Raw genomic sequence first — 68,825 nt, 5'->3', positions numbered from 1 at the left:
ATAATAAATTAAAAATCTTGTCAAATGTCTAGTATATGAATTACAAACAACCAAAAAGTCAATATAGTCTTATATCACAAAAAAGAGTAGATAATCACTCAAAAATAATATAATTTTAAAAATTAAAATAGCTATTGCTTAAGATAAGAAAATTAGAAACACTTGAAACAAAACTAAGGCTAAAAAAGATATTAATAAGAGTAAAGAAGGCCTCTATCTTGACTCCATTTATACAGTATAACTGTGAATTACATAGCAACATTCTTTAAGACCTCCAATACATGTTCAAATTTCAAATCAAATTTCTTATATATGCTCCACATAACCAATTTGAAATGTAAATCACAAACATATACAATACTTGGCCAAGTTTTACCTACAAATATATATAAATTTAATTCCATGTTTGTGAAGCTTCTAAGAAGCAAGTCCATAAGATATTATCAAATTTATTTAATTCTATTTACTTCTATCTAACTCCTTTCGTCTATGTAAATGTGTATGCTCATGATACAAATTCACATATAGAACTAATTCGAAAATACATTATATAACTATCACTTCATGGATTATTATGCTGATCTATAGAAGAATTGAGTATTATCTAATAATCATGTTTTTTTTCAACTTCTAGTATTTTTTTTGTGGACCAATTCACATGGTTTTGTCTAACTAAAATATGTTGAAAATTTCTTGTAATTAAATCCAATGTAACAAAGAGTTATTCATAATTTCTAAATTTTTTGTATTTGTAGTTAAAAATATTTATTTAGAACTTTGTTTCTTTCAACAATAGTCATAACTTCATTAAGTTTTATTAATACTTCCTAAATAAAGATGGTATTATGTCCTATTATTAATTAAAATTAAGTATCAACTTTGCATTCTTTACTAAAGAAGATTTGAAATTCTTTTAATTGAAAGAATATACTTAGAATTTTTTTTCTAAAATCATCATCTATTTATGTATCTTGTAATTTCGAAATATTGTGAAATATATATATTAAATTGGCTTATTTTCTACCTTATTTTGTTTATACTACTATAAGATAGTCTTATTCTATTTATTTATTTATTTATTTATTTATTTATACTATTATAAAAAATTTATGGTTTGGTTATATTTTTTGTATGTATGTAATTTTAGTAGAAATTATATCTCTTATGCATCATAAATATCTATCATTTTTCTTATTTTAATTGATAAAACTTGTATATCAATTTTTTTAATGGTTATAACTTTTTTATTTTAAATTTAAAAAGAATTTGTAGTCTTTGATATTTTGATTTGTTTTTTTATAAAAAATAATACTTAATTAGAAGATAATTGTAGCCAATAGATATTGTTTATTTTTATTAGTAATTAGATTATTAATTTATAATTCTTATTCTTAATTATTTTAAAATTCTAATAAAAGACTATCAAAAACTTTATATTTATTACTATTTTAACTAGTTTCTAAAATATATTCTAAATTAATTGATATTAACAAAGTAATTTTGAGGAATTTGTCTAATACATCCTTTAAAATGATCCAATTAATTATTTTGATAATTCTAATACCATTGTCATTTTTTAAATCCTATATAACATTGGAATTAAAATTTAGATTTTAAGTTTAATAGAAATAAAGATCAAAAGAAATATAATTTAGAAATTAGAACAAAAAAAATTATATAGATTTATCAATTTTTTTGCCAAAAATGATATAATCTTCAATGAATTTTTTAATTCAACTAAACAAATGTGTGAACTATTTTATATTGGATTTTTTGTCTACCCTACAAAACAAGTAATTATAATGTATTTTAATAGAAATTCAACTTCTCTAGGCATTACCTATTGATTCATCTCAACTTCTTCAAGTGTTATTTTCAATAAATTTTTGGAAGAACTTCATATGGATTCAAGAAAAAAATCATTAGAGATTAGTTTTGTTAAGTATAACCAATCAGTCTCCATGTGTGCTCTTTTTGTGTGAATCATTGTTTGTTTGTTATACCCATTCATTCACATCTACAATAATTCCATTGTTTATCATTTAACCGATCAGGGAGGTGTGATCCTCTCACAAAGTACTACCACCTCTAATACATTTCATCTAAATCAACATTCCAAACCCTAAGAGATACCCTAAGAACTTGAGACCTAACTTAGCTGGATTTTGATTGCGACAGAATCACCTACTTGCTCCAATCACCATTACAATGTACAACAATCACAGCCTTGTTTCCCACACCTTCATGCCAAACCCAAGCGTTCAAACGAATTGTGGCTGTGATACCAAAACTTCTTGTCCACCACGATCTTCACCCACAATATCCAAGACTGCAAGTTTCAGTCCTATAACATCAGCACCAATGAGATGGATTTCTCCGACACAAATGCCTTATTTTTAGGGACTGAATCGTTGCATGACTGCTTGTCTTGTCCACGTTGGAAACAAGGGCCAACTATGATAGTTTTCGTGCGAGAAAATGTTTAGGTGCGTTATTCCCAATTCTTTGGAGCAGGACAATTGAATCCAGTGGTGATAGTACCGACAATGGCACCTGTTGGGACTCGCCTTGATGTGGTCAAGGCTCACGCAGCATCTTCACAATATCATTTAAGCTTGGCCTTCAAGTTTGCCATGCGTCAAAATTCCTTGTCCTGATTTGTATATGCAGTCTAATTCTCTGGCTACTAATTGGGAGGTAGCGCTCATGTTACCGAAAACCACTCCGAACTTCCAACTGCAGTTCTTTTTTGAAATTCTCGCAAATCTGAATATATCCGTCCCGTGTTGCTCTGAACGTCACGCCCACCTCTTCGTTACCTGATGATGTGGGGTCTCGCAGTTGCTACTAGAACTAGTAGTTTCATAGGTGTTTGCCAACGAAGTATGAAGTGTATCCACACAAGTAAAAATGACTACAAAACTTGCTTCAGAGTGGCAGCATCGTGTGTAAACCATCCTCAGTTTTGCGGAACTGACGTGTCCAATTCGCTGGTTAACTCGGCGTGGTTTCGTTTCCTCCATCCTTCTCAAAGGGAGGCTTTCAACATGCAGTTGCCAAAAAGCTGTAATGAGGATGATAATACTGGCATCAATTATTGCTTCAGCTGACTGGGTTAGTTTTCGTGTAGAACAACTTCCAGTCTCTGACACAGGATGTATTGTTTAGTACGCGTTCCATTAGAAACCTCCGAATAGGTTCTACTTCATTCAGTTACGTTTTTATTTATTTATTTATTATTATTATTATTATTATTATTCCAATTGTTAATGATAGGTAAGGTCCATTGTCTTTCATGAACAATGTAAAATTTGAGCACGTCTCGCAGTTAGAATAACTGCCCTAACTTCCCGCAGAAAGGGTTCGACAATACTCTTGCAGGTGGGCGTCTATCACTCTTACCTCGCTTTTGGTGAAATAAACCAAATTCACTGGGCACCGTCAAAAAACTACAGAAAAATCACCTGGGGTGATGGCTGAGAATCGTGGAGCTTAAGGGGCTGATGAGCATGCTAGCAGAATGCCGGGGTACTGCTTCAGTAGACACCACCTTGACAGAAAAAGGTGCTCGGAGTAGTAGCAACCAATCTGGGCAGTTATCGTCCAGTTCAATTTCATGCTTGCGTCCCGATTCTTCTATCGATCGTTGGTAAAGTGCTCTCAAAACGGACTTAGCTCTATCGATACTGGTCGTTGATGACCACCTGAGGATAAAATATTTTTCAGCGAAACTTAACATCCAGGGATAATGAATCATGAGGGAAGTGTAAGTAGCGTCAGATTACAGTGTGACTTCTTATTGAACTGGTTACGAAAGTGCAGTAAAAATTTCAGGATTTTTAGCAAAGTTCCACGTGGTAATGGCAGCGCTTCTGTTGCTCATGTGGATGATGAAGACAGCTATTGGCTCATCTAATCCCTGGCACATCGATAAAATCGGCTTCCATAATGTGTCGATAGAGGCATTATCCCTATTCTTGTCAAATTCTAGACCATTCTATTTCCAGCAGCTTGACAGCGATACAAGCTCCATACTGCACACGTAATTCCAACCTTGTAATGTTGCTGCTCAAAACCCCTTCCAGTCCAGTCCTTAGTTTCCACTAATTGTCATTGGCATTCTCCTAGGATGAATACTTATAGAGCAATAATGTGACATGATTTGAGGGGCAAGGAATTCTATTGCGGATTACCCTCTCCTTCTTAGTTTTATGTGTTCATTTTTAAGGCTGAACAACATGGTGCTCAACAGAATCTGCTCTCCATTTGGTGATTTTTATTTTATTTTATTTCATTTTTCTGACACTCTTTCTAGATAACAGAGTTCCAGTTACTCAACAGAAACGTGGTCCGTCTGCATGGTGGTGAGTACAGAATAGTCGAAATGAGCTAGGAGTTGTCAAAGATTGTAGATTGTCACTCGGATTAAACAGATATCTACTTTAAATGAATTAGATGGGTGAGGAGAGAGTAATAGAATCGCTGACTATTTGAATGCACTAGGTTGAAAATCAGAGCACCTTTACTCCCAATGAGAGCTCAAGGTGGGTTGCAGTTATTGCAGGAACGTGAAGTTCATGATCTCATTTCGAACCAAAAACACTATTTTTTCCTCATCCATATTCAGAAATTGAAACTAGAGTGGACTACGATGCATCAATGAATGGCTGAGAATTCCGCCTTTGTAGTAAAGATGTTGGCCAAATTCATCAGTTGCCTTCTTGTGTGCATGACCAGCTTCATACTGATTTCTGAACTGGCTAATTATTCACTCGTATTATCGCAAGAGTACTGCAATCAAGTCAAGTATCTCAAACTCATATTATTAAAGTGATTTTTGAATTTGTACAATGACTACTGCTCAATTTCAGTTTTGATGCCTTCAGCTCTTATCAATACCTCTTGTCAAAAATGGTCTGAAATGGAAATGAGCTGAAGCAATCAAAACGGGGCAGATGGGTTATGAGTCACCGGCAAGCTACATGCAGGATTTATCCTGGTTAATAATGTTGGCTGGAAGAGACCAATTTATGTCTGCATTTTCCCTGCTTCAAATTTAATCTTCTCTGTCTGCAATAGGCATCTTCGACTCCAACAGGTCGATCGTCTGTCCTACGCACTGGACTGCAGTCTCTGTGTTTGAGGAGGGGAATTTGTAAGGTCGATGCCCTTGTATGTATTCGGAGTGGCGTACATCCAATATTCATCCGACTTCAACAGCTGAAAGATCAATTCAGAAGTCAAAGTTAGTCTTCAGATTCTCAAATATTAAACTCTCTACATTCTCCACAAGAAGCAGTATCATGATTTGCTAATGCAATGTAATGCCAATGGAAATACCGTCACTTGGAGCTGCAGAAATTGGACGTAGTGAATGGCTTCGTCAAGCATGGTCACGATGTCTACCTGTTTGAAACGGAAAATTTAAGCAAGTGATTAGAGTTCGAAAACACTGACCAGTTCACCAGCATTGATTCTTCAGAATCTAACCCTCTAATCTTGCATTCAGTTTCAATGAAGGCCTGGCTATGAAGTTCCAAGTGAGCCTCGGCGATTTTTAATGTGTATTACCTTAGCTCCATTTGGTACCAAGTGCTGTAATGTCTTCAAGCGCTCGTTGATCTTCTCCCTTCTATGCTGCACTTACACCAAGCTCATTGAGCAATACAGAAACATCAGTTAACCGACCAATTGAGACAGTGTGTGGCTAGAACGAGTCAGAAACTACAAGGATCCAGACAAAGGCGGCTACCACCTTTCACTCAATCAGACATTAATCGAACACACATTTGTAAACACTAAGTTTAAAAAGATTGACGAATGAGTGATATCTTGTGGCTTACCCTGGCATATACACTCTGCGGATCAGTCGCTGAACCACGTCGTGCTCGCGGTTTGCCATTGGTGTTCAGAGCGGGACCAATTGCGTAAATCTCCATTGCCTGGGATGTCAGAATTGAAGGGAAGCTGGACCTCCTTAGATTAGGGCTACTCCACATTGCAGCTGCTTGATCGGCATGAGAATCGCTGTGGGCAGCATAACTGGGTCGCTTAGGAGCTGGACCACTGGATCCTTCACAAGCAAGGAGGCGGTTCTTTGCTGTTGGAGTTTCTTGGGAGACAACTCTTGAGATTCCAGACTTGGATCTGTTACTGCAACCTACGTAGCTACCAAGAATGGGGGACGGCCCGGAGATCGGCACCGAATTTTGCTCTTGAGCTATTCGGACGAAGTTCATAAACTGTTCGGACCTGGTGCTTGGTCCGGACATTGAATACTCGGGTGTCGACCAAGCAGTGGGGATTGACAGAAAACTGCTGTTCGTGGAACTCATTAAAACATCGGTGTGACTGGAGGCGCTTGGCTTGGGTCCGAATTTGGACGAGTAAATCACTTCTGGATGGTTGGTTGTGCTAGAGTGATTTAAATTGAGTTGTCGCCCATGATCGCCATATTGTTGGAGAGTCGCCAGTGATTTGGATATCTCCGAGTCATTACTCTTGAGGACCTGGATCACCTCATTCTCTGCTGCGCGTCCTCCTAGCAGTTGAATAGTTGACGACGTGTTACTGACTGTTGGCCATGGTGAGTGCGACTGGCTCCCAGTCTCCCATTTTTCTCCGTGAGAGTGTCGATACCCAATGTTATGATAAGCGAGAGGAGAGGAAGGCGACTCGGGTCCAAGAGATTGCCACAACTGAAGGGGTGCTGAAGATTTCGCACCCAGTTGGTTAGATAGGTCCTCTCGTCTAATATTCTTTCCGGAATCGGAGTGGTTGCTTGGCAAGGGGCACGCAATGCTGCCTAGAAAGGAATTTCTGGAGGTCTGTCGATTTATGTACAAGTCTCCGAAAGATGAGGTTTCAGTGTCGGCCTCGGAGCTGCCTTCCTGCAAGAACTCCGGGGAATGCTCGCTGCCGCCTCGGTTATGAGAAAGTTCGAAACCGGCCGAGCTATGCTGAGAAAGAGGGTGGAAGCTCGACAGCATGTTAGAGAGCAAATCAGACTGCTGAAAGGAGAGGCGAGAGTTGGAGGACGACACGAGCTCTGGGAGCAGATCTAATTTGCTGGTGGAAGCTTCATCTCCAGTGGATGGTTGTGTACTCCACGCCTCCCACATCATAGCCTCGCAAGACGTAGCCACGGAATTCGCAGCAGCTGGGGTCTCTTCCACTGACGACCCTGGCGACTCCAAGCTCGAATTTAGATCGGTCATTGCGCCGTGTCTCCTTTCACGGATGACTGCAGTAATTGTTCACTTTTTTCAGGTCTTCTCAAACCTGTGTCACATAACATATTCGTTAGACAGAGTCAGCACCTCAAAGTGGATGTAGAGAAGAAATCTAAGAAATCCATGTACGAGTTCGTCTCTGAACGGACTTTAAACTAGCCACTAATTGTGGGTCCAGATGGTTGTTTGATTCTTTTGCAGCGCTTCACATACTTTAAATGTTCCGCTTCCCATGATCCACACGTATTTTGAGTTCTAAAACTAAGTAGGTTGCCTCGTTGTTAATGGTATGATAAGCTGGATTCCAGGTTTAAGTAAAAATTGACACAACAATAGTACAGTCGATAGGCATGAGCGATCCTTTCAGTACGACTATTTAGAAGAAAACCTACAAGATTACTTTGGCATACCCAAGTAACAATACCAGCAACAATTCTCCCGCCTGTCTGGCCTAAAGGCTTGCATACATGAAGCACGTCTTAAGCTAAAGTTACGCAGCATGTGTGTGCATCAAAAGCTAAAAGTTTTTGATCTCTAGCAACATAATTGAGCAATCCCAGATCAACGAAGACAAGTTAATTTTTAGTTCCCTGCACATCGTTTATGCCCCGAATTTGACTTTTTCTGCATTCTGGATACATCTTGCCACTCTACCGTCTGTTTCTAGCAACCCCTGCTTAATATTTATTTGGACGTAGTGATGATGTGATGCTTCATTCTGTGCAAAGTGACTCTCACCTTGTTTTAGCTCTAAACAGACTAGAAGAAAGTTGACATGGGACATCCGTTGCAAATCTTGACGCACAATAAAAGTTTGAGGCTGGAAACAGCCTTTTGAACGCACCTATAACATGTTACGATCGTAGCTCTTGAATCTAGAATCATTATGAGAAAATGCAGCGCGCCAATAGCGATAAATCGAGTTCCGTTAATCTGCCACTGGCTGGTTACTTCACATCCCTACCTGAAAGAAATCCAATAGATCTCACGCAGTATGTGACGCTGCTGCTGCTCCGCATTACAGAAGACTCTAAACCTACACTCTTGCACGCAGTGTCTCAATGACTGATCTGATCAGGGTAATAGAATGCTTACATGAGTCCTGTTAACAAGCTAGCTAGGACTACCAATTTCAAAGATCTCAATGACTACAAATTGTGAACACTACCAACTCAAAATTTTCTCCCCAGAAAATGGTAGACACCAACAAAGGAACTGTATTTTGCTTTAAAATGTTGGTTAATCCCACGTGATGATCACTATATGCAGATTCTCCAGAGAAAAGCCTGATTTTCAGAAACATACTCACTCATCTTCTCTTCCCTGTGCACTGCAGCGCGGAGAAAAGCTATACATTAATTAACACAATCCCAACGCTAAGAACTACTTTGGTGGTCCTGTTGTTCGAGAACTACGAACCCACAGAAACATTCACTGGGCCACACAGACAACAACTGCGGTGACGCTCCACAGTTGCCCAAACGATATCAGCCCGAAAGACAACTGATCTACGCCACCCCAGACCGAAACTCACAAGTCACAGACCGACAAGAAGGATCGACACAGCTGGAATCTTCTACCTCACGGTTCTCCAGTAAAGCAGTGCACACTATTTAACCGCGTCTAATTGAAGTCCACCACCTTCATCACAACAGCCGATTGTAGGTGGGCGGTGGACGATCGATCACCTTTGTGGTAGGCTCCACCAGAACAGCGTCACCCCTGTGGAAACCACTACGTCGCTGCAAACCATGACGATCGACAGAGATGCCTTCCTGTGCTGGTACAGCACCGGCAAGGTGCTGGGAAGGGCTCAGTTCACGAGTGCAGCATCGCAAAGAAGCTGCGAGGGGATCGGTCACGACCCCCGAAGTTGGAGGGGGGGGAAGGGGAGGCTCAAGAATCAAGACGCAGGCTGTGGTCGGGCCCGGAGGAGAATGGCGGATTACGCTGCGAAGGTTGTGGGAGTCGGACTATTAAAAGGTGTTGGGCCATCTAGAAAGTCGTTGCAGCAGCAGACGTGCGCGAGGAGCATCGCATTCAATTCCAGGCGATCCAGGCCGTGTTGTTGCCTTGCCCAGCCGAGGTCACGTACTCCTGCCCCCTCGTCTCTGCGCTTCGCCGCCCAATCCCTTGCCTCCACAAGTTCCATCCAATCGCTTCAACGCGAATCAAGCCTCGCTCGCCCGCTTCTCCACTAATCGCACCTCATCGATCCTGCACTTTCCGTTTCTGCAGCACTATCTACGTCTATTTTCTCACCGCTAAATTAAAATAGTTTTACAGTTAACTTTCTATTTTGGGTTAGTGTAATCTGCTGGACTGCAAAACTGGCCTTCTAACCGTGTTTAGCTATGTGCAATACCTGACTTGAGGTTATAGTATTTGCAGCATGAGCCTGTTTTTTCATTGTAACCCACTAGTTTGTAAAACAGTTCATGTATTTTTCAGTCCAGTTGAATGAATTGCTCATAACTTCAACTTCCATAATTTATTGTGTATATAGACACTCTTACACATTCAAACGATCGAACCAATACAAACTAGAAGCATTGAATTTAATGTTTTTAATTTTGCCTCATGAAAATATAGAAGACTCTGGAAAGTTTGATCGAATGATACTGACAATATGAAAATAGACTGTTCAACTATACGCCATTAGAAACAAATCTTTGGTGGACTCCACTATTTCTTTAATGTTGTGTTAACGCTATATTTTGAGAAACATTGGTGGCATTGATGAAACTTATGGTGATAAGAGTAAAGCAATGTTGTTGATCATTTTAATTATGTATCGTTGAAACGTTTTGTCAATATGTTTTTATGTTCCGAACTGCCTCTTGATGGGATTCATTGCAGCTAAATTATAATTGTTGGTTCGATAAATATTAATCATAGGAGAACAACCAACATTTCTCTTGGAAAAACTCAAACGGAAAAATATGACTTTTATAGAAGTTATGTATATTTATAGGGGTTAACATTTGTTGAAGGTTGACTATTATAGGACATGAAAGTAGTTATGTCGTTTTTTAAAAACTCTAGTTATCCTAACAAGATGAGTATTTATACAAATTATAAATGACATAGCAACAATTTAATATTATTAAATTTCGTTAATCAATAGTCTTTACTACATGGATCCCTTGGTCATATAAATATAAGTTATGTATATTTATAGTACTTTCAATATATATATTGAAAGTACATTTTCTAGAAAAATAAAGGTATCTCGAGTATGATTTTTATCTACTTTTGAAATATGACTTTTGGTATATTTCATGAATTTATTTATTTAAAATTCACTTGGATGAATAGGCAGATGGACTTATCCAAATGAATTAATAAAGAAACAAATTTGCCAAACCATTTTACACTTTCGACTCACCTGAACATTTTTTAATGTCTTTTTTTATCTACCGTCACCAGATCTCATAGTAATTTGCTGTCTCCCTCTTTCCAAATCAAGTCATGCTTTACTATTAGAAAAAAGGAACCAAATTCTACAACATTCAATCACTTCAATCCAATTCAAAAAGTAATAATAAAATCATAAAAAAATAAAAGGTAATAAATTACCCATAGTTAGAATGATACAAAAACAACAGAAGTCCAGTGATATCAACAGACCCTGCAAACAAATATTCATGTATGGAGCTCCTGGTCACATAGGTAGCAAATATAAATATAACCACCTTGCTAACAATGAGCCCCTAGATGTAAGATGACAAGGGGCCTCCTCGCCACATGGCACAACACAAAGATCAACAACTCAAAACCAACATCATCCATAATGGGGGGGGGGGGGTTAACCCTTCAACCCCCTCAAGGAACACTCTCACAACACCCCCCCCCCACCCAAAACACTGCGATAAAAATATATTACACGTGGCAGTAACCCATTGGCAGTAATCCATTGAGGGGACGTGCAAATTGCTGAGTTGGCACTCAGCCTTGCAAACTCCCGGAAATAGATGGAAGATGACGTGGCACTTGGTGAAACAAAAGCGAGTCTGAAAAATTAAAATAAAGTGGTGGTGACGTGGCATTTTTGAACCCGACACCTATTTGTTAAAATCCATGGAATGTCTTTGGTCGACTTGTAAGGTTTTCTATTTATTAGAGGTGAAATCATAGCCTTATTTATTTGTTTAATTTAATTTAAATTTTTGACTTATTGGATAGGATGAGTGTGTGGATATATGATAAATTGTTTCGATGAGTTTGATGATCAGACGAGGTATTGAATATACTACGGTTTGATTGTTTACCAACTCTATTCCTTTAGAAATAAACTAGCATAACAGTGTCCTGGACCGTGTATAAGTTTTCTTTTTAAGTGGGCTTTCTGCTATTCTTTACTAAGATATTGTACTTTCAAGGTTACAGTTACTTATCAATACAAAAAGCTAACAAATAAGTAAGTCTTTAACAGAGTTTGCAATTGATAGTTTTGAGGTGAATTTTTGCTTGAACCCCAATAGTGATAATTTATGTTATTTACTTTAATGCTATCCATGCATTTCCCCATTGAGATTGTTCAAAAACTTAAAAATAGTGCGAGAATTCTCTTTCTGAAAATACAAACTGAATGTGAATTTGATTTCAAAAAATTATTTTCTGATGTGGTATGCTTTCAATTTCTTAATTTTCATTTTAGACTGAAGTACTTTTCTAGTGGTAGAACAACAGTTTAGAATATGGAAGCCATTATTATAATTCTTTTCTGAAATTATAAGAAAAGGAGACTATTTAGTAAACTATGTGATTGTTGAGCCCTAAATGTTTATCATTTGTATATTTAAAATGATTGAATTTCTGATATTGTAGTGATATAATTTCAATATGTATGTATGTATGTATGTATGTATGTATGTATGTATACACATGTATATTAGAAGACATAGATTTAAAAAATAATTTATTTTCATTAATTATAATTTTTGGTTTGTGATTCTAAGTAAATTTTGAGAAATCACAAACCTTTCATGCACATTCAACATTAAATTTGCATTCTAGGATAAATTCTTTCATAAATTACCACAAGGACATGATAATGAACTAAATATCAGTACTAGGTACAGCTTGAGAATGTTTTTAGCGAGTAATGTATCCATAAGCATATTTTTATTGAATTATAATTAATAATAATAATAATAATATAAAATACAACACACATACATAGTATACATTTGTGAATATTAATGAATAACTTACTTCATATTTTATAACCTCTTCATTCAATAATTTTCCTCTAACATAATATATTAAAATCAAATAAAAAAGAAATCTTATAGTTAAAGCATGCAAACAGAATTGTACAAACTCACTTCCACGTTGCTATGTGTGCAAATGCGCAATCTCAACAAGGCCAAAATAATACTTTAAAAAAATACACAAAAGATATCAAATTACTTTTACCATGTGCAAAAAGCTAGTACGTGTAAATTTGATTCAAAAAAGTCAAAAGTTCCAAACATTGCTTTCAATTGCCCCATTCTTTATGTGTGTTTTCTTTCTTATCTTATTGTCTACAACGTGTGTCCCACATAATTGCACAAGATTTTGATGGAAGAAGCTTTTGCACTTCCATCACCATAGCCATGAGGAATGCAAGAGGATGGAGGACCTCAATACTAGGAAATGTTACCCAATTAGAAGAAGAAGCAAGTCTCACATCCATCCCTTCATTCATTTATTCTTAAAATTTATATATATATATATATATATATATCTTCATTCATCTTGGTCTTGCAACTTGTTGTTAGTGGTTATCCTCCAGTGGTAAAATATATATATATATATATATATATGTGTGTGTATTACATTTTATCATTACTATTTACTTAACTTCTATTTTTAGAAGAGGCAAGGGCTCCGTGTCATGCCATGACTGAAAACTTTGTCTCATATATATATATATATATATATATATATTAGTTAATTGATGTGTTTTCCTCAATTGTTTTTTGAAACATTGCTGTTATTTAGTTGGATACAATGGTCTCATATTTGCACATGATATGCAGGTGCAGTACCTCTGAAATTAAAAAAAATAAAAAATGATAAATAAGTTTAATTATATTATCAATAACATTATTATTATGTATACAATTGTACAAAAAAGAAAAAGTAATATATCTTTGAATAATAAATAATAAAATGACAAAAATCATTGACCATCCATGTTTTGAAGGGATTATAAACAGGAATAGTGATTAAGAATGAGTGGTAAAATGTTACAGTCACTTTAAGAAATTTTATTCTAGTTCAAAACCTGGTTTCAACTTATAGACTGTGCTTGATTATAGAACAAGCTCTTACAACAATTGTACATTTTTTAAGCTTCCAAAAGTTTTGATTAAATTTTGGCACATAATTTTTTTTCTCACCAAAGAACAATTACCATGTATATACACACAAACATATACACATTTTTTATGTTAACTAGATTGAAATTTTTTGGTTATAAACTTAAAAAGAATGAGTATTTAAAGAAATCTCTAAAACCAAATATGTGGTTTTTTTGTTTGTTTGTTTATTTGTGTTGGCAAATTTCTTCTTCAAAATTATTTTTTCTTTGACATATTTTAAAATTGCAAAACTACTGAATTAATCAATTATTCCTAATTTTCAAAACCCAAAATATTAGTATTTTGAAAGAGGACATCAAAGGAAAAATACAACTTGGTGAAACACTCTTTAAAATACTACTTATTTCTTCTGTTGGTTGGGCATTTATTGAGGTTGTTATTGACACTCCCGGAAATTTCCTAAAATAAGCATTTAAAATTGGTGAATGTGTGACTGTGAAAATGTTTCCCTCCATGAACAAATATATTCAAAATACTCTTTGAAAAATAAACAGGTTTTACTCTTGAATATTTATAAGCATGAAAATTATATATATAGTTTGTTGGTTATGATACACATCCCATGCTCAACTTATTTATAACATTCTCCAAGCATTTTTCTCCCCCTTTTATGTTCTCTTATGGATCAGTAAAGGCTTCATAGAAATGATCCCAGTGGACTTATTTAAAAGGAATGTGGGATGCCCTGCCCCCACAAGGCAGTGCCACTTGGCCAACAATTTTTATAATTTTTACATCTGGAGCATGAGATTCCATGTGGCTGATAGTCCTGCAACTGTACTCCATGAATTCATGCTACAGTATTCACACTTAAATTAGATCTTTCATAGGTCACCCTTTTGTGTGCATTGCAACATTGTAGACTGCACAGTGTACCTTCAAGTTTTGTGGTTGTATTTCTATATGTGATACATTTCTTCACTGAAGAAAAAAAATGCACAGTTTGATGAATGTATTTAAATCATGAACTAATACATCTAGTCAAAAATTCAGCCATTTAATGTGCATGTGTGTATAAATACATATATAGATAAGTATGTATTTGTAAAAATACTCACATACAGACATGCAACATTTTAAAAAAATATTATAGAAGTTCTTTGATGTAAACCTTATCAAAGTTTGATTTGTACCAGGAAATTGGTATTTTATTTTGAATTCTAAATCCATTGATAATCTTAGCATGCAATTTTCTCAGATATGATGTTAAAAATAAATAGCACAAAAAGCAACAAACAAAAATAAACAGAAGATAGAAATTTGTACAATTTTAAGCATTTATTATTGCATGACTATGATGTATAATGTTTTGGGATTTGACACATGCATTCTTGTCAGAATGTTGTCACAACATGTTCATTTTTGTTAGAGGTTTTGAAGAAGTTATGGGTTCCAGTGGTGGTGAGATAGATAGATCTGTGTGGCATCAATTGTTTATGCAATTTAGTACAAAATCCACTTGTTGTGTATTTCAAATGAAACCAACTATTATGTTACACTCTTGAGATTATAAAATCTTGTCTTTGATTATGATATTTATTGCACACCGTTCTCATAGAGAATGTACATTTACTACTGATTTTGAATCATGATCCATGGTAGACATCAATTTAATGCAGACTCATGTATATTGTGAAGAAGATATCAACAATATAAAATAAATAAATAAATTTATGCACAGCTTTTTGACGTGAGAGCACTTGAATGTAATATCAAACATTATCAAAGACTTTCATGCAAACATGTATCATGTCTCTTGGAAGGTTTTGGTCCTCTCATTTGCTATGCATAAATATAATATAATTAAAGAATAATTTTGTAAAGAAGACAGAGAGATCCTTCAAGTTAATGCTTCTGTAGATATTTCTAAGATGCTTCACAATCTTGGACTACATGTGGGTTACTCTTAATGCATAATAAATGCATTTGGATTTTATTGTTCATTACAAACCATGAAATAACATTATTATAATTGATATCATTTTTTGATTTAATTATGAAAAAATAGAGTAGGCAGAAGTGTAATAGTTTTGACTTTTAGAACCAAAGATTTAATCTGCACTTTTACTAATTTGTCATAAATGATATTTTCAGATTAGCTCAGCTAATAATTGTGTTGTTGTAAATCAAATTGAGTAGTATTGTGAAAGAGATGACCATCCAAATATTATATTGAACTGAAGGGTCTACTGGAAATGTTTGTTTGTTTTGTTTTGTTTTGTTTTGATTATTTTTTCAGAGTAAATACCTACATTATATTTATTCTTAAGAAGATTCTACATGAAAAGGTCTGGTACAATTTAAAAGCATTTTTCCTTCTACAGTTCTTTATCCATGAATTGTCTTTCATTTCCAACACATCAAATCTTGGTGTGATGAATGCTTTTGTTCAAATATATAATGCTTCACATACATTAAAATATATAAATGAAGATTGCATTTGCATAGATACATGTTCAGTTTGACTTGATGGTTGAAATGGGTAAACCTTGAGGTATTCATTGTGAATGCAACCAGGATTCCAAATTTTACTATTCAATGTGTTTGATTTAATTATAGATGATGTTATGTATTAAAGCTGGAAACAAATGAACCATTACATACTCTTCTTTGAATCTTCAATATTCTTGTACTTTCAAATAGTCCTTTAAGAAGAATAACTGGTTTACTGACATGCATAAAGGCTAAGACATGAAGTTATAGAACATCATCTACGGTTTATGCAAAAAATATAGTGGATTTCCAAAAATAACCATACATATTATCTAAGTTTGAATAGTTTACATCTAGGTTATTATATACACACACACACACACATATATATATATATATATATATATATAATGATGATGATGTAATAGATTCTGAAAAACCAAAAAAATATTATTTTTTATTATTATACTTATTATTAGTATTTAACTATTATTAGCATGATGTGAATATTTTTTCAAGGTAGGTTATAGGTTTTCAGTTTTGAAAGAAGAAAGAATGATCATTCGTGATTGTAATATAATTTGAAAAAAAACGTTCATTTTAAGGAACATATGTTGATGAACATGATTTAAATGTAGAGAATTAGGGGTATTTATTTTTACAAAGCACACAAGATTCTTTTTTCATTTGCAAAATTTATTTTATTTTCATTGAGCATTATTTCCATCCCCCTGTTCCTCTTACATGCATAAAAACATCCAGGTTTTTTTAAAACTAAGTATTAATTGTGTATGTTGTAGGTCTTGTGAATCCGTTTACTTTGGTTCATGATGTGTTAAGTTAGGTAACTAAATATTCAACTGCTAATTATTCAAAAAATATTCAACTGCTAATTATTGAAGAGTGTTCATGTGTAAAGCTTTCATTCATCAAATTCCAATGTCTCTAAGTTTTTGATTTGTAAAGCATGAATCTCATAGAAGTCATTCAAGTCCCATGTTATGATACATATCATTTATTATATATATATATATAATATATATATATATATATATATATATCTTTTGCACCCATCCCTCTTTCAGACTTCAATTCAAAGAATAAACAGCATGTGAGCGAAGTTATCCAATCAATCGCCACTTGGCATATGGATATTCTATTTCAGTGCCTCATTCCACACCAGTATGCCAAGAGAGTTCAAGTGCTTTTGGGAGTTGTCGAAGGTAGAAAAGAATGTCCTCATCCTATAGAACCTTCACAGTGGATTTTTCAGACCAAGGAAATAGACATTGACGGTGAAGCTATCCTTAAAAAGACGAGAATGTGTTCTTTGCAGGAGATACAGCAGCAGTTTACAGGGGTATCCGGAATTCGTTATAAAAGAACAATAATTCTTTTTCCGAAATTGGGTAAGATGCCTTTTGAATTCATTACAGGTCACCCTCAAAAGAAAATCATGTGAAGATCCTTACCATGTGAACTCACAGATTGCCAACAAAATCACTTTTTTTTCGTTCTCCCCCTCCTTTTGAGTGATATTTCTCGGCTTCGGAATGTTTGTTTGCCGGAGGCTCCTATATATATATATATATATATATATCTCACTCCATACATTGGGCGTGATGGAATCATGCAGTAATTCGGTTGCTCAGATCTGTTTTTAGCTGAACCCCATCTGGAGTCTGTTATTTGCGTTGAACTGACACCACATTAAAACCACGTTGATTAATTTTAGTTTACTGTCTGCGTTGTATGCGGAAGTACTCTCGCTATGGAGTACTCTATTTCTGCAGGCAGAGAGGAGGACGGTGAAGTGTTGGGAAAGAATTCAAAAGAACCTGAAGGTCAATGAACGTAACAGCAGTTATGTAGCTAGCTAAACTACGAGTTGCATGATTTCTTCAAGCCATACAAACAAGTTTGGCTGTATCCAATGCAGCTTTTACTTCCATATCAATGCAACTGCAGCGGCCTTCGAGCTATGATGTATAACTGTTCACCCAACTGAGGGACATAAGAGACACAGATAGAACCAGTACAGAATCAATGCAGTGGAATTCATATCCTGTCCATTAAGCTGCAATTTGAACACTTTATCACCCTTCCTCACCGGCTGACAATCGAGGTTCATATTGTAAAACATATAATGCTCTGAGAATACCCAAACAATCTCCAAGAGAAGACAACTGCTAAGTGACGCTATGAGAGTACACAAATGGTTGTCAAAAACTTGCACCAAATTTCATGTAAAGATTCATCGGATTGATAATATTGCAATTGCTGCCCGTGGCCAAAACTCTGCGTATAGCCCAAATAGTTTCCTCGGCAATGATCTCTGTTAAGGTTCTACTCGAATGTAGTGGAAATACCAGTTGCAGTCTGCGACGCCTCTTCCCGAATCAAGGCTTTGCAAGGGCTTGGAAACACCTTACCCACTACTCTCCCCTGAAGAAAGTCGCATGTGAATACGTTCCTCTTCTTCCTTGTCAGTCCCACATTCATATTGCGTATGTCGATCCCTGTGATAGGCACTTCCTTGCTGCCGAACATTCGCACGGGGTAACGCACTGAGCTTCCGTAGACGCCATCAAAAGAAATGTTGGCAACAACAGGGAGAGCTTTAGGGTCAAAATCTAAGTCTGGATGCTCACCGTAGTCGGTCTTGACCACAATCCCCACCCTAACATCAATCAGCGTCAAGTTCTTGTACAATATGTTTTTCACGTACCCCCCGCGCCCTGGGGATGTTTTGATGCGAATGCCTCGTCTTGAACCCCAAATATAGACGTCTTCAACTAGTACTTGCTCAACTCCTCCTGACATCTCACTTCCTATAGAAATCCCTGCACTGCGAACCATCATCACCAAATAAATGTAATACCACTCATGCGTTTAATTAACATAGTGAACCATTTAATGTCAGCCGCAACGTTTCGTCGTGAGAGCCAGTGATGCTGATGTACACTTTTATCCAAGAAATTACAAGCGGTACCTGATCTGCGAACGAGCAATAACATTTCGAATAGTGACGTTGACACAAGGTCGATTGTACTCAATCCCATACTTGTCCCATCCACTTTTGACTGCAACAGCGTCATCTCCCACACTGATGTAGCAGTTTTCCACCAGCACGTTTTTGCAAGAATCTGGGGAGAATTGGAAGACAACTCACATATTGAGAAAGATTGCTATGCTTTTAACAGGGCTCTGTCTCTTTTCATCCACATGTACTCCATTCTCATACTCAAATTGAAGAGGTATTACAGCTTATGCCTAAGTCCTGACACATTCCAAGTATACAGAAAATACGAGCAAAACGTAAGCTAGCCGGTCACCTACTCGCATTTTTAGTTTTGCTATCACGGAAGAATTAATGAAGCAAGCGTCAATCACCAGGGTCAATCCCGTCGGTGTTGGGAGCATCGAGAGGAGCCAGAATAGTCACGCCGCTGATGGTGACATTGGTGCAGTCGTAAGGGTGCAAATGCCAGAATGGCGAATTTTGAAGAGTCACGTCCGAGATTACAATGTTGGTGGACCACATGAGCTCTACAAGCCTTCCCCTTGTGTAGCGCAGTCTTTTCTGTTTGTGTTGCTCCCACCACCAACCACCCTGTCCATCTATGCTTCCATTGTGACCTGCCACAGCAATTTGCGTGTTCTTAAACGGAAGTACTCGAAGCGAGGGTGATGATTCAAGCCTCTTTCAAGACATGAAGGAAATTGGTGAGAATTCAAGCAAAAGTAAGAGGGACCAGAATGAGAGACCAGTTAGAACAAAATCTTCCACGTGTTGTCCGTGGATGAGACTGCTGTAGCGAAGACCTGGCAGCTCACGGCCCCGGCCGTAGGAGGGCAGTGCGGGAAGAATCGGCCACAACCCTGCGTCCTGCTCACCAACGGTTCACAATAATTTGGAGGCCGCCTTCAGTGCAGCAGGAAGGAACACTTCAAAATTTTCTACTGTAAAATCTTGACCAAGAAATTCGTAATACCTGGATGGCGACTATAGTGGCACCCCGAGACAGAAAGAGGGTCATGTGGCTGGTAACGTTAAATGGAGCTGTTAGCCAGCGTCCAGGGCCAACAATAAGCTGTGCTCCCCCATCACTGGCCCTCTCCTTGATTGCCGCGATGGCGTCTTCAAAGCATCGGGTGTTGACACTGTAACCATCACCTACAGCTCCAAAGTCTGTCAGATTAAAGACATGAGGGCGAAGGTTGGGGATTGGTGGAGGTGGAGGTAGGCCATGGCGGTTCCTGTAATTCACTTGCCAGAAGAAAACCAACGAGAACGATAAAGCCCAGGACATCCAGAAGGCATTGCGGATAGAAATCTTCGTGATGGTCGTCATTAACTTCGGGAACGACAATCGACCTACGGTGATTCATTGTGGTGTTCCTCCATGTGGACCGCTCGAGGAGTTTTTGCCGTTTCTGAAAAGATCCCCACAAATGAAGCTGCTCATGCTATCGAGAAAAAATTCGTGAATGGAATGTGCATGGGAAGTGAGTATCATCCTGATAGGATCTACAAGTTCCAACGGAAGCAGTACGTCGTGCTTTCAAACTCCTTGCAGCCAGATCAACACCTAACTGTGACAATCACGAAGCTCGACTTGCAGGGTCTTCCTAAACAACTCAGAAATAGCACACCTTGTGCCTTGGCAGCAACGTGTCTGCTTCTCCGCACTTCTTGATCTGAAAATCAGTTGCATTTCCATCATTGTTATTGCTCAATCCCAACCACCATATCTCATTAGAGATAACGATGAAAGAAGTTTAGACTTTTGCAAATGCCACCGAAGAATACAAGAGACAATTAATTGTTAGGCTAAAAACTATCACGAACAAGTCAGAGAGTAATGATGCAAAAAGTACTTTACCAGAGGAAAAATCGTTCACAAGAACCGTCTCCAGCTGCAATTGATGGGTATATCAAAATTGTACTCACAATAAACAACAAGAAGGCATTCCTATCTAATTCAAGAGTTTGGATACGCAAACATCTACAGCGCACGAACCTAAAGCACGGAAATATTGTACAGCGCAAGCATCCGAAAGAGAAGAGTCTAGACATGGAGTTTGGAGCATGTTATGAGAACCCCTTAAATTAGGGCTTGCTAGTCTGCTGTTGGTGTAAAATCAGGGAGTTATGCCAAAGACACTTCCTTCCGGTACAAAGTTTCAAAACAAAAAATCATCCGTTAGGTCAATCCCAATTCCAGATAGTCTGGCACCCTTCGGTATTAAGATCGGCACAGTGTCAAAATCGGAAGATGATCGTATGCATGAGGTCTGTAGCCATGCCCATCCATGCAATCGAACTCTGATCTGTCTTCGATGCATGCCACACGTTCAGTATCACGTCGTCTCATGAGCATAGAGCCATGAAAATCTTCAATGAAGGGTTTCTAGAAACCTTTCTGCACGAGGATGGTGCGTTTGTAAGACCCCGATGCCAGGTGCACTTGCACAGCCTCGTAAATCCCACTCGAAGGGTCGTGACTCCGCGATTGCACAAAAGGCCCGGTACGACGTCGGAGTCCAAAGAGGAAGACCGCACCTGCATGTCGGCGCAACGCTCCAGGCCCTCGAACAAAAGCTTCGGGCATCAAATTGCAATTCAATCCTCCAAAGCGAATCGATCCGCCGCCAAGGTCGACCTGAAACATCGCTCCAGTCGTCTAATTGCAATCATTAAGATGCCGAATCGAATTAGCTCTTTCAAAGCCCCAGGGACGACCGCGAATCTGCAAAAGTGTGCACATGAAAACTAAACCCTGAAGAGGAGGAACATGACTTCAAAGACGGTGACGTGGACGAGGATGACGTGGAACCCCACAATGCATTGTAATTGGTCACATTGTCATTTAAGCACAATTTTACTCAATTTTAATGTGTAACACAAAGGAAAGGTAAATGAAAAGGTACATAACGAATAGTTATTGCAACGTTATATAAATTGAATTATTTAAATAAATAAAAAATCCATTTGATATGGAGTTTATTGAACCAAAATATTGAACCAAACTTACAAAAGAGTTTGGTTCAATATTTTGGTTCAATAAACTCCATATCAAAATAATTAGAATTACTATGTTCAAATTAAAAATTATTAGAGTGAAAATATGATCAATGATTTATTTACATAATCGTTTCACAATAGTTCTCAAAAACTTTGGTCAGCATCAAAAGTTTACAAATATCTTCATTTAAAACATCAGTGTAACTACTTTTTTTAACAATGAATTTTACAGGTATTATCTAAATCTTGAGCAAGTTCTAATATCTTTGTCCGATTTGTTATGAATTTTTACAGTAAATTTTTCCATAATTTATTTTGGAATCATTGTAATATTTTTACCATATTCATATGCATGCATAATATGCTGAATCTGAAAATTTAAGTCTCAGCATGTGCTGCAGTGGACGAGCACAGCATAGGGAACGTGTTGACGAACGAAAAGATGATAACTGCGACGGTCAATCAACTCGCCACTTCCGTCCAGGCTGACGAAGTTGGTCGGCATTTGAAGTCCAAACACAGGTTTTACGACGGACGTTTCCTTCGGGGCCAATTTGCAAAAGATCGTTCGTTATTCCAACGTTCCTTTCCACTCTGTTCTCACATCATCGCCTATCGTGTTCTCAGTTCCCGGTCCGTTCCCTCCAAATTGAATTGCATGAGCCTGGCCATCGGCACCGGCATTCGGCGTGGCGCTCGTCGATTGCATCCAGCTCGTCCTCGTTGATGTTTTCGGTAATTTTTTAATTACGTGTTTCTACTTGTCTACCAGTTCTTCTGAGGCAGTTGCATTGCCACTTTTATATTATTTTATCGTATGTTGACGTTTGTAGAATTTTTTGCCCTATGCGAATTCAAATTTTTGCAAGAAATCGTGGTCAGTTTTGAATTGCTGAAGTTTGATTGATGCGGAGCTCCTGGCTAGAATGCTGGAATATTTTAGGGGATATGTTCGAGTTTTTGTTTTTCTTGTGACTTAAGTGAAAGAAATTTTCAGCGATTTCTGTTCTGTCTTGATGCGTGGTCTTGCGCTTTTTCTTAGAAGTTGTTTTTTTTTATCTTAAAACTTGCTGTATGTATCGAGCATAGGGCAAGAGACTTGATACTGTTTCCGAAGTCAGTCCGATGGCGTCTCAGAGGCTGCCATGCACATCGATGCTGGCAACTGCATACTGTAATAGATTGGATCAATTTTGTGCGCAACTTCAAAACAATTGCTCTTCCCTGCTCAGCATTGCTAAGGTGAAGCCGAAACCAGAATCACGAGGTAAGAGTTTTTTTTTAATGGTATTGGCTATACGATATTTAATGCTATGATTATGGTGTGATCACATCCTAGCATTAAAGCTCAAAGTAGCTGATTAGTAGCATCATGGTCGGACGATCAGCAAATCTTAAATAACAACTAGATGGGAATGCAGTCTGATTCTCAACTTCAAGATCGAGCTCTGCCGCTTCACATAGTTAATTTTATCAGATGGTGTTAAGCGTTGTCCTATGTAAACAGTGCAATATCTCTTCTTGATTTCATTTAGTTGAATCCATTGCAGTAATTGTAGCAGTTTTTCTCTTATCATCGCAAGCATCATTCACGACCACGGTTGAAAAGTGATCTTACTATTGTGATTCATGCTAATACGTGTGGCGACTCAAATGTTCTGGTTGTGGTTACTATCACACCAGGATACAACTTTGCTATTTTTCTGGAAGATCTAAACGATGATATATCTTCTGCTCTGACCGAGCTGACACATTTGGAGGAGAGAACAACTGACACTCTATCATTTGAGGAGCTTCTAGTACACTGCGATGCCTTGTACGAGTCAAATGAGGACGGCATCAGAAAACTCGAACTCCAGTTGCAGCAGTATGGATACGCACCAGGTATGTTATTTATTTAAATGATTGCTCACTTTGCAGTGGTGTGAGTCCGTATTGCTGTTCCGAAACGAAAAGAGAGCCGTGTACCATCGACCTGTAGAGCCTACTCAGCTTTATCATCATCATATCGTGAAAATTTATGAATTAGAATAACTATCCGCTGCAAGTTGAACTGTTGATATGCCCTAGAACATTGAATGAGCTGCTTCAGAAAAGATAGACGGATGGCAAAAGTAACTTCCATGGAGGTAAAACACGCTGTGTTGTTATGCTGTTGAAGTGCCCAAGCATATTCCTGCAGATGTTCTACATGAGACTACGTACCAGGAAATGAGGACAAATTCTCATACACAAGACGAGGAAATTTCTTCACACAAATCTGCAGCTACTCCGGCCTTAATGAACGTGAACGAGACATCTAAGGTGACACCAACGGCGCTTTCATACAACATTAAGAATGCCAAAAGAGATGTTGAGTACAGTCCCTTGTATCCATACCCAAATATTGCACCTTCTTATTGATCTAAGTCATTTGTCTTTCTCGTTGTTCAGTTTCTTCAACATATTGCTTATCATCTAGATGAACTTTGTTCCTAAGCTAAGAGCAGATTTGGTGATCTAGGAGACCTTGAAAACCTGGAAAGCCTTGGTATTTCTGCCACTAGTCTCACTGCACTAACTGGCCAAGGTTTGCAATAATTATTCTGAAATCCTATATCTTGTAATGTAGTTGTTTACAAGGTTGGGAATGATAGTTCGGTTGCCTTGACGTGGTTGATTGTAATATATTTTAGCTACGTACAAGCCCCAAATCAAGGGACAACTGAACAGTGAGATAAAAATTTGTTGTATCTATCTTAAAAGTCTTCTGCCCTGTTTCATTCGTATCTGTAGTAGGGGAAGTGTCAACTCACTATTAGAAATTGTTCAAAAGATCTGTATGTTGTATGTTGGTGAGTTGCAGACGAACCAGTTAGCTCTGTTCATCCATCTCTACAAAAGCTAACATTCGTAGAGTCACCGACAAATGAAGATGCCAGGATAAGCTTAAGGTGATCCAGTATCTATTGTGTGACTCAGTTGAGGTTAATTATTAAAGCCTGTTGTACCATTTTAATTTCATGAGCTCTCGTGAAAATTATCACAAAAACTAACTGCAGTAAAGGACGTGTACAAGAAAATTCTTCGTAGATTATTTGCGGTAGGAATCTTGTGAGCAATAGATGAGTCATCATGATTCTATCATGTCATTGAACAACAGTAGTCGCGAGATAAGATGAATAGTTCTGCATGCTAAAAGAACAAAATAACTGATGTGGTTCTTTAATTATTACAGGGATGCTGAAATGGAAGATAATCTGAACACAAAGTATGGCAGTGACTGGTTCCCTGAATCAAAAAAAAAGGCTCCACCACCGCCGAGTGAATCGGATTCCAGATTAATTTCAACGCAAAGAAATGCCGAGGTCTGTTCCAACCCTCTTGTTCACAATAAACCGAAAAGCGAGCATGGTGATGGAGCTACGAACGCAACACCAACCACTTCTACTCCCATTAGAGGTTCAACTGCAACCTCTTATTTGGATACATTGTTTTAACCTTCTAAGCCAAATATCTTAATGACATAGGCGATGATAAAAAACCAATAATAGTACCACTTTGAAAACTTTTGCGACCGCCTTAATCTTATGCCTCAATTGAAACTGCTTTGTCCGTCGCTTCAATCTTGGACAACTCTAAATTGTCTTTGATTGAGTATATTTACATCTTGAAAATTCTGTAAAGTACCTTCCTTCCACGCATGTGCAATCCTGATTTCTTTCCAATTTATTTGAATCTCTGATTTCTTACTTTCATTTTTTCGATTTCAGATGAAAATTTTCAAAGTTTAGACACCAAGAAAGTTCCATCTCTAAACGAAATAAGTAGTGTGCAATACGACCATCTTCCTTTGTGGCTAAAGTCTCAGGTTTCTTTTGAGGTAATGCTCTGCTGTTTCCTTCTTCTTCGTTGTGTTGTTCATACCATGTGAATCGAAGAGCATGGATGTGGCTTGAAAACGGCGAGAAAATATGCTCTGGAATCACATTAACAGCGTGTTTCTTATTATTGCAAGTGTATTAATGTATTCCTTCATGTCCACGTTAGTATCAAATCTAACATTCTTTTTCCAGGAGGTCAATGCTGCAGTCACCAAAATCAATGAGCTAATTAGACAGCGTGGCACTCAGGGAGAACATGCCAATCAATTTTTCCTTGATCAAAAAGATGTTCAATCTCTTGAATTAGGTGCGCATCTCATATCATAGCTCCTTTTTTTTTTTTTTTTTTTTTTTTTTGTGAAGATTGAACAAGTTCCCAATCAAAGGTTTTTGCGCAGTGAGGAGTGGTTCGTGAATATGTAAACTTGCAGTCAATCCCAGTTTAGCAGTCGATTGGTATCAAATCCTTACTTCTCAAGAGTAGAGAGTTCTCAAGTGTAAAATAAGTAGAAGCACCTCATTTCTGAAGAAATGGCGTGTTGAGAACCTTGTGATACGTGCCAACTAATCGGATGTGGTGTTGTATTGCATGATCGAAAGCAAGAGCAGGAATTATGGCACTTACAAAAGCAGAGAAGCTTGTCACTCAATTTATCAATGGTGTGACCGCTTACCGAATATGCGTTCAGGAGCTTGTATTACCTCCCTAAAATATCCCTTTTTCAGTCTGTAAAAATTGATATTTCGATCTGTAAAGAATGCTTCCCACACTATATAAGTTACACTCCGAGAAAGTGTTTCAGACCTCGTACTATTTGAAATGAATGAATGCGACTTAGTCTATGTATAGATTATTTCATCTGCTCTCAATTAAGGTATACATTAGCACTTTCAATTGGCATGCAGATAAGGATAATGCTGTTACCTGTGGGCGAGTAAATCCTTTGTGGCGGTTCCGATTCCTTATTTAGTCACACCATGTTTCTCACCTGCACCTTCCCCATACGTCAGTGACCCAGACAATTCAAAATATACCTCTATACGAGTTTATGTTCCACGGTTAGGAAGTATCATGGATGAGTCAACACTTACTCCTCGTGCTGCTTGGAATAAACTTGAAGCAAAACCTTGACCTCCAGCATTCGCTCGCCTCTCAGCATCTGTAAGGTCAACAGAATGGAGATGAAAGCAGTGAGAGAAACACAGCATCACATCGCCTCAATGTTGACTGTTGTGGCCAGTTTTGGTACGGAGTTCGGATGGTATTCGACCGGAATCAATTCATAACCAGAAATTATATAAACAAATACACCAAATACAGCAGACTTGATAAAAAATGCCCAAGGGTGAGGAATTGTCGGGTTATTCGACAAAGTACCTTTTCTGCACTTAGAATATCCAGCTGTGTTCGCACTTGTAAGACTTATTGCGATGATAGTGATAATCAGGTAGTCGAAATTGAGCTTTACAATAGCAATGATTGCTAGTGCTACCCATGCCGCATTCTGCTAATGTCATGAAACCACACACTAAGGTATTTACTACTTCACTCAAATCACATATTATAATTTGAATGCTAATGCGTTATCTTTTTGATGAATGCAACTTTGACAATGCAGAGGAAAGCTGAAGCAAATAACTCTATGTAATAAGCTGACATAACTTACGTTTATGTAAAGTGACCACCAAAAGATCCACGAATCGTTTCTGTTGATGCGGTCCAACGCCTGCAGTCACAACGCAATGATTTAAACCGTACAGAATGATTAGAGCATAATTAAATTGAACTGAGTTTCTTTAATATTTTTACTTCTCCTCATCTTTTAGTTGATTGTTGCATTTTTCTACATGAGGACGCTTTTACTAATTTTAGTTTTTCTTTAATCTTAGATAGTTTAGAACGCCTGGAAGCAGCGGACCTGTTGATTAAGCGACTCAAATTTCCAAGTACTTTCCCCTCGTTCATCAACGTCATTCCACCATCGTAACCCCACCAATAGTCTCCCGGTTACGTTCTTCACGATCCAGAAATCGATTCCAATCAGTAAGGTTGTGACAACAAAATTAATCACGTAGCTTTCCGAAAAGAGCCCGCACAGGAGGTACGATAAAATTGCAGCCACCTGCACAAATTAGTGAATTCTTTCATGCACTAAACGTTCCGCTTTTCTACTCAATTGGCTTACGCTCATGAGGAGCGGAAAAACGACGATCTCGTGAGTTTACCTTGCCTGCACAGTGAAAGAAAGCAGCAGCTGGATGCATGTATCTCACGTCATTGTTCTCTGCTGCCTGTGCAAGAAATTCAGGATGTTTGTTTTATTAGCATGAATTCTATCTGCAAAAGTCTCAATAAATTTCTTTTTCCAATGTTAAGAAAAAGATTTAAAAGAAATATTAGGTGATTCATCCGGCTTGAAAAGTTGCACTTCACTGTGTTTCACAAATGACTCCATGGTCAGCCTTTGATAATTGCTTCCAACAAAGTTGGCCATAGCACAATTTGCAAGCCCTTGAGATTCCAATCAATCCTCATTCAGAAATATCTCACTGAAAACACTTTGCTTGAGATAATCAATTACCGTATTCTGAGGCAACATCGGTGTCTGCCGCTCCATGATCGGCGGTCCCATGCTCGCTCACGTCTAAGAGAGCTCAACAGCACCGGTCTGTCCCATGATTCAGCATTTTCTTTGAAAGTTAACATCTAATCCAAAAAAAAGTCATGATCCCTTCACAGTGCTTCCTAGATGCGATTCAATCCTTCTCCTTTCTCTGCCAAGAATTCGACAATGGCGTTGACGATGAAAACACGAACTCCTGCACTTCCAACCGGGAGCTTCGGTTCTATGTTAGAAAGCCTTTACTCAATTCGAATGTCTTCGACATCCAGCCAAGAAAGCACAGGAATGAAAGTTTCGAGAATTCGTTAAGAAAATGTTATCTCAGCTCCACATCTGCTTGGCGCATTAGATCTCAAACCCTTGTGTACTTCGACACAACGCTCTTCACACACCTCCGATACTAATGTTAACATCAAATCTTCAGAACTTAAATTAGAATCAAACTAATGAATTTGTCGACAATAGACTCTCCGTTACATCATGAACGATTGCTACGAGGGCTACATTCGCGAGCCTGACAAACTAGAAGCCGTGATTGCCAAGTCCTACATCTCTTCAAAGCTGTACAAATTCTGGACGGTTCCCACGTCCTCTCGACGGTTAAGTTCAGCGCACGGTCTTAGAAGTTACTATTCTCGGTCGTAGCTGTCGACCGTGTTACTCAGCCTGGAACCTATGACCGGCTTGCATGGAAGCGCACTCTAAGAAAATTTCAGGGGTAGCGTAGCGGTGCCTCCACTTCTGTTTCGATAACTCTGGCCATGGCTTCGCTTCCGCGAATTGATCCCGCGCAGGTCCTCGCTCACGAATTTCCAGAGGTATGTTTTTTTTTTCCTCTCATTTTCGATCATATAAATCCTAGTGAAATAGAGAAGAGAACAATGAAATTTTCCATGCCGTATTGTCCCGATATCCCTTGCTGCACGATTTCATTTGGTCTCAACTTTACGTTCGCAGCTGAATTTTTTTGCGGTTCTAGTGAAATGGACTGTGAGCAATCGGATTCTTGCATTTTCGTTTAATAAAGAGAGGAAAATTTTGGCGTTGCGTTGGTTTGTTGAGTACTTTCTAGTTCTGTCGTAATAAGCATTTGAGACTTGTTCCGTTGCCATTCGCGCTGTCCACATTTGAATTCACTTGTTTTGGTACTTTGTAAAGACATTCTATGGCCTGATTAAGGACGTGAGGACTTTGCGTGTTACTGTTTGTATGTGTTCTGATCTCAGTTTTTTAAGATTCTCAGAGCATGTGACTTTTGCGAGTTTGTATAATCTGGGCGATTGATGGATGATCAGAATTCTTCTGTAGATACTTCATATCTTTTAAGTCACAGTATTCTACTTTTGGTGTAAATTTATGCAATCACAGGTCGTATCCTCGGCTATTTTGTTCCTGAGTAGTGATTTGTACGTACCTTTTGTAAGTATCGAGTACGGGTCCTTAGGTGTTGGACGCGGCAAGGGATATCGTATTCTTTGGCACCTTGTTGCAATTCTTGCAGAAAGAGATCGAGGTTTTTTTGTGATGGTGCAAGATTTTGATTTCTGGAATTTGTGGAGTGATGGTTGCCAAGAGCAGCTTCTGTGGTTAATTCTACAAATTTGTGAGTTGGAAGGCTTCAAAATTGCTAACATTTTGTTGTGCTGCCTTGATTGTTTGTAGTCTCTCTTCACATACACAGAAAGGTAAACCTATTTCACCCGCTTGAGCTTTGCGCAGATTTCTTGTTGTTTTACGTCATTTAGCTATTAAGATGATCAGCTTGCGTATACAACTCCATGTAAGAGTCCTAGTGTTATCATTTATTTCGGCTATTAGTACTAATCCGAGGCTGAGAGTTTGTGGATTTGCTAGTAATGTCTCACAGCTATTGGGTTTTACCTCCCTTTCCTAGTCGTGTAAGATTTCGTTCAAAAGCGCGAAATTATATCTCATTATGCGTGTTAGTATCTGCTCCACATACATTTACTTTTACGCACAGATTTAGAGTCGTCTACTGAAAGTAGCCTGGTGTCAGACAGAGATGTAGCCCTATATGCTTTGGGAGTGGGAGCAGCTAGCTCGGATCCATGCGATCCTTCCGAACTTTCATACGTGTATCATCCAGATGGTCAGTCATCTATCAAGGTACGTGTACATCCTAACCATGCGCTTTCTATTACCTGAAATGCGGAATGTTTGTAACATTTTTTTGTTTTTTAATGTTATGTATAAAAAAAAATTATGACTCAGTTCTTTGTCTTCGCTTTAACCACGTCTTTAACAAACTTCCTATTCCGCTTTCGTATCTTTCACAGGACAGTTACACAAGATTGATTTGCGTCATGCTCTAATGATATTGCTTCTTGCATATTGCAAAGCTTTATGAACTTCACTAACTCGAATGGTTACTTTGCGCAGGTCTTGCCTACTTTTACTGTGCTGTATCCTGTTGGATTCCTTGACCTCATCGGCAGTATATCAGGCTTGCAGTGAGTGCCTCTTTGCTTCTTGTAGAGTTGTCCTACCTTATGTAACTGGTATTATTCCTTTAATTCAGAACATTCAGCTTCAAGAAATTACACCTCCAGGAAATGACCAATTAATGTTCAATTACTTTGTGCTCGTGCTTGTTGATTTCTCAGCTATGATCCCAAATTACTACTTCACGGGGAGCAGTATATTGAAGTGTATCAGCCTATTCCAGTTAATGCGACGGTGAGTTAGCTCAGAGGATATTAAGGCATTCTTCATAATGCATTGAATGTTATAAAATACACTTTAGTGACATTGCTTTGTTTTCTCTTGAAGGCATGAGATCCTATGAAATTGGCTATTTTTATCTACTTGCAATAACGTGTTTGTCGATGCATTACCTACAGATACGAAACAATATTCGCATTGCAGGTCTTCATGATAAGGGTGAGAACTAAATACAGAACGCTTCCATCTTCCCTGCTTAGTTGATTCGTATTATTAACCTCTTACAATAATCAAGGAATAGTGTCGAGTCTCAATCCTTCTTACCCTTGAAACCTTGGATATTCTTCAGGTAAAGCTGCTGTTGTTGAATTGGAGACAGTCAGTCACAATGATGACACTGGGGCTCTTCTGTGCATGAACAGGTTCAGTGTACTGTACCTTTAGCGTGACATACGGTAGCAATATTTAGTTGTAATTTTTAATTATGGGTTCGAGGTGTTACAGATTGAAGCTACTGTCTCTATATTACGATCAACGTTTGTGCTCGACTCGATTCGTTGTTTTCTTGTTGAAAGTTTGAGGTGTATAATATGTTCTCTGAGAATGGTTAGCCTTTCTATGATGGTGATATGTGAGGATTTAGTTGGTTGGATCATGCATAAACCAGATACATATTTTCGGTCAGACTTGTGAATGTGGTCAGGGGGACTCGTTGAGTATATATCGACTGGGGTAATATGATTGCGAACACTTCAAAGATTTTTTTTGATTGATGTTCAGGAGTACTATATTTCTCCGTGGAGCTGGAGGGTTTTCAACCTCAGAGATACCATTTTCTTTTTCGAATCGTACATCTCTAATTGCAGGTGTAGGTTCCAGGACTGCTGCAAAGAAGGATGTTTCAGCAGGAGGGACCAGTCCTGATAGGGTTTTTGAAGATCACACTCACCCATCGCAAGTGAGTTGTTTATCTGGAGAATTGTACAACCTTTGTGCAATAGTCTACCGTGTCGAAATAAAACTTGGAAGTATATAGTGTTTTTCTTTGTTTGTCAAATCTTAATGCAACAATCTACTCGTTTCTCTTGTTCTAAATGTGCACAATCAAAGATTCGTACCTGTAGGATCCAGTTTCTAGAGTTTGTTTTGATCATCGCCTTGAAATACCATTGCAGGCATTGTTATACAGGTTAAATGGAGATTATAACCCTCTGCATGCAGACCCCTCATTTGCCAAAAAAGCTGGGTATATTTCTTTCGCACTCTTCTTAATATAGATGCGTTGAGAGCACATGACACATTACCTCTAATTGTGGAAGAGTGTCGGAAGTAATTCTGGGTTTCAAAATGAGGGGTTTCGGAGTTGAAGTTAATAGGAAATTTTAGACTTACTGATCAAAATGGTGAAAGTTGTATGTGGTAGATTGAGGTTCTCTCAATCATGTCAAGTTATTTATTAGTGCCATGTAACTTCCTCCTATTTAATCCTTTCAAATCTTTTAGAGGTTTCCTTTTTGGTGACTTTGTTACGAAGTTTTTCTCGCCTTTCCTTGAATACTGATCCATTTTGATTATCTGCAGGTTCCCTCAACCTATCCTGCACGGTTTATGTACACTTGGATTTGCAACAAAGGCAGTCGTAACAGGTTTTTGTGGAGGAGACCCAAGCAATGTGCAGTCAGTGCAAGGTCGTTTCTTGCTGCACGTGTTCCCAGGGGAGACGCTCGTCACTGAAATGTGGAAAGATGAAGGTCAAAACAGGTAAATCTTTTCACTAACCCTGAGAAATTTTGAATCGACATACATGCAGCAATAGGTGGCTACTCAGAAGAGTGGAAGAGTTCAGCATCATTTTTAGAAGCAGAGTTATGGTGGCGTCGTTTTTACTTGGAATAGCCCCGCATGTATTATTTTAACACTTCGACAAATTTTCATTGTAGGGTGGATTATAAGCTTAAGGTCAAAGAACGCAATAAGGTTGTCCTCTCTGGGAGTATCATCCTGCGGTCGACATTGTCACGATTGTGAGAGAAAGAGATATATAACATGTCTATGCAATTCCGTCTTAAGGAGTGCAATGGAGGTATCCTTTAGGTATGCTACCTCTCGGTTGATAACGTCTCCAATGAAGTGCTCATGTGAAAGAAGTGTCATGGTTTATGCTACTATTAGTGAGTCGCAAGATTTGAAGTGGTTGATACTCAAGGGCGAAAAATGACTTGGGACACATAAGTGGTTGGGCAGGTATCATCAGAGAATTAATTATTGCATCAACTTTGAAGTCTTTCTTCTCAAACTAGATTCAGTGTGTTGCACTACCGGCCGTAGTTACGAAAACTCCATTACAAAGATGTTCTTGCTTAGTCCCTGCACTTCAAACCACTTTTAACACGCAATAACATTCAATCTTGACAGCTGACTATACTTCATTCAAACTCAGAAATTGGAGCAAGATCAATTGCTTACACATATATAAACGGTACTAGTTTTTTAATGGCTTGAAAATATGTAAGTGTAAAATGAAGTAAGGGCACGAGACATCAGGTCTTTCATTTTGAGATTCTAGGTATCCTACTCTACTACAGTTTATAACACTACCGCTAGGATCCATCCTAGTCATATTTCAACTGCATCAAAACCATGAGTGTATTGCACTGTGTGAGAAAGTGGCTATTCAGGCAACCTGTTTGTGACGTGTGGCCTCCACAATCTCCAAATTTTCAGTGCTAGACGATGTCCCCATTCAGTGTGATGGCGTCATATGCTGATCGCAAAATTCACGAATGGGAACACATTGTTTTGAGTCACTGTATTTTTCACAAGAACCATGCGCCATCATTGTTCATCACACCCCAGCAACAAGCTTTTCATTTACGGCGAAACGCTTCTAAGGCAACATCCATGGTTTCTCGGCAGGAAATTATAATTCACATCCACCTAGAAACGTCGCCATCATGCTAAACGCCATAGATTTGCTTTCAACAGATTTGCTTCGACTTCGCTTCAGAATCAATGGACAAAAACAGATAAGCTGCTCGCAAGTAGGGGCAGCAGTTCATGGCTACGTATGTCTCAAGTTCTTAATAAAACAAAAGAGAGACCCTAAAACTGCAAGAAGGCCGGTGGGTGCATTCTCTACATTAAAACTCCCTGAGGAGATGGCAGCAAGCTCCAGGCCTGGAGTGGAAGTGCGTCCTTCGAGTAATTACGTCCAACTGAAATCAGATTAACAAACTGAACATATTGATGATACAGAACTCGCAAGCGTAATCTGTTTCTGGGATTTAAGTGTCGAGACTGTCACATGTAAATGGAACATCCACTTCCGCAACTAAAGCCAGACACACAACAGCCATTTTTAGCAGTTAACTGTATGCCCAGAAATGTGTTCAGTACTCCAATCCTCTCGCTAATAAGCGCATCATACGACTTCGCATTTAGAGAAAAGGCTCCGGTTTCAGCGTCAAAAATGATATAATGACAGTCACTAGCCTCTTAACCATGTATTTCTGAAAGATGAATTGTCACGCAATGATGCATCATGAGGTTTGTACTCCATCATGTACCCAAAAGACAGTTGAAGATGCCGCTTGATTGAATCTCTGAGAGCCATGACAACCTGCACACGAAAGCGGCACATGTATGAATTTACCAAAGGCATAGTTAGCTATTTAAGGATGGGTCCTTTGCTATCTCACAGAGAACTTAAAATCAATAAAGGACTATACTTAGCATTGTGGCACTCTTAACTGTGTTGACTGTGATACGAGAGAAATAATGTATTGTCTGAAGAAAAGGCCAAGCCTTTTGATAACTAAAGAAGCTAACGTGCTACCTTAAAGAGAAGCTGTGCATCTGAATTGACATTGTACCTGATTATCAGCAGCATTACGGTTCCATACACTCAGGATGTCTTCCCCAAAACGAATACTCAAAACAGCACCGCAGACTGTGTCGCCATAATCCAACTGATCCCCAATCATTGCCAATACCTGCAAAACACGAGATTATATGTGACTTAAGACATCGTTTGAAGTAGAAACATCAACTAAGCTTTCACACTTTCCCTCTTAAACGCTAATCCATATATGAATTGTTAACTCATACAGAAATATTATTATTATTATTATAATAATAATAATATACAGGGGATTTTTAAATCGACCCTTGTTTTTACTAAATCGACCCACATCATTGCACCTCCTCGTTCCCCCATTTTCTGTTCTCAGAGCCCGTGTGGGGTCCCTGTTCTCCAAGTTCCCATCCTGCGTTCCCATAGCCCGTCCTCCGTCTCGACCCCAGTCCCCCGTCCCGAATCCGCGCCAACTTGGAACTTTGGCCCTGAGAGCAAGCGACGGATCGAGGTGGGAGAGGAAGCGTGGGCTGATGGAGAGATGAGTGCTGTAGCTTCCGTGCTCATGAGACAGCTTAATTCGGAGTTCCGAGGACCTGATCAGGCGAACGGTGTTTGCTGTGCTTCTGTTTGGTGGGGTGGTAGTGGAATCGAGAGGAATCGGAAAATACGACGGAGTGTAGTCTCTGTTCTCGATTACGCAGCACTCCTGAACTCAAACTTGCTCAATCGAGTTTTCCTCTGTAGGGATTATTCGAGCCAAGTTTTTGGACCGCATTAAGCAAGCTTACGACAGGGACCCAAAATTGGCAAGCTTGTTGATAGACCCTGAATTTGCGAAGGAGATGGCAGAGACGCAAGATGCATGGAGGAAGGTTGTCTCTTTGGCAATCGAAGTTGAGGTGAGCACCCCAGGTATGAGCGCCAGTCTCGGTTACTTTGATACGTACAGGCGAGCTCGGCTTCCAGCTAATCTTGTCCAAGCTCAGCGCGACTACTTTGGTTTCCATACTTACGAGCGTGTTGATATGAAGGACTCCTTCCACACGGAGTGGTACAAGATTGCGAAGAAGCTGTTGGGCGGCAGGGCGGCTATCGAGGGTGAGCTCAAAATCGGCTCAAAAGAGCAGAAGCATTAGGTGTACGTACGCAGTGCATGTACGAAGGCAAATACAGTTTTGTAAATTCACCGCCGATCTTTATTAATTATGCACCATAGAATGGAGTCAATTTCTAAAATATTAATTAATTTTTAGGCATTATTAGCTTTTAGGAGATTAATTAATAAGAGAAATATCATAGAATTTATTTAATTAATTTAAATATATAATAAAACTTTGATCTCCTTATAACATCTTTTTACATGAGGAATAATATCCCTATAGTTAAGTGTTCTTTTTTCAACAACTAGTTTTTTTTTGTATGTCTTTTAATTTATAAAATCCTTTAAGAGGCTTACAACGTGGTCGAAATTCTAAACCAAGCTAATGCATTTTTTTAATATTTAGTTTATTATATAAAATTACATGAATTAAAATTAACTAACTTATTAAAGACAATAGAGTCTGTTTATATACAAGACAAAACATACAAGTTAAAATCTAATTCTCTTGTTAATAACAAAAATGAATTTTGTCTATACACATAATAATATCATCTTAAATTTTTTTGCAACTTTTTAGTAATAAAATTTCATTCATTACACTATTAAATAAAAAAAAATATTTTAAAAAATCTTGTACTAGGCTTGAATTAGAAGCAATATTCTTTGGCTTAGAAACTTAAAAACATTCCTCTATTATAAAGTCCTCGTAAAAATAATTCTACTAAGAATAAAAAATTGTCACATTTTGTATGGTATTTGTAGATAGATGCCTATAATATGACATAATCTTTTATTATCATAGGTTAGTTATAAACAATAATTATGAATCAGCAAATTGGCTCATAAAAGTACTACACTTAGTTTCACCAATAATTTTTGATGGTACATTTTTAAAAATTTTGAAGTTAATAAAATGATTCAACTTTCAATACACCTTAGATATTAATGCAAATATTAAGATTAATTTGTGATAATAACATTTTTATTCTTATTTTAAATATAATTGTATATATATATATATATATATATATATTAATCAAGTAGGATGTATTAAAAAATATTTATTACTTTATAATAAAATAAAATAAAAATCAAATTCAAATTCAAAAAAAAATTTCAAGCTTCAAAAATATTTAATAGAAAAAAGATTCAAAGTTATATATATATATATTTAAATATTAGATATTAAATAAAAGTTGCACAAAAATTAGTATTGGTGTGATTTTTTTTATATTTCATATGTAATACAATGCATTTAAAATAATCTAATGTGTTTTATATGTGGTATTTTTTATATATTTTTAATTTATAAAAAGATCCATATATCTATTTATGGATCTACTTGGCTATTCAACTATTTATCAATCATTAAAAAAATTAAATATTTTTTTCTTACCTTCTTTTTGCTAATCTAACCATTTGTGTTATATAATGATAAAAAGTTACATTAAGAAAGGAGATCAAACTTTTAAAAAATGGTGGATATATGATATATACCTTCTTGATATCAATATTAATTTTGAAGATTATAAGCACTTATATTAAATATCTACCTCTTATATCAAAAGATATCTTGAGTAGATTGAAGTGTCAATGAATTGGTTTTGTAGAAGAGTGGAAAACATTTTTTTGTAAAACAATTCTCAAGACTAGAAGATTGTGCATGCCAATTTGTATGAGTTAGGATTGTAGTATGCAATTATTGCAGGTCTATATGCCCAAATCTCTACCCTTTTTGTTGTTAAATTCTTGCTCCACCTATTTTCCTTTCAGATATATATATATATATATATATATATATTTTTCTCTCTCCTTCATCTTAATCTACTTCTTCTTTGTTCCATTGCATGCACTTTGGTCTTTTATTTTGAGTAGATTGAAGTGTCAACTTAGTCACCATTCTTGCATACCTCTCTCCATTAACAATAAGTAACCTTCCATGAGATTTATTGTGATTGAGATTCACAGATTCTGACCTTATTTATCATGACATAGGAATAAGTTTTTGTGGTCTTCATATTTGTCTTGATGTGCTTATTGTGTAATTTGTTTACATGGTTTTTTTTTTTGCTTCTGCATACTCTTTAGATTATAATTATAATGTGTTAATTTGAGGCAACCATATCTCAAAGAAAAGAACTTTAAGAGTGTAAATAACCAAAGAAGACATTTTTCAAAAAATGATGATAAAAAAAAAATTAAGTAAATATGTATATTCAAGAAGAAATGGAATGGCTATTATTAATGACTAAAAAAACTAGAGACTCTTGGAATTAGACTTGAAAGAAGAAAGGAGTTGTCATGAGTAAGGAAAGTCTTACTCTTTTGTTTCTAAATATATTATTTAAATAAAAGCTATGTGGCAATGTTTATAAAACATCTAATATGTGTTCAACTTAAAAAACACATATCTAATTTGCAAGGTAAGTTTTCTATATATGCGCCAAATTTCTAACTTATACCATAAGTAGCCAACATGTGCAATACATAGCCAACTTATTGGCCAAGTTTTCAACTTATCAATCACTTACAAACATGTATAAAGATAAATTTGTATTTATGAAGCTTCTCCACAAGATATTATCAAATTTATCTACTTTTGTTTATTTCTACATACTTCCATTATCTAGATAATTGTTAGAGTAAATATGTATATCCATGATACCACAACTGCAATGGACTTGATTTGTCAATATAAGGTTAATTATATGAATGTTTCTTGGTCAATCTTCTTATGTAAAAATTTGGAAGACATAACTAAAATTTGGAAGAAATGGGACACAACTAATATTTTTTTGTATTTTTTTTTTTTTTAAATTATGTTAAAATTTAGAATGACAAGAGGTACATTAGAGCATATCAACAACAAACTTCAAATATAAACTACTCTTTCAAATTGGCAAGAACTCATATTAAATGTGGACCACTACTAATATTAAAACTAATTTGAAATGATACAAGAACTTTATATAATTTTGGAAATATAAAGTTTTGTATTCTATTTATAGAATATATATATATATATATATATATATACATCCATCTGTATAACATAATTTTTTTATTACAACTTCATAACTACTAATAACATGTTACTCACAAAATAAAAAAATTTGATGTTAATATATAATATTATTTATTTATTTTATAAATATGAATAGGAATTGTTATATTAATTGAGACATTTACTAAATTGACCTATCTATTTTAATCATCATTAAAAATTCTCCATTGCTAGATTTGCATTGGTTGAAAACCAATGAAAAAATAGTTGGATCCTCAATTAATGATAAAAAGTGGGTTAATTTAGTAAATGTATGAATTGATTTAATAATCCTCATTTAAATATTTAATTTTATTCTTTACTTCCAAAATTTTATAGAAAAATATTTAAGTCTAATTAAATTTTGTTTTAATTTAAAATTTTAAGACTTTAATATTTATACAAGAAGATCAAATCTAAATAGATTATTTCAAAATCCACCATTTTTCAAATAAAAATAGAAACAAACAACTTTGATGTTTTAAATTTTAAAATAAATTAATATTTAAATAATAAATAATAAAATTAAAATTTTAATATGCTATATATACATAATATCACAAAAATTAAACCATAGTTCATTTATAATTTTGGTTAAATGTTTTTCACAGTTATGATTGTATTCAATTTATGTTTAAAAGAACTAACACCATTCTTTAGTAAAGAGACCAATTGATTTATGTCAAATTGTAATACTAGATAATATTGTTGATTTTTTTAAGGTGAATTTGACATATTTATTTTTTTATTTGTAGCATGTACATTTTTACTAAAAGAAAGAAATGAACTTAGGTTCATTAATTTTGAATTTATGTAGGATCTCTTTAATTTTTTTTAAATCTTCATGGCACATTTAGTTGTTTCTAAATTATTTTTTTAATATTTTGATTAGATTTTAATGCGAGCTTAGTATCATGCCAAATCTTAATAATTTATAATTCTTAATTTAGATCAATGTGATAGTAGAAACATCCTTACACTAATTTCAAAAAAGAAAAACTTCAAAGAACTCTTGATTTGTATACTTGACCTCCAGAAAAAAGCATGTATATAAATATATATATATATATATAAATTAAAAGGTCAAAAATCATGTGAATATTAATTTAAACAATGCTTGTAACAAATCCTGCAGCACATCCTAGAACAACAGAATCTTCCATCAATCAATTCCTAGGCTATCCAAGCCATGAATAACCACTAATCATTGAACAAACATATAGTCTGATAACTCCAAAAAAAATTAAACACAAGAAAGCACGTTGATTAAAGAAAGCAAGGGCGTCATATCAAAAGTAACTCAATAAAGGGAGCACAAAATCTAGGGTTCCTCGATGGAAGTCGCAATGGGGACGCCTATCAGCGACAAATAGCGGCAAATATAGACGCGAGAGGACGCTGATCTGCGGCAAAAGGCGGCACGGATAGACGCCAGCGGAAGGTGATCGGCGGCAGAGAGCGGTAAAGATAGACGGGAGGATTTTCCCCACCCTGTTCAGCCCCGCCCAGCTCCGCTCCGTGCCCTCAAGTGGCCACAACAGCACGCTCGTCACGTCGTCACGAGTACGGCAACCAAGAGGTTTCCGCTCCAACTTGCCGATGCCTGTTTCGAGCACATGCGGTCTAATATAAGCCCTCCCAATCGGTCCATGGGGCCTATTCAACCGAACTCACTCGCATTCAGATCGTGCCGCTTCCTTGTGGACACCCTTCGCTGACAGTTGCATTTGTGACAGAGTTCCGAGCTCGTGCTTTCCTGCAATTTGTATAGAAAACTGCCGAGAATTCCAACCAAGAACCCGCACTGTGTTGCTTGATTGCCAAGGATTGGGGCTCCATGCGATCGAGGGCGGAGGAGGGAGCGCGACAACTATTCGAACGATAGAATGCGCGGACTTCGATCTGGTTGTCACTTTTGAGGAGCGTGTGAAGGTGACGATCGGATGCTTTGATGTTGCAGCTTGAGTGTTGGTGGATTCTGGACATTGTCAGATCTGGTTTCGTTAAGTGTCGAGAGAGAGATACGAGAAGCGAAGCGTAGTGCGACGTGATGAGCGTGCGTCTTGCACTGTAGAGAAAGCGTGTGTGAAGTAGTGTGTAATTTTCGTGCATTGAGGTGCGGTAGCTATGTAGCATTTGTTGATTCTGGTTCTGGTTCGGACGAGTTCCCTCGTTGGCTAAGCTGGATGTTGCAGTATCTTCCTGTGTAGTGACACAATATTTTCATCTTCTTGTACATGTCTGCTGAGGATGGTGCATTAGTCGAAAATTTCGTGAAACTGAATATCGTAGGGCACTACTCGTGTCCTCCTGTTCTTCATAGGCTGTACATTTGCGTAAATGGTCTTTTGAGAGGCCTGTATAAGACACACTTACATAGATTTTCACATGTGGATAGCGTGCTGCTCATTCCCCGATCATTAATATCCGCGTTAAAAGACGTGTTGCTACACTAGAGTTTGTCGAAGGATAGTTTGTGCAGTGTCTGGACTTATGACGATTTCCTACTTTCTTTCCCAATGAATGGTTTTAATATAACGACGTTCTTCATCATCTTGCATTGTATCATAATGTGTGCGAGGTATTGTTTAGCGAAGATCTCCATTGACACTTAAAATACTGAATTATTTTCATGAAAATGTCTTTACCGCTAACAAAATTTTACCAATTGAAATCTCTTCTTATATATTACACACATGCCGCCCACGCAGGGTAGACTAAGAGGGGCTGTACTACTGCTAATGTCATGGCGATGATGTCGGAGGATAGTCTCGCGACGCTAGAGATCAGCTTGCGAGAAACTCTGCACAAAGAAGTAGAGGAGAGCGAGCGTAGGCAAAAAGCTGCTGAAATCCAGAAGCTGGTATGGGAGGAGCGACGCAACCCAATCTCTTCTGTTATGCCCCCCCACCTCAGCGCTGGCACCGCTCCTGGAGATTTGGCTAAGCACAGCACAGATTCCGCCGTGAAAATAGGTCAGTTGATTCAATTGGAATTAGTAGCATTATGTTTTGAATCAGAGAGTAGTTTAACTCTAACTAGATCAGTGTAGCATGCTAAAATTATATTTTCCTGAAGTATGAGTAATAAAGAACCTTTTTTCTTGATACACTGAGTACGTCCGAGGATCTCCGAGGCACAATTTATTTTACCCTTCTATTTCCAAGCAATGTTAGTTTGAGTTGAGTCCAGTCACAGTTTAGCGATTTATTTCTTGTTGAATTTGCCTACAAAATGCACTGAAAAATGATCCTGGGCGTTGATAGTGCACGCAAAGGAGCAGGAAATTGAGAAGCGGAAGTCGCAGGTTCGGGAGAAAGTGCAGGCCCAGCTAAATCGCGTGGAGAGCGAGGCTAGGAGTCTTGATCAATTACGAAGAGTAAGTTTTCCATCCCCGTTTCATGATGCAATTTTCTGCAGTCACTGACCACATATTCAGACTAATTGAAATTCTGGTCTCTTTCTTGTTTTTTTTCATGGTATAAGTAAAAATTTACCTTTTTTTGATGCTTCAAGATAACTTCCTGTTTATTGTCAGACATGAATCCTACACATGGGATGAACCTATTCAGTGTAGGAACGTCTCTTTCCCACTTGTAACTGCGTAGGCGCCGTTGTTTGAGTACTGCAGGGGATCCCCTAATTGTTAAATCCCCTCCTGTAGTGACCTTTTGGGTTATCGAAGCCTCTGAGTGTAATGTGTATCGGCATCTGAACGCCCTCGTTGACTATTGCAATTTTGCAGGAGTTGGAAGGGTTAGAGGATCCAACTAAACAAGAGGTTGCAGAAATCAGAAAGAAGATTGAAGTTGTTGACAGAGAGTTGAGACCCTTAAAACAAATATGTGAAAAGAAGGTAGACGCTGCACAATTTCCGAACAAGTTCACATTCCAGTTTCAATCTTTTTAGCAGCAGCTAAGTCTAGACCTGTTTCTCTTCTGCAGGAAAAGGAGTTGAAAGAAGCACTAGAAACTTACAATGAAAAAACTAAGATCAAAACTGACCTCGTTGGGAGGTTGATGGACGTGAGCATCTGACTAACCATTTACTCGTTTGATTTCTTAACGTTGTAATCATCCAGTGGATCATCAAATTCAATAGAAAACATCTAGATCAGTTCAAAAATACTAGTGGAGTAGACCAGAAAATTTATTGGCCATGAAGATTTTAATTTTAATTTTAATTTTTTAATTTTTAATTTTTAATTTTTAATTTTTTCGATGGAAGCGTAATGGGTAACCTCTTCCAACTGCCAATGTTTCTGTTTCCTCAGATCGTAACAGAAAGTGAGAGGCAGAGGATGCAAAAATTGGAGGAACTTAACGTACTTCTTGAGGAGATGGACCGACGTAAGGGCTTGAGGTAGTTCGAGCTGCCCAGCTGGACTTCAGGTGGTGAGCACTATGTAATCGTCAGCTAGGACATCAGAGTTCTGCCGATCGGAACGGTAAGGTATTCAGATTAAGATAGTAGAAAGAGGTGGTTAGGATAGTCACCAGAAATGGCAGAATGATCTCCTCGGATCTGCTTGCAACTGAAACGCAATTGGAGAAAATTACCCAAGTCATTATCATTAGCAAAATTATTTTTGAGTATGTCGGCTGGTGGATATCCAGCCGCATCGGCCAAAGGTCTGCATATTGCAAGACATGTTCCTAGACATCCATGAATAGAATTGAGTCGGCATCGATCTGGGTGACATTCAGCTAGAAATTTGCGACATGTGTCCTATTAAACCGCCCGGAGAATGTACCTGTGTATTAGTCGTTAATGTTTGCCAAAATGTTTACATCTTTTATTAAGGCATCTCACTCAACTCGAACTAACGGACGCGGAAAACATCTAAGGCCAGCAAGATGTGGGTCGATTTCAGTGAGAACCTGGTGAAATTTCATCATCAGCAACAAAACGAGTCTTGAAATAGCATCTCTGGAGCTCTGTATATCGTCACCTGCTGCTTTCACTTTCTTCGGATGGTGCGATTATCTTCTATGAACCGCTGTGCAGGGTCACTATTGAGATGATGGCTTCTAAGGATGTCCACTATCTCGCTTCCAATAGCTTCTTTAGCCTGGTATTAACCATCCAGACCTCCATTCAGTAACATGCTCTTAAACCGAGTTGGTAAGGTTTCTAACCAGTGTGGAACATATTGAAATCAGAACCCAAGAAAATTCCAGAACATCCGTACAGAATGGACTATGACTAGTCAACCCACAGGTTTCAGTACATAACTCGTCTATTTTGAACAGTAAATTACAACTGGTTGCATCCACAAGATCATTGTCATAAAAACCTTCGTATAGACGTGTAACAAAAACGACAATGTAAGAAATTTCAAAACATGGATACAAAATGTGCAAATTGCAAAATTTGAACGTACCGTGATTGCTGTCCATAAAAGGAAAAATATAATGTCCAAGCACCAAAGAAAGAAGGTTCACTCTATTCCAGTTCGAGGTATTATTACAATAATCGCATGTATAACTTGCTAGACGACTTTACAACCCACACTAGAGTGAGAAGTGTGCTGGAGCGTGAAGTCCCCTTACTTGACGTAATAAAATGGCTGAAGAGCGAGATATACGAAAAGAAAAAGCAAGACAGAACCAACTAGTTACAGGAACATCAAATCAGCCGGCTGGGTCTCTCCTCATTCACCACAGAGAGAAGTTGCACGCTCTCCAGTTCAGTACTGGCTGCCTTCACTGATGCCTGTTGCGATAGCCGATGACGCACGTAGCCGTAGAAAGTACAGCCTAAGAGGGTAATGGTGCAACCAATCGCATTCATGAAAGAGATTGGGTTTTTGAAAATGAGCCATGAGATGACGATCGCTACAGCAACCTGCGCCACGCAAATCAAATTTACGACCATCAGATTTCAAATCTAGAGGTTGATTTTACTGAAAGACATGAACCAACACAAATGACCTTATAAAATACTAGTTTCTGCACTTCGTAAAGAAGTTGAGTGCAATTTTAAGTTTGGCTAATTCCTGGTCACAAAAAGTCTTACTTTCATGTTTCCTGCCACGTTAAATGTCACAGCCGTTGTTGCGTGAATGACGTAAAATATTGAGAAATTGAGACAAAAAGCTGACACTCCAGAGAGGAATATGATGAGAAGGGGCGCGAGCAGTGATTCTTGAGCATCCATCCATGACACGACGCCCAAACCCTCCAACAAAAGGGCTGGAAGGGCTAAAATCATGGTTGCATATGGCGCCATATAGTACACGGTATTAATGCTGCATTAGAGGTTAACGCATCAGTTGTCAAACCTAAAATTGCAGAGGAAAAGTTCAGTAGAACTCTAATTATGCACATGATCTCTGGTAGATTGAAGAAAAATTCAGTGGTAAGCCTTCTGACTTACTGAGTACAGCTAGTAGTGTTGAAATCAAAATACCTATCAAAATTGTAACCATGAAGCAAGGATTCTGCCAAGATGGTCTTTGTCGAAGTCACGACGCAGCCAAAAAAAGCTGCTAGGAAACCAGCCATATTGAAGCTGAGCTCGGTGACGGAAGTTAGCACAATTCCACCAACAATGGGTATCAATGAAAGCCAAACACGTCGATCAAATGATTTTTTCCAAACTAGCCACTGCAGCGCCACTGCAATTTCCAAGTACCCGTCACCTCTTTGGAACACAAGTAACCACAAAATAACTTCTATGTAGCAACCTCAAACGCTGTTATTTTCAACAATCAACAAACGAGAATTTTTAATTAAGCATGTCTGAAACTAAAATCTTTTGAAATAAAGCCATCAATTAAGGGCACTAGAACATGTCTTGAACGCACATAAATCGACTTCATTAAAAAGCGACCATTGAGATAGTGATCTCCCGGTGTGGAGGAAATGACAGGGAGCGGCAGTTAGGAGGTTAATTTTGTTTAAAATAGTAAAAAAATCCATCAAGTCAAAGTACTCAGAAATTTAAAACAATTCGGCATACCTGTGGTGGCAGGTGTGAAGGACTTGATGGTTTGCATAAAGGAAACAGGTATGTAACGAAGGCTGACGTTTCCAAGCACGATGTTAACACAAAAGACGAATGACATCGGTAGAATTCGCCTCAAACGATCCTGAGGGTCGACTTCAATGAGTGGCTTCACATTCAGCACCTTAATTGCTATATGGGCGCCGATTGTCGAACAGATAAAGTGCACAGTCGATACCGTCAGCGGAAATTTGAAGTCGAGTTTCTGATTCAATTGACCAGCAGGTTACCCAGTCCTTGTTAATCCATGCAGGTGGGCTACTCAGTTCTTGTCTATGAGAACAATTTAAATGCTATGGCCATCCTTAGCAATAATAAATTTTAATCAAAGAAATCTAAAGTCAGCATGAGGGGCTCTAAACCCACTCTCAAGCTAATTAAAACCTTGATCTTCTAGTTTTCATCTAAAATAGCATGCAGTTTCAGAGGGTAAAACTCGCAAATTACATTTTGGGGATACATGGCAAAGTATTGTATACAAAAACAGAGCAAGGAACTGAGACAATCAATAACCCTAATATCCAGCTATTTACGACAGTAATCACCATATTTGTCTTTAAACATCCGGTTGATCCGGGTAGCGTATTTTTCTTGCTTGATGAGTGAGCAATCGAATTCCGAGCTCATGAAAGGGTCGGTCAAGTAAACTGACTCGTAAAAGTACATGAAATTTGCTCCAGAAAAAAACATAGGTGTCAAGAATACAATTACGAACCTGGAAAATCCACTTGTTCATGATGATGACCAGTACGTTGAAACTCCACCACTGCAAAATTGCAATAACTCCTCGGAGTTGAGTGATGCCAACCGGTAAAGTGCTACCCTTCTCCATACTGCCCTCGACGCAGTGAATTGATCTGCAAAAAGTGTTAATATTCGTCATTAACCACGCGGACTTTTTCTATCAAATGCTCTCTCTCTCTCTCTCTCTCTCTCTCTCTCTCTCTCTCTCTTGCTAAGCATCGCGCACCTGTGATTGCATCAAATCTCGCGGCTAAATCATTAAAGGGACCTAGAATATAGACGAAGCGTGGTATGAATGGGCTAAAAGTCACCACACAATGTGCTATGTTTTGTTCAAAGTCGTCCCAACAGAAAGCGTGACTAAAAGGAAAAAATATAGCAAAACCAACCCCAAATCTCACCGAAAACTCACATCACACCGCGTCTCCTCGCATGCTATCGTATCCCCACCCTACAGCTGATCCCCACACACAATCGCCCTATGTCAGATCTCTTCCCGATCACCCCAATGCATAGAAAAACCTATCGCCTGAAGCAAAAATTAAGTGCACGCCGTCCCAAAAGTCACACACACCTCGACCATGTGCGACCGCGAAACAGAACAGCAGTCCAAATTAAAGCCCGGAGCTGTGAACTTCCCCTTCAAGCTCCACCGCGCACGCCCACTTTTATCTTAAAATGCACGCTGGGGCAGCAACTCCAATGCAGCTTGTCAGCATGCGCCAGGAGTGCGATTGCGAGAGCTCCTCGCGACACAAACCACCTCCATAAAGGTGACAACGCAGCAACGAACTCTGAGATAGAACAGCACGAGAAAATCCCACTTTCTCCCCCTCTCTCGCGGATTTTCCAACGCTTCCCAACGCTATCCCACTTTCTCCCCCTCTCTCGATCTCGGTCTCTTACTATTGGATCGTTGCTTCGACTGCAACCATGTCGACTGCACAAGGACCTTCTCGCATTATGTCGCGACAGGGCAGATGATTGACTGGGGTCAATGTCGACGAGGCCCATGGCCTTGTTCTTTGGGTGCCTTTGCGACACCGAAACTTCTGGGACGTTACAGCAAAGGCGGAAGCATTGTGGCTCCAGCTTCAATCCATCGTGTCGCTTTAGTGCCACGTCCCACTTGTTTGCCATGTGGATTAATCCTATTGGGACGAAAATGTTTAATTCTATGCCGTGGAACTTTAATGGTGCTTTGGTTTACTCTAATCTATGGCCCAGCCTGAGTATTTTGCATAGATCATGACATCATCCATGATGAGACGGGAGCCGAAAAGGACCTCCATCTCCAATACATGACCCCTGCTTGGATTTTTTTTTCCCAGTGGCATTATTTTTCTGTTGATTTTATTGTTGGAATAGTATAATCCAACCAGGCAACTGTATCATTGTGACCTACACGACTTTGTAAGGTGTGGAATCAATCAACATACACACTTATTTTTTCAATATTTAATATTATTTTTCTCAGCATCCATATACTAAGTTCCTCCACGCCCCACAAGTGGCCAATCTTACAACCGGATTTCTCGATGATTTTATTTCGAGGTTTGATTAGTTTACCGCCTTGGGCAGATAATTCTCCAATCATAGTAAGAGCGGATGCATTCTGACAACCAGTATCTGTCTGTTTGTTGTCACTACTTACCAATTATTTTTCATGGCTCCACAATTTTGGGTTGAATTGAACAACTACAAATAGTATGGAATGCTTGCCTGGGGGAGGTAGAGATCAAATTTAGAATGAGATATTCAATGTTCAAGCATTGTGATTTTACAAGACAAATGAGCAACTGTGATTTGGTTTTTCAATATAATCATTTAAAAACAAAACATGAAGACAAAAAGAAAACCGAATGGAAAGTGGAGGTACTTGATTTGGAATCTTAGTCATTGGAAAGAAGAATCATAGAACTACAACCTTGGGATTGTCAGTGCATTCAGTGGCATTGGTGCACGCGTTTTAGAGCTACGGAAACGGCTTCCAATACTTTCTCTGTCAGTACAAGAATTGCACGACTTGATAATGGAAGAGGAAGGTATTGGAGCACTTCTTTGTCCGTAACTTGGACTTGAGACCGAGGGATGTAGAAACACACTTTGGTTCACAGGAAGCTCCTGCATACGATGTGAATTTGGCAATCGGATGGAAGACAATGTTTACAACTGAAGAGATCGGTAAGCAAACGCTGCATGAGAAGTAAAAGTCGAAGCCATTTCACTACAATCTGCAATTGTGCGACTTAAAGAATTCATGGTTTCCAGCAATTTTCTGATCCATGGCAAAATCACAAGAGTAGTTGCCTCCTATCTGAATTGGAGGCAAAAGAGTATCGTTCTAGGATTAAATACACTCTCGGAAGGTGGATGGTAGGGTCCCTCGAGAAAGGTATGAACCAACCCCACGCAATCCGAAAAGTCTAGTGATCACTATGATACTCTGATTCCTGCAAGACAAGTAAAGGTGTGTGATCGAAGTACATTTGCGATCCGTGATACTCCTACAGGAATTGAAGGATGTTGATTATCCCGAATTTGAATGATTGTTTTCTGATCAACATCAACTCTAGCATTGTTCTTTATATTGTCGAATCTGATTGAACAGGGAGTTTTGTCTTGAATACGATCGTGGGGCAAGGCTAAGGAATTCAAGAAATCATTGCGCGTTGGAACACTGTTCCGAGAGATGCAATTTGGTGTGACTAGAGGTAGAATAGAAGCGTCAAGTAGGGAAGGTCATCAAGCGACAGGTTCGGATCCGTTACCAAGGCAGATAGCTTACCTGCAGAGAGTCAAATCGGCAAATTCAAATCAAATTTTTATCCTCCAATTGAACTCCTGATACTGTTTCGGATTGTGAGGAATAGAAGGATCTCTTTACCTGCTTAAATAACATAAGGTCGATTCAAAACTACTAAAGCATTGATATCTTTTTTAAATTAAATCTTCGGATATTGATCACTAGCGGGTCACACTGAAGTAACAAGAATCTTGGACAAAGAGGATTACTAAGAACAAAAGTCCTGAATCGACGATTGCTAGTATGATGGGATATGCATATGCACAAACACACCTTAAATTTTTCCTATTCGCTGCGAAGGTTTTGAATATACAGAGAAAGTTGACTGTTCGAATATGATATGGATTGGGCATTAAATCATGCGATTTGAAAAAAAAAAAAAAAAAAAAAAAAAAACGTAAAATAATAAACGAAAGAAAATAAAACCTGGGTGCCCTTAACATCGTCATCGTCTAGTCCTGATCGCTTTGTAACTCCAAAAGTAGTTACTTCTACCAGATCTATTGGAGCGAGACGGATGTTTAAAGACAAATTTAAAATGATCTGTCGATAGACTCATCACCATCAATAACCTAAAGAGTGATCTACATAACGTTAGTAACTATACAGTACACGTTCACAGCAATCCCAATACTAAAGAAGCACAAGCCGGAGCCCCCTTTTTTCAGGCATTGATGACACCTAAATATTAAGCATACTTGTCATTCTACTTAATGCAAATAAAAGACAAGCAAAGTCATACTGCTGCCTACACAACTTGCTTGCTACTGTTCAGGTTAAGCATAAGTAAGTCATCATATAGGTGTTGAGACATATGAAAAAACTATGTAAAAATTTCAAGGAAAGGTTCGTAAAGTCGACAGAATAGTGATAAGGTGCCTCAGTCGAGATGAGACATGCATGTCGTCCAACCATGCTAAAGTTGAGTAATTCGGTAATCTCTGCTACTTCTAGATTAGCAGAACATGGGCATCAATTTTGATATCACACTTCGGGTACCAAATCTCGAAATGAGCATGAGATCTGAATTCAAATTAATGCTTATTATGCTTAATGCATAAAACTCAGAAGACAATTAATACATCAGTATTTAAAAATCAACACTTCGTCACTCACATTCTCAAGGAGAGATAGTTCGTGGAATGTGCGACCCACAATATGCCCTTTGTCACCTATCATGCTTGATCTTGGCATCTAGATGCAAACGCAACTTTGGTAGGAGTTCCAGTGCTTAGTAGCCTACTGCATACTAATCATTAATTTGCAGTGCAGCTTGGAGAAAGTATTTATCGGGGTCGTATGAAATTGTTTTCATCGTTAACCACTCGCCTACATAAGCTATTTGAGCAATCACACCTCAATTGAGTCACAATTCACTTCTCTGCACACAAAGCAAAAAATAAATAATCCTCATATCTTTTCCAAAACACAACGTCTATCGACAACCAATTCCCAAATCAAATATAGTCATTTTTTGACGCTTACCAACCAGTAGAAGCAGAAAACCTGCACTGCTCACAACTCGCAACTATCGGGCCTATGTGTCACATCCGGACTCTGCACGATATAAACTGATACTCGCAACATAGGGAAACTGGTAAAGAGCAATAGATGTAAGTCAAGCACACTACCTGGTATATTAGTCATAGCCGGCGGTAGCCACGGCGATTCAGATGGAATTCCATGCAGATCTCTCATGACATTGAATAGTGCAGTCGCGATCATTTTCTATCCTGTCGGTGGTTCGAGATGGTGCTAACTGAGGTATACTGCTTGTGCATAGCGATGAAATGGCAACAATTCTGCGTGTCCAATGCATAACAGTTCCTATGATATCCCTGTGAAGGTAGCAATACATCGTCACAAATTCCGAAAACACTATCTGTGCTCTGGCCCACGGACAGCCCAATACCCTCAACTGGGAGCAGTGGTAGTTGGTACTAATTTCGGCCCATATGAATCCAGTATTTAAGACGAATATGTTCGAATGAATGCGATTCATTGGATGATTGAAGCTGTTTGCTTGTAATCTGAACATCGTTTGTCTGACGCAAAAAAGATATTCCTCAAAAGAGAAATAAACTGGAGGAAATCAGCCACAACCCCGACAGAGGAGTCTACTATCTGTATGTAGAAGATGATCCTGCTGTTTTATAAATTCACGGGGCTTTTTACAATAGAAGTGTTGTAATACCACATGCAAAAGTACAAATTGATTGAGAAACTGGCCTGCACACAGGTGACTAAATGTCTAGGTCAACAGTAGGCAACAGTAGGATGAGGATAGAATGTCGGTAATAAGAATCATGCAAAGATTCGCGGCACATCGCAGTGCCCCATCACTTTATGTGGTTCATATCCACAAAAAGCATGCATGCAGGGGATCTCGTATTCCTTAAGCTGATGGAAGAAATGTTGGGTTGCATCGCGCCATGCCAACAAAGGACCCTCATTTCCAATGTCATGGCACTTACCTTTGTGCATTTCGTGACATGCTGTCTGAAAAAGACATCACACTTGCTTTCAGCTCAGTTGACCAAGCAGAGGCATTCAGAATTAAACTAGAAGAAGGAAAGACGGGGTTGAATTAGCTTTTATGATTGACAGGAGATTGGGAGGGATTTTGGTTTGAAGACTGCGGCATCAGGGCATTGGTCCCTCTTTCCTCTACTCTCATGGTTATTGCAGAAATCGCCGAGTGTGATTGTGCAGACGCAGCATGATACGTAGACACTGATAACTGAGCAAGTGCAGGCAGTGCGCCACCTGTATCAAACAATGTTATATTTTCAGTGATGTTTCTCGTAAGGATAACTTTGCAGTTGTTTGGTGAAAAGTAGGGACACAAACATTACTTAGTGCCAGAATAATACGCAGTCCAATCAATATCTAAAAGCTACAAAAACAGTTATGAACTATCAGATAAATGATACAAGGGGAGTAGAGATTTAAGATACCAGCAAGTCCGGCGCATCCGACTGAAAACACTAATACTGGTGGTAGCTGCAAACAATACTCAACCCACACCCAAGCCCCAGGATGAGATAATGAATTGATTACGAATATCACTTGTCAATGAGAGTGGGTGAGTGTGTGAAACTACATACATACATGTATGTACATCGTTTAAAGTATCAAAATAAAATATGATCGTAAAAATTAAAAATCAAAAAGAGAAGTGAAATTTGAACTGAACGCAAAAAGAGAACTACATATCAATTGCTGCAAAGAAATGAATACTATCAATCCATTTGTGACACAGTAGAGAGGTAAACGAGGTAAATACCCCCACAACAAACTGCCACCAAATTGGTCCCCCAACCCTCTTCTTAACGTGCGGCATCACTGCAATCAGAATGAGGGATGTTGATGGACGTCATGAATGCTTCAGAAAAATCTCTTTTTGAAGAGCAAATCAAATTTAAGTGAGTGCATACCTGCGTTAAATGCATAAAAGCTAGAGAGAGTTCCTCCTGCTGCAGTTCCAACCTGAAACCATATGCGATGTACAAATGAAAACATATCTACAAAAAAAAAAAAAAAAAAAAAAAAAAAAAAAATGCATACACTATTTACATTCAGAACTTCATGACATACCTAAACTGTGCACAGATTATTAAGGTGCACATTGCCGTATTCAGCCACAATAGAAATATATTCGATCCCACACTGACTCGGCGCGACGGCGTCACGGCAGGCGCAAATGCCGCGTGCGGAGGACCGAAACCTCTATTCAAACCACGTGACTCACAATCGTCGCAGCGCACCGAATTCGCTGCTTCCAATCCACATTTATTCATACTGCAATCTACTGCCTAAGCCTGTCATTCTCCAAATTTCACCTGTTCCTTCTCGACACCTTGTGCATGGGACAGTGACAACAACGACGCGAGATATTGTTCACAATACAAAACAGCACATGTTGCTCAATTGGAACGGTTGATTTACCATGGCAAAACTTTCTCGCATAAATGGAGCGATGGTCCACCCACTCGCTTGCTGCAGTCACAATCCATCAGCAAAGGCAGGCATAAGAGGAAAAATAACTAACAAGCGTGCTAATTCTGAACGATGTCAATAAAAAGATCACTAAAACTGTAGCAACTAATTTTAAGGTTATTTACTTCATTAGACAATAATTCCAAGAGCTCAGGAAATTAATATTATGAATTATGGTTCATTGATAGGGTCTTCACAAAAAATTGCTGAAATCTGAAGCTATCGATGAGAAAAACATTGCTCCCTAACCAGATCATGCGGAAATTAGTTACGAATGTAAATGTTCATGGCCGCTTGGCTATGTTTAAAGCACCAATCGAGGTTGAGACTTACAAGATCCTTCGATAAAGGTGCAGAGCAGCGTGGACAACGAGGGGAACCAATGCCGGGACGCAAAGTAGGTGCATGGTAAAGAGACGAGTCGAGATTCTTAGACTCTTCCAAAGCTTCTCGGGATGCCATGCTGTTATCAAGTCTAGTTGGTGCCAAAAACTTAAGACGAGCTGATGGAAAAACGAAGCATAATAGACGCACAAATGCTGTACACCACAGCCAGTACGAGGAATTACAAAGACCTCCAAAATAGAATCACTTGAGCTCACCACAGCAGCCTAGACCTTTGTATTAGAGTCAAAAGAAATCAATACAAATCACTTACTCAAAGCAAGCATGGTTCTCAACGTCATCTAGAAAAAAGCAACAAATTCCAGAAACCTTCACGAGAAGTATCAGAGGCACGGAACTTCCAGAAGGGCATTTCAAAAACAAGTTCAAACAAAATCAACGCCCTATCACAAAAAAAAAAAGAAAAAAAAAAAAGAAAAAAAGAGTAGTCATCTCACCTTAGAAATTGTCACAGCACCAAGTTCCACGATCAGTCTTTCTCCTGCGCAATGTAAAAAGGGAGATAGAATTCGACGCAGCGAAACAACGCAACTCACATCGATCGGGAAACAAAACTTGCCCAACCTATCAAACGAAGTGAATTCCAGTGCGAATCAAGGGTGTGTCAGATTGGAAATTGCGGGTTCTCGAATTTCGATACAGGTGAGAGGAAACCGACGCTAAGGCGGTACGAGTGTGCAGCGGAGTCGCTCACAGCCACGGCAGGGCCTCAGGGTTTAGGGCATCTGATTTGGGGAGCGAAGTGCATAATCAGGGGAACGAACGTGCCCCTTGAGACTTGCAACGTGGCGTTCCATGCAGTGTGAGCTCTGCCACCTTGGCAACTTAACTGTCCTATCTGTCACAGTACGACGCAGGCTAAACACCAATCAAATTAGAACTCAGGTAAGTGTCGCATACCCTCCAAAGGAATTGAATGAGATAATTAGGAACAGAAAAATTGCTTGAGATAAAATAAAAGATGATAATAATTTTAGGGTGGACCCTTGACAAGATCATACAAATGCACAAATTTAAAACACTTTAACAAATTAGGAGTTCCACTGTAATCGTAAAAATACAAATAAAATTACTATATAATCACTCTGCAAGATTGGTACAAAGATGATATGAATCTTGGTACTACAAGTCAATTGCATCCTTCAACATCAATTTATCCATCAACTCTGCAATTGTAGCCTCGTATTGTAACACTTGCAAATGCAATCTTACTGTATCGTTGTCTTTAAGTTTATAGTTTATTCTTTTGTCAACAACAACAAACCTACCTACAATTGTATTACTTGGTGTAAAGCATGAGAGTATATTTGTTTGAATTAAGTACAACAGTCCAACCTAAAAGAAAAATCATATCATTGTTTAACAAGTCACAAAGTATTAAATGCAACAGTTAGCTTCAGTACTTAATATATAACTTGGTACTTAATACAAATTTTAATAAATAAGTTCAAATATGGTCAAAAATTAAACAAAAAATTTAGTATGTTGGAGCAAATCAAGACAATGAAGCAGATATATCAAAATTATAAGATATATAACAACTTTTGCTAATGCTATCAACAAAATTCAACAATTATTACTTATCACTAATTCTATATCTTTGCTTTCTTACTAAATTAGTGGCCTACTAACTTATTATTTCTACTAACCATTATCAAACATGTTATAATATTTTAGAATCTTCAACTCTGTTAACTAAATTGTTTAAGATAATGTGCAAAGTTCCAAATTTGTTTAATATTTTTTGATAATATTACTTTATTTTAAGACCTACATGTATTTCATTCTTTGTAAAAACTAGCATGGTATAAATACTCCTATATTAATATTATTTATTGATAATTACACTCCAAACATGATAATATTATTCAAGAGTATAACCGCCTCATTTTTCTTTTATATATCTAAAATATAATAAATTTTGAAATATAATGTATATTTATATATAATTTATTTAGATAATTTTTAAAATATATTTTTATTTTTCATGAGCATATTTCAAAACAAAATAAGAAGCGATGGCATTTGTAAGTTGATCAAATAAATTTTAAAAATGGATATTTTTTAAAAATATTAAAAATATCATCTTTATTAATAATGAGGATTTGAGGAGCTTAGGCCATATTGACTTATTACTTATTAAATGGCCTTACGAAGATCATCCATATGTTGAAGTAGGTTGAAGATTGAATGATCCTTGATCTAGTTTATTTACAAAATTAATGTGGCTTACACAATGGTAGTTTACGCATCAAACCACACCACTTGGATATATTTTTAAGAATGTACCTTTCTAAGGTGACACTTGAGCACAAATTTTGGAGTATAGTTAATATATTCACCAACTCTTGAGTCTTCCATACTTTGTTGATGCTACAACTTTGGACTTTTATGTCCATTGACTACATTGAATTTGGACTAACTTGGCCTTAACTTAGGTACTCATAACAATATTTTTAAAAGTCAAATAATTTTATTAATATAAGATTAATGATATCTTATCTTAGATGACAATCAAATTGTATTGGTTGTTAGAAAAGCTAATGAGCTTCATCTTGCCTTATTCAATAAGTTAGAAGCACCTCGTAGTTCATTTCCTACATTTATAACATTTCTAGCATCATTTGAATTTTGGGCACGTAGACCTAGCATGGTTTGAGATGTTAATTCTTAAATTTATAAAGAATCTAATACAAATGAGAGGGAACATGCCATGGACTTTTTAACTAGCACCATAGTTGCTCATAATATCATAGAAGGAAAATTTTATTTTCTTCTAGGACAAAATTATGAACTTCAACACTTTAGCGTGGATTATTGGCATATGGCTTGCTGCTCAAGAGCATTTTAATGACCATTATTTTACTCTAAGATCAAAAAATAATAATTAAAGGATAGTGGATCCTAAATATACTTAGGTTAAAAAATCTAAGTAATTATTTTGCTTAAAATGGCATTCAACTAAAGAGCTACAAGTTCAATATGTCTTTGTTGTTTTGGCCAAAGATTTGAGAAAAATAATTGCTCAAAAGATTTTCTTACAAAATTTTTTTTTGCAAGATATTTTGTGTCCTATCAACATTGCTAATTCACAAGTATATTTTGATAATATAGCTCCTTATTTGTCTATAAGTAAGAATATTGAGAGCACATAAATAATATTTTTGCCAAATTAGTAGTTAAAGATTGTAGTGGCATACAATGGTGCTCTATTGGTGAAAAAAGAGACAACATAGTTAGATAATTGGTACTAGAAGTTAGGACCACATTGTATTTATTAAAATAAATAAGTAAATATGAAAGTAGAATAAGTTATCTAGTAAAGGATATTACTTTAAATAAGTTGTTATTGGTTAAAAGATTACCTTTTGATATATAAGAAAGCCAAGGAATAAAGTAAATGAATGGACAAAGGATCTTAAGGATATAGAGAATATATTAAAAATATATTTTTATAATAGATAAAATAGTAATTAATAGTCTCAATAAAATATTAAATGGATGTATTCATCAAAGAATGAAAGTTGTTCATTAAGGTAGCAGCTACTTCATATAAGTAATCGATGTTGGAAGTCAGAGATATCTTATTCCGTATTCTCTTTTTGAGCAATCTTACTGATGTTATTTGTTAGTAACTTCAAAGTTCTTTTTTTTCAATAGATTATAGGCCCACTCATCTTTAGTTGTGAGTTTTGAGGTTCTTTGAAGTCTTTTTTGTTGTGAGGAGTAGATCTTATGATTGTTGCTGATATTAGGATTTGATATCTTCTAAATTCTCTTTTGTATCTAGTTGTTGATGTAGTTTTATTGTAACTTATTGTTAAATGCATTCATTGTCTTAGAAGATATCAATCACCTTAAAATGATGTTATAAATTATTAGTCTTGTATTTTTTTATTGAATTATATCATTGATGGACTAGTATTGTGCTTTTGTATGTTGAATTTGTTAAGAGATTTTCTTTTAGTGATAAGAAGATATTTGTGAAATTAGAAGTAAATTTATTAGAGTTGAAAGTTATTAAAGAGTGAAATCACTAGTTTATTTATAAAAAAAGGCATTTTAGATATCCAAGATAACAAGATCTTTTTGTTTATTTAGAAAGCTTTATCTTCTCTTTTCTTGATTTTTTTTTTGATATACCTCTTCATTAGACATGGTTTTAAGTAAAGGTGAAGGTTTGAAAATAATTGAGAAGTTTAGAGGTAATAATTTTTACTATTGAAAGAAGAAAATAGAACTTTTGTTGGCTTTATTAGATCTTTGGAATATTCTTGATAAAAGTAAAGAGCCTCCAAGCGAAAAAGTTGATATCAAGGTGAAGAAAGAGTACAAATATTATGAAAGAAAGGCTTTTAACATGATTGCATAAAATTTGGATGAAGCCAATTTTTTACATGTATTTGCTTGCAATGGACCAATAAAAATATGAAAGATTATTTATAACATCTCTGAAAGTAAAAATCTTGCCAACATTCTATGGACAAGGAAAAACTTCTTAACAATAAAGATGGAAGAAAGAGATGATTTCATTGCTCATATCAATAAGATAAAAGCATTTACAAATCAACAAATAGTTGTTGACAAGCTAGTTGATGATAAGGACATTGTGTTAACATTCCTCATGAGCCTTTCTAAATCTTATAACTATTTCATTATAGCATTGAAATCTATCAATATGAAGGAGCTTACTATGAATTATATTATAGCAAGACTTGTCTATAAAGTAACCAAGAGAGAGGAAAAAAAAAAAAAAAAAAAAAAAAAAAAAAAAAAAAAAAAACTTCAAAATGATGATTTGGCTCTATTTTTAAAATAAAACAAAGGTAGTTATTTTTACCAATGTCATAATTTAAAAAATAGTATGAAAAATTATTATATTTATAAAAAATCAAATTACTTTACTAGGAATTATTACAAAGCGAAGAAAAGAGATAGAGAGAATGCAAACAATGCTAGTGATAGTTTTGATAGAGATGATTATACTTTTATGGCAAGTAAAAGAGCTTCCATGGTTGCCATGTGTAAGTGGATTATAAATTTGGGTACTACTAAGCACATGATACCATATAAATATTCATTTGACACTTATAAAGAAATTTGAGCTATAAATATTTGATTAGGAGACAATGGCATGGTATAAGCCATTAGAATTGGCTCTATTGTAGTAGAAATCATTGTTAAGAACAAAATAAAGAGAATCAAATTGAAGGAAGTTTTATATGTACCAAAGGTAAAGAAGAACCTCTTTTTGGTAAGTAAAGTTATATTATATGGTTGTGAGGTTCAATATGATATGAATAGATATTTTGTGAAGATATTGAATGGATAATATGTTGCCAAAGGCCTAAAAAATGGCAACCTCTACTTCATCAATTATAAGAAGATGAATCAAATTGAAGTAGTGACATTTATTTACTTTCCACAAAATGAGGACAAATTTGGAATTTGGCATCAACAACTTGATCATTTGAATGCCAAAAACATAAAGAAGCTTCAATCTATAGAAAGTAGCTTGGATCTTGGTCAATTCAGTGACAATACCATGACACTTATTTGTAAAGATTGTATTCAAGGCAAACAACAAAAGACTTCATTTCTAAGAGGAGTTCCAACACATGCATCTAAATTATTGGAGATTATACATTCTAATATTTTTAGACCAATGAGGATGTCATCAATTAGAGGAATAAGGTACTTTATCACATTTATTGATGATTTTTTAAGAAAGATATGCATTACATCTTTAAAACTAAAAGTGAGTGTTTTTCAAGATTTAAGGAATTTAAAGTAATTGTAAAAAAACATTGCAAATGTAAGATTAAAATATTACATACAAACAATGGAAGTGAGTATATGTCAAAGTATTTTGATAGCTTTTTAAAGGTTCAAGGCATTGTAAGTCAAACCTCTATTCTTTACATTTTATAATAAAATAAAATTGTTGAAAGAAAAAATTATACCATTATAGAGATAATAAAGAATATGCTTTAAGTACAAAATCTTTGGCATGAATATTAGGCAAAAGCCATAATTATACCAATGTATACAAGAAATAGATACCTTATAAATATATTCACATCAATGATTCTACAAGAAGCTTGGAGTGGAAAAAAACTTTGTATTTTATAGATAAGGATTTTTAGATGCATTCCTTATATAAAAGTACTAGCTTATATGAGATTAAAAATTAATGCAAAATATAAAAATTATATATTTTTTGGTTATTGTGAAGGTATTAAGGCATATAAGCTTATGTATTTGGAAACCAAGAAGATCATCAAGAATCATGATGTAAAGTTTTTGGAGTATAAAACTGCTTGTAAATACTTGGAGTTGTATCAAAGTGAAAGTAATGATATATTTATGGATACATCTCCAATTCTAGCAAAGAAAAAAGAAGAGAATGAAAACAATGAAGATGATAAAGGTGTGAGTGAAGATGAAGATCCAAAAAAGGTAGATCAAAGTGTATTTACAATTACTTGAATGAGCAATGAAGATAATCAAGATGTTGAAGATGATGTTCATGAGGAGTATCAACCATTAATTATAAAGACATAAGCTTTAAGAAAGAAGAAGGTTGTAAGAAATCTTAGAATATAAGAAAGTGAATCTTCATCAAGTAAAGAGAGATATCTTTTGAGAAATAAAAAACAACTTGGTGATTGATGGATGAATTACAGCTTTTCTCAAGTAAGTAAAAAATATCTTAATATTATATTTTTTGTTGATTTATTGAATTTGTGTGATGCAATAAAATCCACGGATGCTATGAAGTAGGAGAATGCTATAGAAGAGGAGTACAAATCACTTGTAAAAAATAGAACATGTAAGATAACTCAACTTCCATTAAATTGATCATTAATTGGTTGTAAGTGGATGTTTAAAGTAAGAAGGATGCAATAGATAATACTATGAGATTTAAAACTAAATTAGTTGTCAATGACTATTTATAAGTTTCTAGTGTTGATTTTAATGAGACATTTGTTCTCGTGGCCAAATTCAATACCATTAGAATCATTATAGTAATTGAGGCAATAATGTACTTGGAGATGTATTAAATAGATGTGAAGACGGCTTTCTTAAATGAAAGAATAAAAGAAGATATGTATATGGATCAACTTTAAGGATTTATCAAAAAAGGCAAATAACATCTTGTTTTTAAGTTGAAGAAATCTTTGCATGGACTCAAGCAATTATCAAAGGCATGATATTAGTATATTGACACATTCGTCTTGAATGAAGGATTTGAAAGAAGTAAGGCTGATCATTCTATATATGTGATGCAATCAAGTGAATTCATATTTATTGTCATCCTCTATATTGATGATTTGATCATCTTAATCAATATATTGAAGATGATAGATTGATTGAAGGTAAAATTAGAAAAAAAATATGAGATGAATAATTTGGAAAAGCTTCACTATTCTTTAGGAGTAGAATTTGTAAGAGATCATGCTAAAAAAACCATTACAATGAGCCAAAAAAAGTACATTAAAGAAGTATTTAAACAATTTAACATGGAAGAACGTAAGCCTATACGTACACCTTTGGAGGCCAATTTGAAGTTGATGAAGCTAATGGATGAAGAATTTGCTGAAGTTGATGAAGTTTATGAATGAAGAGTTTGCTAAAGTTGAAGGTCAAATGTAAGGTCTTCTATACAAAGTAATAGTAGAATCACTTATGTATGCAATGGTTGCTACAAAGATGAATCTTGTATATGTAATATGTGTTATGAGCCAATACATATCAAAAACTAGACCAATCCATTGAACAACCATCAAAAGAATCATGAGGTACTTAAAAGGTACTTTGTATTTCAAATTTTGCTTTAGAAGTGATAACATTACTTTGCATAATTATTATAATATAGATTGAATTAAAAATATAAATGATAGAAGGTCAAAAATGGAATATGTGTTTTTTGTTGAAATAAGAGTTATCTCATAGAATTTCAAGAGGCAACCTACAATTACAAAATCAATAATAGAGCTTGAGTACATGGCAGCAAGCCATGGTGCAATGGAGGCAATATAGCTAAGAGAACTTTTAGAGGACATTAGAGCTGTACAAATGGAAGCAACTTCAATGGAATGTGACAATCAAGGATGTCTTACATTTACAAAGAATCCAAAGTATCATTCAAGCATCAAATACATTGGCATTCAACATCACTTCATAAGAGAGAAGATTTTAATGGAAGTGATTGATATAAAGTATTATACAACAAAAGACATGTTTGCTAATTTATTAACAAAGGATTTAATAAATGATAGACATCACATATTGTCAAAGTCATTAGAGTTGAAAGCCTTTAATTAATAGCAAAATAGAAGTGATGAAGTAAATAAGTAAATATGAAAGTAGAATAAGTTATATTGTACAAGATATTAATTTAGGTAAATTGCTATTGATCAAAGGGTTCGTTCTTTGTATATAAAAAGGCCAAGGAATAAAATAAATGAAGAGACAAAAGATTTTTAGAATATAAAAAATATACTAAAAGCATATTTTTATAATAGTTAAGATATCACTAAATAGTCTCAATAAAATATTGGATAGATGTATTCATCAAAAGGTGGAAGTTGTCCATTAAGGCAATAGCCACCATCTGTCACGGACATACATATAATTACCTATATGAATAGATAAAAGTATGTAAAAGTAGGTTAATTGTGTAATATCTTCTAAAGAAGCTTCTTAGAAGCTTCATAGACGCTGCTTTGACTTTATAGGAGTCTATAGTTGACTTTTAGGTTAGAAACTTGGTCAACAAGTTAGCCATGTGCCACGCATGTTGGAAGCTTAAAGAACAAGCTAACTACGTGGTCCATCCATAGAAAACTTGCCTTGCAAGCAAATGCATGTGGCCTAGAAAGTCAACATATATTGGAGGTCTTATAGAACATCGCCACGTGGCTTCTAGTTAGATAGTATATATAGAGGCAAGAGTGAAGCCCTCTTCACTCTTGTCAACTCCTTTCTTGCTTCTAGTCTAGTTTCAAGGGTCTCTAGTTTTCTTGTATTTTGGCAATAGCCATTCCAGTTTCTTTCTTAATATACATATTTCTATTTTGTCCTATTTCTTTTTGAGAAAAGTCTCACTTACTCTTTAGCTTTCATCGAGTTCTTGTCCCTGACAGATTGACAAGAGTACACTTACAATATCAGAGCTTTGTCTTTTCTTGATTAAGAGTGGATTACCCCTTTTTCTTGATAAGACATAAGCGCATTAGAAGTTGCGGATTACCCTCTTTTAAACTGATATTGTTCTAAGTATTTTCTTTGTTATCAATTCCTCTCTTCTATTTGTTTTGAGCGTTGTTAGACATCTTCTCTTTTCTAAGTGCTACTATGGCAGAGCTTGTTGAAATGAAGAGTGCAATGGCACAGATGCAAGAACAATTGAAGGAGTTAATGCTTGCGATGCATCAACTCAATTTACCACCACAAGGAGCAACAAGAATGGTAGGAAGTGAAGATGTAGAGATGATTGGGGCTGCTTCAACATCTGCACCAAACCATGTCCCTTCTCCCAGAATGGAACACCCTTCGAGTATTAGAGAACCGAGAGTTGCCTTGCCCGAGAAGTTTGATGGTACCAGATCCAAGTTTCGAGGATTCATCAATCAGGTCCAACTAGTGATTGAACTTCAACCCCAGAGCTATCCAACTCCAGGGTCACAAGTAAGATTCATTGGTACACTTCTTTCAGGTTCAGCATTGTCATGGTTTTCATCTTTTCTTGAACGACGAGATCCAATATTGGATAATCTGGAGGCTTTTTTGGCGGAGTTTCGATCCATGTTTGGAGAACATGATGCAATTCGTGTTGCAACCAACAAGATCCGTATTTTGCGACAAGGCAATCGATCAGTAACATTATATGCTTCGCAATTTCGACAACTTGCAACTGATATCAAGTGGGATGATGCCGCACTTGTGAGTCAATTTCTCTACGGATTACAATATGAGGTAAAGAAATTGATGCTTAATTTACCTGATCCTCAAACATTGAGTCAAGCAATTGACTTTGCTGTGAAGTGCGACAATCGACTTTTTGAATTTTGATCCGAGAGTCGCACAAGTGGGCCTCAACGTTACTACAATTCAATGGCAACACCGACGTCTCCTCAACACATACCTTCGGAAGTAGAGGATATGCAAATTGATGCGATACGTTTCAAACCTCTTACTGAGCAAGAAAAGTCTCGATGTCGACAAGAAGGATTGTGCTTATATTGTGGAGAACCTAAGCACACTGCTCAACATTGTCCAAAGAAGCGACGTAACTACAAAATGAGGAGTACGGCTGTCAAAGAAGACAATATGTCGGAAAACGAGTACGTCCAGCTACAATAGGGACCGTGCGGCTGGAATCTTGTACAACTTTTAATAAAGGTCCTATCCTCTCCTCAAAACCATCTCCTTGTTTTATAATAGATGTGCATTTAGGACCTAATAATTACAAAGCCTCTGCCTTGGTAGATTCAGGAGCCTCATCTTATTTTTTAGATGAAGAATTTGCTAGATGTCATAGAATATCATTAATACAAAAAACTAAACCTGTACACGTAGAAGTCATAGATGGTCGTCCGTTGTCTTCTGGAGATGTAACTCACGAAACACTTCCTGTAGATGTAGTAATAAATGGTCATAGTAGTTGCGTAATTTTTAATATAATTAGATCTCCCTCTAATCCAGTAATTTTAGGCTTATCATGGTTAGAAAAGTATAATCCTCGAATAGATTGGATTTCTCGTAAACTTGATTTTCCTCAGAGCATTAGTAACAGTTCTATTAACCAAGTAAAAAACCATGAGTCTAGTATAGTAAAACTCACACCTATAGGTGCAAAAGCATTTATACACGCAGCAAAAGAAGGATCAACTTTTGCTATTTATGCTGCACCTATTTCTGAAAGCGTAAAGACTTCAAGTGGCATTCCAAGTCAATATCAGGATTATCAAGACGTTTTTGAGAAAAAGAATGCAGATATTCTTCCTGAGCATCGCCCATACGATTGTTCAATCGATCTCAAGGAAAGAACTCAGCCACCATTTGGACCAATTTACAGTTTATCGCAAGATGAGTTGGCTGAACTTAAGACATATATTGACGAGAATTTAGCGAAGAATTTCATACGCCATTCAAAATCTCCAGCAGGAGCTCCAATTTTATTCGTAAAGAAAAAGGATGGATCTTTACGAATGTGTGTTGACTATCGAGGACTCAACAAGATCACAATCAAGAACAGGTATCCATTACCTTTGATATCAGGACTCCTTGACCAGTTAAATCAAGCTAAGATCTATACAAAAATAGATCTAAGAGGAGCATATAATCTAGTACGGATCAAAGAAGGAGATGAATGGAAGACTGCGTTTCGAACCAGGTACGGGCATTTTGAATATAATGTCATGCCTTTTGGACTCACGAATGCACCAGCTGCTTTTCAACATCTCATGAATGATGTATTTCATGAATTCTTAGACAATTTTGTCGTCTGCTACCTAGACGATATCCTGATTTATTCTAAGAATGTTGAAGAACATGAAATACATGTTCGTCAAGTATTACAAAAACTCAGAGATGCAGGATTGTACGCCAAGATGGAAAAGTGTGTATTTCACACTACTCAAGTTGACTTTTTAGGATACATCATTTCAAATGATGGTCTTATGATGGATTCTAAGAAAGTCCAAACAATCATGGATTGGAAGATTCCAAAGACTGTGAGAGATGTCCAATGTTTCTTGGGATTTGCCAATTACTATCGGATCTTCATCAAAGACTTCTCACGAGTTGCAGCTCCACTTACACGCTTGACTAGTAAAGATAAATTCCAATGGAATCAAGAAGCGGAAGCAGCATTTGAAGCCTTGAAGACATCGTTTGTCTCTGCACCAGTCTTATATCGTGTTGATTTTTCCAAGGCATTTTTTATGGAAACAGACGCATCGCATTTTGCCTTGGGTGCAGTTTTATCACAAATGGGAACAGATGACAAACTTCATCCGATAGCTTTTCATTCAAGAAAATTCTCAGCAGCCGAGATCAATTATGAGATCCACGATAAAGAACTTCTTGCAATCGTGGATTCCTTTCAAGAATGGCGTCATTATCTAGAAGGTGCTTCTAGTCCAGTCACTGTGTATACAGATCACAAGAACCTCGAGTATTTCATGTCAGCACGCGTGTTGAATCGTCGTCAAGCTCGTTGGAGTATGTCTTTGTCAAGATTCGACTTCATTATCACTTATCGGCCAGGAAAACAACAAGGTTTGTCCGATGCCCTGTCTAGACGTTCTTATTTTGCACCAAAAGAAGGAGATGCAACTTTTGAGCAACAAAGAACGGTCCTCTTGAAACCGGAGCAATTTCATCTCCGAGCAGTGAAATCAACATTGACTGTTGATTCAACTTTTCTCAAGCAAATCCAGTCTAGTATGTCCTCAGACCCTCTTGTTCATGATATCGAGAATAATTCTTCCAAGTCTCATGATTCTTCTAAGTTCGAGTTCAAGAATAATCTATTATATTTTGAAGGACGCCTATATGTTCCAGAAGGAAAAGCACGTTTGCGTGTTCTTCAAGCACGTCATGACTTTCCAGCAGCAGGGCACTTTGGATATAATAAGACTCTGGAACTCATATCAAGAGATTTTTGGTGGCCACAAATGTGGAAGTCAGTCAAAGACTTTGTACAATCATGTGATATTTGTTCAAGATCAAAAATTCCTCGACATCGACCTTACGGACTTCTTCAGCCATTACCTATACCAGAACAACCATGGTCTTCTGTTTCTATGGATTTCATCACAGATCTTCCAAACTCAAGATCTTATGATTCTATATTTGTGATAGTAGATCGTTTCACCAAGATGGCACATTTTATGCCATGTACAAAATCTATCACAGGTGAAGAAACAGCTAAGCTTTTCATTGATAATATCTATCGCTATCATGGATTACCTAAAGATATCATATCGGATAGGGGAACTCAATTTGTGTCGAGATTCTGGAGGACTCTTTTCAAGATTTTAAAAGTGGACATAAAGCTATCTTCAGCTTTCCATCCTCAAACTGATGGACAAACAGAGCGCGTAAACCAAGTCTTGGAACAGTATTTAAGGTGTACCATCAACTACCAACAAGATGATTGGACAAACCTTCTGCCATTGGCAGAGTTTGCTTATAATAATACGGTACATTCTTCCACGCAACAAACACCTTTCTTTGCCAATTATGGCTATCATCCACGACTTGATATTTTTGATTTTTCAAAAGTTGATAATCCTGCAGCAGAAGATATGGCAAATCGGTTTTCAGAGTTACATGCAATAATGAAGGCGCAGTTGAAGAAAGCTCAAGAACGACAAAAGATAAATGTAGATGTATATCGTAAAGAGCAACCACAACTCAACGTGGGTGATAAGGTATGGCTACTTCATCGCAATATCAAGACCACTCGACCTTGTGACAAATTGGACTATCGTAGGCTTGGCCCCTTTTCTGTTTCTGAACAGATCAACCCAGTTGCATATCGGTTACATCTACCGGAGTCAATGAAGATCCATCCTGTATTCCACGTGTCTCTTCTTGAACCATATAAGACAGTGGATATACAAGGAAGAAGACAAATGCCACCGCCTCCTATAGAAGTAGATAATAATGAAGAATTTGAGGTGGAAGAGATATTAGACTCAAGGCAGCGCCGAAATAAGCTGGAATATCTTGTTCATTGGTGCGGATATGATATTAGTGAGCGCACATGGGAGCCATCCAGGAATCTAGCAAATGCATCAGCTAAAGTCAAAGTTTTTCATCAACGACATCCATCAAAACCAAGATGAAAACCTCTCTTATAAAAGAGACAAGATTGAGGCAAGATAACATTCAATTTCCTATCCTTGTTTGTAACTTCTTTGCATTTTGTGACGCTAATTAGATGGAGAGCCAACAACCAGCGGATTCAACTCAAGAACCTTCGTTTGCTGACTTACCGGATGAGACATTGCGATTGTCACAACCTTCAAGACGACGCAACCAAAATGAAGACCCTCAAGAACGACATGTTCTTCCTCGAATAGATGGTGAGATACAACGCGTTTGGTATCACGACCTTGGAAGAGATTCTCGATGTTTGGTGATATTATTGGAGATAGGAACGACTCCTAATGGTGTTTCAAATGTATTATTTGAAGGAAGTTATGAAGGCCTCAACAGTGATCAAATAACAGGGTGGTCTTCTCGCCCTGGAATGGGACACTATCGATGGCTAAGAGGACCCATCAACTATCTTCGAAGAGAACAAAGATCAGAGTATGTAGCAAATACAATTCACCGCATATTAGATTTTCTCAATATATAATCACCGCTCCTCATGGAACTCGTCCCTAGAAGGGGGGGTAATGTCACGGACATACATATAATTACCTATATGAATAGATAAAAGTATGTAAAAGTAGGTTAATTGTGTAATATCTTCTAAAGAAGCTTCTTAGAAGCTTCATAGACGCTGCTTTGACTTTATAGGAGTCTATAGTTGACTTTTAGGTTAGAAACTTGGTCAACAAGTTAGCCATGTGCCACGCATGTTGGAAGCTTAAAGAACAA

At 37.0% G+C, this 68,825-nt stretch overlaps 9 protein-coding genes across 22 annotated transcripts; 3 read left to right on the top strand and 6 right to left on the bottom strand.

Moving 5' to 3' along the window:
• Positions 1-4,792: 4,792 nt before the first annotated feature.
• On the bottom strand, positions 4,793-9,197 carry LOC112281056 (uncharacterized). 4 transcript variants are annotated; one of them, XM_024517217.3, is made up of 6 exons: positions 8,813-9,196; positions 8,077-8,268; positions 5,844-7,281; positions 5,572-5,637; positions 5,341-5,406; positions 4,793-5,220 (listed from the first exon to the last, which is right to left on the bottom strand). In XM_024517217.3, exons 3-6 carry the CDS (start codon positions 7,215-7,217, stop codon positions 5,113-5,115), a joined length of 1,614 nt encoding a protein of 537 aa, XP_024372985.1. In that variant the 5' UTR covers positions 7,218-7,281; positions 8,077-8,268; positions 8,813-9,196; the 3' UTR covers positions 4,793-5,112. The 4 variants fall into 4 exon arrangements, with proteins under 4 accessions (XP_024372985.1, XP_024372987.1, XP_090106123.1 ...); XM_024517219.3 differs by lacking the exon at positions 8,077-8,268 and having other exon boundaries at positions 8,921-9,197; XM_090249997.1 differs by having other exon boundaries at positions 8,077-9,196.
• Positions 9,198-18,258: 9,061 nt separating this feature from the next.
• On the bottom strand, positions 18,259-21,820 carry LOC112281071 (putative polygalacturonase). Of its 3 annotated transcripts, none has more exons than XM_024517239.3 (7): positions 20,926-21,819; positions 20,637-20,740; positions 20,035-20,476; positions 19,808-19,928; positions 19,433-19,678; positions 19,032-19,185; positions 18,259-18,887 (listed from the first exon to the last, which is right to left on the bottom strand). In XM_024517239.3, the coding sequence occupies exons 3-7, from the start codon at positions 20,392-20,394 to the stop codon at positions 18,386-18,388; spliced, it is 1,383 nt and encodes a 460-aa protein (XP_024373007.1). In that variant the 5' UTR covers positions 20,395-20,476; positions 20,637-20,740; positions 20,926-21,819; the 3' UTR covers positions 18,259-18,385. The 3 variants fall into 3 exon arrangements, with proteins under 3 accessions (XP_024373007.1, XP_090106121.1, XP_090106122.1); XM_090249995.1 differs by having other exon boundaries at positions 20,696-20,740; XM_090249996.1 differs by having other exon boundaries at positions 18,395-18,578; positions 18,691-18,887; positions 20,035-20,740; positions 20,926-21,820.
• LOC112281590 (uncharacterized) lies at positions 20,446-26,737 on the top strand. The gene is made up of 14 exons (XM_090250183.1): positions 20,446-20,716; positions 21,268-21,335; positions 21,505-21,802; positions 22,469-22,560; positions 22,695-22,802; positions 23,157-23,334; positions 23,751-23,951; positions 24,229-24,436; positions 24,557-24,636; positions 24,913-25,000; positions 25,285-25,508; positions 25,820-25,929; positions 26,123-26,237; positions 26,540-26,737. The coding sequence occupies exons 1-14, from the start codon at positions 20,446-20,448 to the stop codon at positions 26,638-26,640; spliced, it is 2,142 nt and encodes a 713-aa protein (XP_090106309.1). The 3' UTR covers positions 26,641-26,737.
• LOC112281829 (Golgi apparatus membrane protein-like protein ECHIDNA) lies at positions 25,256-29,145 on the bottom strand. Of its 6 annotated transcripts, XR_002969702.3 has the most exons (9): positions 28,513-29,142; positions 28,157-28,222; positions 27,850-28,053; positions 27,598-27,657; positions 27,309-27,438; positions 27,023-27,090; positions 26,856-26,919; positions 26,605-26,679; positions 25,256-26,025 (listed from the first exon to the last, which is right to left on the bottom strand). XR_002969702.3 is itself a non-coding variant. In XM_024518750.3 (8 exons), the coding sequence occupies exons 1-7, from the start codon at positions 28,561-28,563 to the stop codon at positions 26,902-26,904; spliced, it is 597 nt and encodes a 198-aa protein (XP_024374518.1). In that variant the 5' UTR covers positions 28,564-29,142; the 3' UTR covers positions 25,256-26,679; positions 26,856-26,901. The 6 variants fall into 6 exon arrangements, 5 of the variants coding, with proteins under 5 accessions (XP_024374518.1, XP_024374519.1, XP_090106120.1 ...); XM_024518750.3 differs by having other exon boundaries at positions 25,256-26,679; XM_024518751.3 differs by lacking the exon at positions 26,605-26,679.
• Positions 29,146-29,302: 157 nt separating this feature from the next.
• LOC112281828 (enoyl-CoA hydratase 2, peroxisomal) lies at positions 29,303-33,646 on the top strand. Its single transcript, XM_024518749.3, has 11 exons — positions 29,303-29,372; positions 30,217-30,239; positions 30,576-30,681; positions 30,955-31,025; positions 31,179-31,251; positions 31,416-31,455; positions 31,586-31,658; positions 32,017-32,194; positions 32,412-32,482; positions 32,818-32,997; positions 33,177-33,646. Exons 1-11 carry the CDS (start codon positions 29,316-29,318, stop codon positions 33,262-33,264), a joined length of 960 nt encoding a protein of 319 aa, XP_024374517.1. The 5' UTR covers positions 29,303-29,315; the 3' UTR covers positions 33,265-33,646.
• A 516-nt stretch (positions 33,647-34,162) lies between these two features.
• On the bottom strand, positions 34,163-35,513 carry LOC112281589 (eukaryotic translation initiation factor NCBP). Its single transcript, XM_024518240.3, has 3 exons — positions 35,427-35,513; positions 35,109-35,228; positions 34,163-34,855 (listed from the first exon to the last, which is right to left on the bottom strand). Exons 1-3 carry the CDS (start codon positions 35,511-35,513, stop codon positions 34,724-34,726), a joined length of 339 nt encoding a protein of 112 aa, XP_024374008.1. The 3' UTR covers positions 34,163-34,723.
• Positions 35,514-40,808: 5,295 nt separating this feature from the next.
• On the top strand, positions 40,809-43,951 carry LOC112281661 (uncharacterized). 2 transcript variants are annotated; one of them, XM_024518432.3, is made up of 6 exons: positions 40,809-41,169; positions 41,954-42,212; positions 42,504-42,616; positions 42,983-43,093; positions 43,183-43,263; positions 43,512-43,951. In XM_024518432.3, exons 2-6 carry the CDS (start codon positions 41,984-41,986, stop codon positions 43,602-43,604), a joined length of 627 nt encoding a protein of 208 aa, XP_024374200.1. In that variant the 5' UTR covers positions 40,809-41,169; positions 41,954-41,983; the 3' UTR covers positions 43,605-43,951. The 2 variants fall into 2 exon arrangements, with proteins under 2 accessions (XP_024374200.1, XP_024374199.1); XM_024518431.2 differs by having other exon boundaries at positions 40,894-41,169; positions 41,949-42,212.
• Positions 43,952-44,650: 699 nt separating this feature from the next.
• LOC112281659 (UDP-galactose transporter 1) lies at positions 44,651-47,980 on the bottom strand. Of its 3 annotated transcripts, none has more exons than XM_024518429.3 (7): positions 47,565-47,971; positions 47,392-47,447; positions 46,962-47,103; positions 46,202-46,451; positions 45,650-45,857; positions 45,257-45,488; positions 44,651-45,085 (listed from the first exon to the last, which is right to left on the bottom strand). In XM_024518429.3, exons 3-7 carry the CDS (start codon positions 47,076-47,078, stop codon positions 44,867-44,869), a joined length of 1,026 nt encoding a protein of 341 aa, XP_024374197.1. In that variant the 5' UTR covers positions 47,079-47,103; positions 47,392-47,447; positions 47,565-47,971; the 3' UTR covers positions 44,651-44,866. The 3 variants fall into 3 exon arrangements, with proteins under 3 accessions (XP_024374197.1, XP_024374198.1, XP_024374196.1); XM_024518430.2 differs by having other exon boundaries at positions 47,403-47,447; positions 47,565-47,963; XM_024518428.3 differs by lacking the exon at positions 47,392-47,447 and having other exon boundaries at positions 47,565-47,980.
• Positions 47,981-51,925: 3,945 nt separating this feature from the next.
• Positions 51,926-54,909, bottom strand: LOC112280933 (uncharacterized). The gene is made up of 7 exons (XM_024516895.3): positions 54,638-54,909; positions 54,129-54,334; positions 53,745-53,795; positions 53,234-53,285; positions 53,083-53,141; positions 52,754-52,799; positions 51,926-52,562 (listed from the first exon to the last, which is right to left on the bottom strand). The coding sequence occupies exons 2-7, from the start codon at positions 54,255-54,257 to the stop codon at positions 52,384-52,386; spliced, it is 516 nt and encodes a 171-aa protein (XP_024372663.1). The 5' UTR covers positions 54,258-54,334; positions 54,638-54,909; the 3' UTR covers positions 51,926-52,383.
• Between the last annotated feature and the right edge of the window lie 13,916 nt (positions 54,910-68,825).

This window comes from Physcomitrium patens, chromosome 4 (assembly GCF_059467195.1).
Source record: "Physcomitrium patens ecotype Gransden chromosome 4, ASM5946719v1, whole genome shotgun sequence".
Classification (NCBI taxonomy): Eukaryota; Viridiplantae; Streptophyta; class Bryopsida; order Funariales; family Funariaceae; genus Physcomitrium; species Physcomitrium patens.
Note: the sequence above shows the minus strand (reverse complement) of the source record. Positions and strands in the feature narration are given on the sequence as shown.

Coding starts and splice junctions, on each gene's coding strand:
- LOC112281056 (XM_024517219.3), bottom strand. CDS start 7,217: ATGACCGATCTAAATTCGAGCTTGGAGTCGCCAGGGTCGTCAGTGGAA. Junction 5,638..5,843: donor CGCAGAGTGTATATGCCAGG/GTAAGCCACAAG, acceptor GTGTAAGTGCAG/CATAGAAGGGAGAAGATCAA. Junction 5,221..5,340: donor TTCTGCAGCTCCAAGTGACG/GTATTTCCATTG, acceptor TTGATCTTTCAG/CTGTTGAAGTCGGATGAATA.
- LOC112281071 (XM_024517239.3), bottom strand. CDS start 20,394: ATGACGACCATCACGAAGATTTCTATCCGCAATGCCTTCTGGATGTCC. Junction 19,929..20,034: donor CCACTATAGTCGCCATCCAG/GTATTACGAATT, acceptor GTTGGTGAGCAG/GACGCAGGGTTGTGGCCGAT. Junction 19,186..19,432: donor CACCGACGGGATTGACCCTG/GTGATTGACGCT, acceptor AATTCTCCCCAG/ATTCTTGCAAAAACGTGCTG.
- LOC112281590 (XM_090250183.1), top strand. CDS start 20,446: ATGTGGACCGCTCGAGGAGTTTTTGCCGTTTCTGAAAAGATCCCCACA. Junction 20,717..21,267: donor TTGTGCCTTGGCAGCAACGT/GTCTGCTTCTCC, acceptor TCCCAATTCCAG/ATAGTCTGGCACCCTTCGGT. Junction 22,561..22,694: donor CTTCCGTCCAGGCTGACGAA/GTTGGTCGGCAT, acceptor TCGTGTTCTCAG/TTCCCGGTCCGTTCCCTCCA.
- LOC112281829 (XM_024518750.3), bottom strand. CDS start 28,563: ATGGGACCGCCGATCATGGAGCGGCAGACACCGATGTTGCCTCAGAAT. Junction 27,439..27,597: donor GGTGGTCACTTTACATAAAC/GTAAGTTATGTC, acceptor TCATGACATTAG/CAGAATGCGGCATGGGTAGC. Junction 27,091..27,308: donor ATATTCTAAGTGCAGAAAAG/GTACTTTGTCGA, acceptor TTGACCTTACAG/ATGCTGAGAGGCGAGCGAAT.
- LOC112281828 (XM_024518749.3), top strand. CDS start 29,316: ATGGCTTCGCTTCCGCGAATTGATCCCGCGCAGGTCCTCGCTCACGAA. Junction 31,659..32,016: donor GCTCTTCTGTGCATGAACAG/GTTCAGTGTACT, acceptor ATTGATGTTCAG/GAGTACTATATTTCTCCGTG. Junction 32,998..33,176: donor AAAGATGAAGGTCAAAACAG/GTAAATCTTTTC, acceptor TTTTCATTGTAG/GGTGGATTATAAGCTTAAGG.
- LOC112281589 (XM_024518240.3), bottom strand. CDS start 35,513: ATGGGAACGCAGGATGGGAACTTGGAGAACAGGGACCCCACACGGGCT. Junction 35,229..35,426: donor GAACGAGGAGGTGCAATGAT/GTGGGTCGATTT, acceptor CGTGTTTTGCAG/GTATTGGCAATGATTGGGGA. Junction 34,856..35,108: donor GTAATGCTGCTGATAATCAG/GTACAATGTCAA, acceptor TTTCGTGTGCAG/GTTGTCATGGCTCTCAGAGA.
- LOC112281661 (XM_024518432.3), top strand. CDS start 41,984: ATGGCGATGATGTCGGAGGATAGTCTCGCGACGCTAGAGATCAGCTTG. Junction 43,094..43,182: donor AACAAATATGTGAAAAGAAG/GTAGACGCTGCA, acceptor TCTCTTCTGCAG/GAAAAGGAGTTGAAAGAAGC. Junction 43,264..43,511: donor TCGTTGGGAGGTTGATGGAC/GTGAGCATCTGA, acceptor CTGTTTCCTCAG/ATCGTAACAGAAAGTGAGAG.
- LOC112281659 (XM_024518428.3), bottom strand. CDS start 47,078: ATGGAGAAGGGTAGCACTTTACCGGTTGGCATCACTCAACTCCGAGGA. Junction 45,858..46,201: donor CTTCACACCTGCCACCACAG/GTATGCCGAATT, acceptor TGGAAATTGCAG/TGGCGCTGCAGTGGCTAGTT. Junction 45,086..45,256: donor ACGTGGCAGGAAACATGAAA/GTAAGACTTTTT, acceptor TGCGTGGCGCAG/GTTGCTGTAGCGATCGTCAT.
- LOC112280933 (XM_024516895.3), bottom strand. CDS start 54,257: ATGGCATCCCGAGAAGCTTTGGAAGAGTCTAAGAATCTCGACTCGTCT. Junction 53,286..53,744: donor TGCGAGAAAGTTTTGCCATG/GTAAATCAACCG, acceptor ATATGGTTTCAG/GTTGGAACTGCAGCAGGAGG. Junction 53,142..53,233: donor CTTTTATGCATTTAACGCAG/GTATGCACTCAC, acceptor TTCTGATTGCAG/TGATGCCGCACGTTAAGAAG.